The 70,240-nt window shown below is 45.2% G+C and overlaps 2 protein-coding genes across 3 annotated transcripts; one reads left to right on the forward strand and one right to left on the reverse strand.

Annotated features, from left to right (window-relative positions):
- Positions 1–209: 209 nt before the first annotated feature.
- On the reverse strand, positions 210–8,619 carry KCTD9 (potassium channel tetramerization domain containing 9). Of its 2 annotated transcripts, XM_068174461.1 has the most exons (12): positions 8,479–8,619; positions 6,593–6,714; positions 5,942–5,985; positions 5,683–5,779; positions 5,430–5,488; positions 4,679–4,807; positions 4,182–4,249; positions 4,006–4,101; positions 3,226–3,375; positions 2,870–2,975; positions 2,487–2,620; positions 210–2,307 (listed from the first exon to the last, which is right to left on the reverse strand). In XM_068174461.1, the coding sequence occupies exons 1-12, from the start codon at positions 8,524–8,526 to the stop codon at positions 2,191–2,193; spliced, it is 1,170 nt and encodes a 389-aa protein (XP_068030562.1). In that variant the 5' UTR covers positions 8,527–8,619; the 3' UTR covers positions 210–2,190. The 2 variants fall into 2 exon arrangements, with proteins under 2 accessions (XP_068030562.1, XP_068030564.1); XM_068174463.1 differs by lacking the exon at positions 4,679–4,807.
- Positions 8,620–9,258: 639 nt separating this feature from the next.
- Positions 9,259–20,017, forward strand: CDCA2 (cell division cycle associated 2). The gene is made up of 15 exons (XM_068174464.1): positions 9,259–9,328; positions 9,950–10,522; positions 11,050–11,180; positions 11,778–11,919; positions 12,476–12,675; positions 12,920–12,998; positions 13,370–13,614; positions 14,171–14,258; positions 14,757–14,968; positions 15,348–15,426; positions 16,038–16,090; positions 17,014–17,196; positions 17,690–17,864; positions 18,322–18,521; positions 18,937–20,017. The coding sequence occupies exons 2-15, from the start codon at positions 10,009–10,011 to the stop codon at positions 19,780–19,782; spliced, it is 3,147 nt and encodes a 1,048-aa protein (XP_068030565.1). The 5' UTR covers positions 9,259–9,328; positions 9,950–10,008; the 3' UTR covers positions 19,783–20,017.
- The last annotated feature ends 50,223 nt before the right edge of the window (positions 20,018–70,240 follow it).

Raw genomic sequence — 70,240 nt, forward strand, 5'->3', positions numbered from 1 at the left:
GGGACACAAAGGCTGAGAAGTCTTGGAGAAGAACGACAAACCAAAACCAATCCCATGCAAATTCTCCCAATTCATGGCTCAGAAACCCCACAAGCACAATTGTTTTTCCAACGGGTATTTTATGCTTAAAACCAAAAAAAATTCTTGTTATTCTCACACAAGCCAGGTAAGATTTGGGGTTTTTATTAAAATGAAGACAACCAAGCCACTTCTTCTTTCACACTTTTTATTAATGCAACTTAAAGTAGCTGGAACCTGCAAATTCTGCACAGGGCTCTTCACACAGCTCTGTCCTGGCAAAAGAGGTACCTAAAATCCAGCTGTGAATGATGGTGCCACATGCTGTGATTATTCCATAGTGCTTCAGTGAAAGTTCAAAGAGATTTTATACACAGTGATTATGAAAATAGATATATATATATATATATATATAATTTTTTTCCATACAATAGTTTTACTTCTGCCAGCTACAAAATATGATAAAGAAAAATAATTCATTTGTTTCTCTAGCCCTAGGAATCTTCTTCTACTGCAACAGACACAACATTCCCACTGAAAAAAGCCATGAGGTGCGAGAAAGGACTCCAAAGTCACACTGTAATATTTCCCTGGAATCTACAGATCATTTTTCCAAGGATATAGTGTTGTCCTAGAGCTTGATCCAGAGGGATTTGCAGGAAATAATCCCAATTCTGAACCTCGTGGCTCTGGGACTTTGAGCCTTGAAAGCTCACGTCACTCGCCTGAGTCAAACCAACTTGAAAAGGAGGGAGAATCCTGCAATTCCCCCCAAACACATCCTTTGCTGACCCTCAACCATCTCTGATCCTCCCAGACTGGTGGCAAAGCAGCATTTTTGTAACAACAACTGAGACAAGACGACAGAAATTGCACTGCAAGGGAGAGACAACCCCCTGAAGAACTGTGGAACTCCAGCTCCTGTGGGAATCCAGCTGGGATCCACCAGTTCTTCTTCTTCCTTTGTATTTCTACAGTAACAGCTTGATTTCCTTAAATTCAAGGTTAGTTTTAACTTTGGGGTGGTTTAAGCATCTGAGGTAAGTTCTTGATGCACCTTTTTTCTTTTTTTTTTTGGTATAGTTTCTTCATGTGCTTTTTGATTGTGTGTAAAATAAAGGTGGTTGTGAGCTGAGAACTCCATGGATCCCACAGGGAAGCAGCTCCTTATCCTCATCAGGGGTGCTGAGGCCTCTGCCCTGCACAACTCCCCCACAGCAGCAGCTCCAGCTGCTCTCTGCACAGGCACAGCAGGTGTGGGAGGGCATGGAGGGCGCCTGGCCCCAGGCAAGATGCTTTTACAGCCACCTGAAGCAGCCCAAACAGAACAGGGAGAGCCAGCTGGGAACAGGATGATGCCCAGGGAGCTTTCAGGGAGTCTTTGCATAGTACATGGAGGGGAAAGAGGGAAAGATTCACCTGCTGAGGTCATGAGGGGAGGGTAAGAGCACGAGCTGGGGCCCCTCTGCCTCTCTCTGCTTTGGTGCCAGCTCTGTACTTTCCTCTCTGCATTGAATTCACCACAAAAGGTGCAAACACTGCAGGAACTCCAGCCTGGAGTGGTCAGGACATGTGAAAGCAGGATTTGTCTCGCCAGCTGCGACTGACAGTGCACCTCCACACTCATTTGGAGAGGATTACTTAAAGATATCCAATTTCTGAGCAGGTATGTTCCCATCAGCTTCCACCCCAGCAGAGACCTGAGCACCCCCTGGGGACACCGAGCCACCCCTGGCACAGATCCAGACTGGAAATACACCTGTAAACCTCAACTTGGTTGCTACTGTACAGGAGTAACATTTTCTATTCATATTGCAGCTACAGATTTAATAAATAGAATTGCATATATTGTGCTTTATAAATTAAAATGCATTCCAAAGTGAGGCAATGCTTAATAATGAAACCATTGAACCTTCCCCCCGCCTCAAACCAGCCACACTCTCTGATTCCAGAACCAGCCCACTTCCTCACTGTGCTCACAGAGGTACAAACTCTCTGCTGGTACCTCTGAAAACAAGAATTCCCTCCCCAAAAGTGATCAAAAAGAGTTTACCTAGGCACTACTGCATATGTAAGGTGGCTAATAACCATGACTTTAACTCAGGAAGGGGAGGAGGTGAAGAAAGTCACGATGAATGTTTGGATTCCTTCCTCTTCAGCGTGTTCTGGCCCCTATCTGACACTCTGGGACATGTGCAGGGGTGTCAGCATCTCCTCAAAGATGGCTCCTTTCACGTTAGATCCCCTCAAATTTGCTTCTTGTAGGTCACAACCTGACAGATCACAATTCTGAAGGGGGAAAGGAAAAATAATGTTAACTAATAGAGACAGAACTCTGTTCAGCAGTTTAACTCCACTTCCCTTAACTCCATTTAACTTTGTAGCTGGAGAAAAGCCAGCAATCCCCCAAATTACCATCTTTTGTACATATGCATATATTTATGTCCAGGAAACGAAGGCTAACTCACCTCCAAGTCAGTCCCTGCCAGCGTGGCCCCTCGGAGGTTGCAGTTCTTGAGTTTGGCGTTTTTCAGCGTGGCCACTCGGAGGTTAATCCCGGTCATCTGACTGCCCTCCATGTCCACACCCTTCAGGTTGGCACCTGCAACACACCCACACGGAGGGCTGGGAGGGAAACAGCCAGAAATGCAGCAGCTCCAGGTGATGCTTCCCAAGAGCTGGGTAAACTGGGAGAGGCCAAGGCAGAACTGGGAATTTAATGGTTATGTGGCAGAACCGGCCCGGAGCTGTGGGCTCTTCCCATGGACTGTACAAACACAGCTGAATTTTGCCACATAAATGTACAGGCACAGGGCTGATTCCAGGGAATAATTAACAGGCAAAAACTTACCTTCCAAATTAGCTTTAAGGCCTGATGGATCTTCGAAGTTGCAGCCCTTCAGGGATGCTCCCTCTGCGTTGGAACACAGCATCTTCACCCCCTGCAGGTTTGCACACTGGCAGAGACAGGATGTGAGTCATGAGGGTGTCAAGATAAACACCAAAGATCAGCAGACCACAGATTTAAATTCTGCACTGCAACTGAGGCCCCCAAAGCACAGCCCCCCTGTCACTGTGAGGAAGTGTGGGAGCGCTGTAAGTGGAACAATCACAGAAAACATTGGGAAACTGATTTTTTTGTTCCAATTCCTGTTTCCTGAGACAAGTGCAGGGCAGCCCAGGCTGCCCAGGGTGCAGCATCCTTACATCCAGCACGGATCCAGACAGGTCAGCTCTCTCCAGGTTGGCACAGCACAGGTTGGCATGGGCCAGGTTGCAGCGGCTCAGATTGGCCATCTTGAAGTTGATGTAGCGAAGATCCAGGCGGGAAAGGTCAGCTCCACTGAAATTCAGACCCTGGAAAAGCCAGTGAACACCCCTAAAATGGTCACAGAAGGGAAGGGTAGGTCTGGACACGAAAGAATTAAAAGAAGCACGTCTGGGTAGTTGTGTATATAAATCTGTGCAGATAAACAGATGTACTGACACACTTCCAGTACCTTAAAGGGGCTGGTAAAAAGATGGCAGAGACTTTTTATATGGACAGACAATGCCAGGACAAGGGGCAATGGATTTGGAGATCAGGTTTAGATGGGATATTGGGAAGAAATTCCTCCCTGTGAGGATGGAGAGGGGCTGCAATAGAATTCCAGAGCAGCTGAGGCTGCCCCATCCCTGGAATCCTCCAAGGCCAGGCTGGAGCAGCCTGGGACAGTGGAAGGTGTCCCTGCCCATGGCAGATTGGAACAAGATTATCCTTAAGGTTCCTTCAAGCCCAAAGCATTCCATGGTCCCAAATAAACACACACTCACAAGATCATTTACTCTATTACATAATACCATGAAATGGAAATGCAAAGCTCTCAAGATGTGGATATTTCCTAAAAACAGGCTGTGGTTTTAAACTGTAAGAGGACAGGGTTGGATCAGGTGCTAGGAAACAATTCCTGGAGTTTTGCTGGAAAGACAAAGGCTGAGCTCCCTCACCTGACAGCGCAGCTCGGACTTGGTGGGCGTTGCCAGCAGGAATCGGACGAACTCCTTCCGAGAGATGGGAGAGTGATCCTCAGCTGGCTGGGAGTTCTGGGGAGAGGGACAGCACTGAGTTTCACGTTCCCTGGGACAGCAGGACGTGCATCCAGAGCTTACAGAGAGCAAGGTACCTTAATAGCAATTTCCAGGTGTTCAATGAGGGAGTCGATCCCAAAAAACCTGGCTTCCTCCAAAACCCCTACAAACAAAGCAGTGCTGGTTATTCCAGAGAACTGCTGATCCAGAGAGCAGCACCCTTCTCTCCCCTTACTGGAGAACACACACACATTATACTGGATGTAACTGGGGAGAGAGAAAAAGTTTGCTTGCAGCTAAAAGGAAAAACATAACTCAGACACGACATTTCCAACACCAGCATTAGGTTAAAGAGATCAACTCCAGAATTCCAGATATTAATCCAGTATGGGTTTTTAATGCTCCAAAGAGAAATAACCAGCCTATCCTCATTAAAGCAAGCACATGGAGCTGCACTGCTGAGAATAAATCCACCAAAGGAAAACTCCCAACCACGGGGATGAGCACACAAAGCTCCCCCTGGCTTCACCACGGGCAAAGCTTTAACTCCAAGGAGGAATAATTTAGGAGATGTCAGACAGGTAATACCTACCTAGCAAATTAATGCCATCATTTACAATGAGCTGTCCGTGCCGCAAATAGTTCAAAATGGGCTCAAAATACTCGGGACTGCGGTCAATGAGGAAAGCTCCTCTAGGATCTTGCTTATTCCCCCAAGCATCTGTTTCCACAACATATATATATATAAAATTACTTTTGATGTAGTAATAGAAGAGCATTTGCTTCAGTTTTCAGAGTTTTTTATTACCAAAGGGGACTGGAATAGCAAACATTCCACTTGGAAGGGCGGTTCGGAGAGAGAAGAAAGGAAAAGAGGAGTGGGGGGAAAAAATCAGCTTAAAATGACCTTGTTCCTGCTCTGAATAACTGAATTTTTACCACAAACAAAAGAATCCTGGCTAGGATAAAAGCAGCACTGAAATTTTAGTCTGATTGTCTCCCCAAGGCTGCCTCGTGCAGTTTGCTCACTGGCTCTGCTGACAAAACTGAGGAAGATGCAACAAGACAAAAATCTCAAATCAAATAAACAAACAAAGGACCCAAACTACTCACAATGGATGGGAGCTGCATTTGCAGCTTGTGAGACAGATGATCAACATTAGGTGGTGAGATGATAAAGAGAGAAATAAAGTTATTAAAAAATAATTCCCTGTTCTGCTCTGGTACTTTAACATACTTTGCATATTTTACTTTATGAATAAGAGCCTCAGCCTGACAGTGACTTTTGCCTACTTTGCTCATTTACTACTTAAAAATAATAAAGTTCATCTCAGCATACTCACCTTTGTCTTTGAACATGTGTGCCAACATACTGTCAGGTTCTTTGTTAACCAAAGTGCTCCTAGAAAACAAAAGCAGTCCAACTTTACTTTTCTTTCATCTGTAAATGTTTAAGAATTAATTTCTTGCAAAACTGGGGCGGCAAACATAAAATACAGAGAAAGCTGCAGGAGTCAAAGACCTCCTGCTTGACAGTAAGTTACTTTTTAGGGTATTTTGCTTTATTGAAATGAAGGTTTTGAAGACCATTTTTACCGGGTGGTGGTGAAATATCTGCCTCCCACATTGAGAGTCAGCCAGTCTGTGTGGGACCCCGTCAGCTCCTCCTGAGCTCTCCCATCAGTCTGAGGATCTGCAGAGAAGAAACAAAGTAATTACTGGAAAAAAATCGTTAATATTCTTTAATTACAGAGAGGTATCTTCTGAAAACACCACAAAATATCATCTTAAGTTTATATGAATGCAAAATAAAGTCTATTAAATAGAGGGTTAAACATAAGAATTACAGACTCACCAATGAAGGGCTCCCCTTCACAGACAAACAAAACATCATCATCCCTGAGACAGGAGGGGCAGAGGGAAGAGAAAAAGAAGGTTAATCATAATTTATTGTTCATCCAATTGACAGTGGAACCTCTCCTGGTTCTTTCAGGTAAATTATGACCAGTGGCCATTAGCTGGAACTTCTGTACCTGACTCTTATCTGTATTTTGAAAGTTCTACTGGACTGGAATGGATGGACTTCACCAGAGATTTTATCTGCCGCAGCCAGGTAGGGACCACTTGTGTAATCAATTAATTCTTACAAAAGTTGCTTCTCTCCCCAGTCTGGGACTATTCTGTGAAGCCAGAGTACTGACAGAATTTGTCTCCTTTACAGAAATCCCCCCATTCCAGGGCTGACTGGAGCAGTGGGGATTTCATGGCACAAACATTGCCCTGGCATCAACACAGGAGGAGGTGAAAAGGCCTCAAGCACAGCTTGTATCAAGTTCTGAATCAATAAATGGTTTGAAGTCAGAAACACACAGAGGACCTTTGGGCATCCTGGCTGGAAATGATCACATCTGGTTTTAGGGAAAGCACTGGGTATGGATTAAGGGGGATTAACAGGTTAGTCTCTTAATCCACAGCCCTGATTTGCCTTTTCCTGGCTGATCCTCACCTAATCAAAGCAATATCATCAATGAGCCCCCCCTTCCCGTTGTAAACGCTGGTGGCTTTTATCCCAAGCTTGTTGCTGGCCACAGAGAGCAAATCTGAGAGAGTCCCATACACAGCCACGACCTGGGGGAGGAGAGAAGAGAGGAGGCTGTGAATAAAAACAAACCCAGGAAAGCGTGCTCCAAAAGTCCTGCCACTTGAGGTTTATCAGGGCTGTTAGGAGGAGCAAAATCCATTTGGATCTTGACCAAGAAACAAGGGAAAAGACCAGCTTTGGTGCTGGAACACAAAACCAGGGTGACTTGCACAGCTCCCACCAAAACTCACTGCAACAGCAGTGAGGGAATAATATTGGTGCTGTAGGAATATAATTCAGCTATTTCTTTCTCTAAAGAAACACTGCTACTCGTTCTGTTCCAAGCCTCTCCCAAATGAACTTCCCTCCCTAAACCCAAGGATTAAAGGACAGGCACGTGAACTGCCTGCACTCAGGCGGTGGGTGGAAAATCAGGCCACAGTTTAGCAGAACTGCAAGGCTGAAATGCGGTCCCGTGAAGTCCTGCACTGCGGGCCCGGGTGGAAACAGCGGGACGGCGGGCAGAGGTGCTGAATTACACGGTAAAGCAGAGCCACATCCACGTCTGCGCTCAGCATGTGCACGGAAACATCAGGACCGGGGGCTCTCTGCGGAACTGCATCCCAGGGCCTTTTCCTCTGCTGCACAAGCACTGGTCGGGCCCAAAAGTCACCGGTTTCCGTCTCGAGACGATTTTAGCGAGGTTTTCAACAACTAAATGCGATTATTCCCAGGGTACCCCCACGAAGGGCCCGTCTGCCCCCAGAGCCCCCATCCCACAGCCATGCCCGACACGAGCAGCCGGACGCGACTGCCCAGGCGCCTCCACCCGCGACAGATCCCCGCCTGTCGCGATCCCCTCCCCGGGCACTGAGGGGGGACCCGCCTGTCGCGATTCCCTCCCCAGGCACTGAGGGAGGACCCGCCTGTCGCGATCCCCTCCACAGGCACTGAGGGGGGACCCGCCTGTCGCGATTCCCTCCCCGGGCACTGAGGGGGGACCCGCCTGTCGCGATTCCCTCCACAGACACTGAGAGGGGACCCGCCTGTCGCGATCCCCTCCACAGGCACTGAGGGGGGACCCGCCTGTCGCGATCCCCTCCCCGGGCACTGAGGGCGGACCCGCCTGTCGCGATTCCCTCCCCAGGCACTGAGGGGGGACCCGCCTGTCGCGATCCCCTCCACAGGCACTGAGGGAGGACCCGCCTGTCGCGATTCCCGCCCCAGGCACTGAGGGGGGACCCGCCTGTCGCGATCCCCTCCACAGGCACTGAGGGGGGACCCGCCTGTCGCGATTCCCTCCACAGGCACTGAGGGGGGACCCGCCTGTCGCGATTCCCTCCACAGGCACTGAGGGGGGACCCGCCTGTCGCGATCCCCTCCCCAGGCACTGAGGGAGGACCCGCCTGTCGCGATCCCCTCCCCACGCACTGAGGGGGGACCCGCCTGTCGCGATTCCCTCCACAGGCACTGAGGGGGGACCCGCCTGTCGCGATTCCCTCCCCAGGCACTGAGGGGGGACCCGCCTGTCGCGATCCCCTCCACAGGCACTGAGGGGGGACCCGCCTGTCGCGATCCCCTCCCCAGGCACTGAGGGGGGACCCGCCTGTCGCGATTCCCTCCACGGTCACTGAGGGGGGACCCGCCTGTCGCGATTCCCTCCACAGGCACTGAGGGGGGACCCCGCGCCCCGCTCCCCGCCGGCGCGGCGCGGCGCGGCGCAGGCCCGGCTGCCCCGGGAGGCTGCGGGAGGGCCGGGCAGGGCCCCGCGGGGAGCGGGACCCGCCGCGGGCCGTGGGGCCCGGCCTCACCTTCCCGTTGCGGGCGCTGCCGTTGACGAACAGCGTCACCCGCCTCATGCTGCGCCCGCCGCCGCGCCGCCACCCGGAAGAGGCGGGCGCTGACGGGCAGCCCCCACGGCCAATCAGCGCCGCGTGTCAGTCCAATGGGCAGCGAGGAGGCGGGACAAAGCCGGCGCGGCAGCCAATCGCGACCAGAAGAAGCATCCATATTTGCATGAGCCCTCTGCGATTGGCTGCCGCCCGTCACGTGCGCGCGGGCCGTTGAATGAACTCGTTTAATCCTTTTATTTTTTTTTCCCGGCCGCACCACAGCCGTGCTGCGGCCCAACGGCCCGCGATCTCTCCGCCGACTCAAAGAGTCCCCCCTGTCCCCGCAAGCCGCGCGGACCCCCGGGGCAGAGCAGCGGCCAGCGGCCGCCCCCGCGATCCGCCGGTGCTGCGGTGCTGGCTGGGGCCGGGGAGGCTGCGGCGGGCGCGGGGGTGGGCGGAGGGGCGGGGGCGCGGAGGGATCCGCAGGGGCGTGGCGCGGTTTGAAAGCGTGAGGCGGGCCGGGCGCGGGCCGAGGTGAGGGTGAGGGCGGCTGGCGGGAGCGGGGGTACCCGGGAACACCCCGGGAACACCCCGGGAACACCCCGGGAACACCCCGGGAACACCCCGGGAACACCCCGGGAACACCCCGGGAACACCCCGGGAGCGAGTGCCCAGGGACGGTGCGGACCAGGGGAGCCCCGGGTCGGGTGTTTTCCCCTCCTCGGCTGCTGGCTGTGACTGTCGCCACCGGCCTCCGCTGGGGCCTGAGAGCAGAAAAAGAATAAGAAAGAAAGCGGTTGTCCAGGCGTTGTAAAGCAGGTTAATTCCGGTAATTTTGTTTCGAAAAGTGCACGCGTTTGCAGGAGCGAAGTTTCGGAGTCACGTTGTGGAGTTGTACGTCGTTAACTTCAAGAAACTGACTGCAAAAAAAAACCCCTAGCTTTTTAAAGCTTCTACTTAGAAGCTAATGATAGTAAAAAATAATATATTTCTAGTGTTGTTTCTTCTGCTGATTTCTTTCCAAGACTTGCATTCTCTTTCTGCTGCTGCTAACTAGTGCTATTAAAAGTAGTATTAAATTGCTGGTATTTATTGTAACACTTGGAGCAAAACAGTCGCGGTGTGATTGTGACTGTTGTGTTTTATAAAACATGTTTTATACATATTTATAGTAATGTGACGTTTGACAGAGGGAAATCACGGCCTTGTGGCTCCTTACCCTGAGCCCCTCCTGTGCCTGTTTATAATGCAGGTTTTTATTGCTCTGTGGTTTTCTTTCTGGTCCCTGCCCCTTGTGTCCTCTCCCTGCAGGTTTTTGGGGATCAATTTCCCTTCCCACCCCGCTATTAAACACCATGTCCAGGAAAAATGTGGGTTTGGGAGAAGCTCGAGTATGGTAGTGAGCTCTTGCTCTTAGTAAGAAATAAGATTTTTTTTTTCTTTTTAATAGGAATCTGTAATTACAGCAGCAAAGGCTGAGTGGATGTTCCTTCATATAAGTCCCAAACAATGTTCAGAGGATCTAAAACTCCCCTGAAAGTCAGAGAAAATGAGAGTGGCTGTTCTGAACAGAAGGAAGATGCCTCTTTCCCTCCACCAAGAGCCCAGAAGAGCTGCGAAGTGACCAAGTCCAAAGTCCTCAGACCATCCAGGAAGGAGAATTTCACTGCTGGGAAGCAGACGTGGTCACCAAAACGTGCCCTGAAATGCCCCAGAGGCCCCGAGGAGAGCTTGTGTCACCCGCAGGGGGCTGACCTGGGCTGGCAGCTCCCTGGGGGCTGCTCTGGGGCCCTCGGGGGGGATGTGCTCAGTGAGCCCCCCTTGCCTTTGCACGCGAAGGAGGATTTGTCCAGCAGCCGAGCTGGTCCCTTGGGAAATGACTTCTCCACTCCTGAGGGGGACAAAGTGGAAGGAAAGCCTGCTTTTGGACTGTCTGAACAGAGGAAAAAACCCGTTGATTTTGCTGCTGTGATAAATGCTGAGTTTGGGATCACTCGGGAGAGTTTTGGGACACAACCCACGGGTGAGGCTGGGGTGACAGATGACTTTTGTCCTTCTCAGAGGGGCTTCTCCAGCTCCTTTAGTCCAGCCTCATTCCAAAGGCTCTAATTTAGGGCAGGTTCAGGTGATCAGAGTTTGGATGTGCTCAGGAGCACTCTCTGAGAGGCTGTTGCTGCAACATCTTTATAGGGCAGGACAATGACACCATTTAACTGTACAGGGCATATCCTGCCCAGTTAAATGCTCCCTGGGTATCTCTCTTCAGTTAATGAAATGTCTTGAGTTTCACAAGGGAATTGCAAGACAAATTCTGCAAGTATTGGTACACACTAACAAACAACCGGAAAGCTAAAAGGCAGACTTGGTTTGTGGTTATTTGATGTGCTCAGGGAGGTTTCTTGGGCTAAGCAGGTAATTTTGGATCTTTGAATAAGTAGCATTAATCAACCTTAAAGATAAAAAATTACCATTTTAAAGCTTTAGGTATTACAAAACGTTTTTGTGGTTTTGTGCTTTGTTTTTCTTTTTAACCTCTCGTCCCCTTTTCAGGGCCTTCTCCAGCTTCACTAAAATTTAGGAGAAGATCAACCATTGGATTGAGGGGATCACCAGAAAACAACACCCTGATCCGGTACCTGGCCCAGCAGAGGAGCAGCAGACAGAAAGAAGCTTTCACCCAGGTGAGAGTCCTTCCCAAATACCTGATGGGGAACTTGCATTCCCCCAGGAGCCAGCTAGTGCTGGGAGGAGGGGAGATGAGTCCTGGGGAGAGTCCAGCAAAAGGGACAACCATGGCCTTCATTTGCTGTTGTCCCTTGGTCACCTGGCTTCAGGACAAGGGAATGTTCCAGGTTTTGTTTGCACTGCACAGAGGCTGGAATTTCTTCTCCATGTGCAGCTTGCTGATCAATTTTAATTCTTGTTGCTTTCCTGTGTTTACTGCACTTGGTTTTTGGGTAATTAAACTGTTGCTGGTTCCAAGTGAAGTCAATTTCAAGCATGAGTGACTTGTTTAATCAGATTTGTTCATAACTTGAACTGTCCTGGGCTGTCAGAAAGCAAATTCTAGACAAGAGGAACAGATTAAATGCAATAAAATGTACCAGATTTCTGGGTTAAGTTCCTTTTTTTTTCTATTATTTTTTATTGTACCGATGTAATTGCAGCCAGATTAAATGCTAGATTATTTGTGTTTTATGTCAAAGTGCAAATACAAAACATTAAAGCTCAAATAGTGAGAGAAGAAATGCCTGATGGGATTAATTTTGTTTTGGCAGATCAGTCCTTTTAAACCTGCAAATGTGAGGTCACTGAAGGACAAAATCGATGCTTTCCAAGCCTCCTTTGAATCCCTGCAAGAAGCTGAGGGGGAGGCTGGGCCCTCACACCTGGGGGAGCCTTCCCAGGAAGGAGGTTCCTGTAAGTTGATTAAATATCCTGGTCACAACCTTAAATATCAGCTCTTCCCTTAGGCTGAAAGCATGAAACTAGAAATACTTATAAAACAAAATAATCTTCCTTTATAAGGCTTGGCACAGGTGTTTTTGCTTGGTTTGAGGTTTCTTTTGTTTGTTTAAAACATCTTAATGCACCCTGATTCGTGGTTTCTCTGAAAACTCATATTTTTGGGTCTCTTTCCAGAGTTTTAGTTCCTAGATTTGTACTCTTTGATGGATTTCTCACTAAGCATTAATGGTTTTGCACTTTGTTCCATGAAACAGAGAATGGTTTTCGTTTTACTTCTCTGTTATTGCTGTTCTTAACAACATTTATATGAAAAGAATCTCTTATTTTGTTTTGAAGGTTGGTAATGTTATTTTCAAAGTAGATCTAAAAAATTTGTTCTTCTCCCTGCCTAGAACATTTCCTGACTTTTTGCACCTCTTGATGAAGAAATACAAAAAGAATTCATTGAAAAACCTGAAGTTTGTCTTTGTGATCTGTTTGAGTTCTGTTTTATTTTTAATTGATGCAGCTCGGAACAAAGCACCTTCTAAGAGAGAGCCAAACCCGGAGCAGTGGAGCGAAAAGTTTATGTTGGGCAACAGAGGAGCTGCTTTGAAAGAAAATGTAAGTGAAAATGGGAGCGAGAGCAGCAGGAGCAAGCTCAGGATCTGCAGCATCTTGTCCCCATGCCGAGCTGTGACTGTCACTGACCCTGCTGCTGCTGCAAAGGTGCTTTGAACTGGGGAGAAACCTCTAAGTTAGACATTAAAACAGACAATTTCTTCATTTGCCATGTCTAATCCTGCTAAGCAATTAATTAAATAAGTGTATTCTAAGCATTTCCCCGGCTGTTTTGGGAAAATTAAGTTCAGCTGAAATAGTGGATGATGGAAAAAAACTCTGAAATCCTTGTCTGGGATTAAAACCCTCCATAGTTTGTGCTGTTGTGAAAATCCTGTAACTCTTTCTTTAGGAATGGGTTTATGAGCAGCAAAATCCTATTAAATCCGTGGACACTGTTGTTGCTGGAGATACCCTGGAAACAGGCCATGGTAAGAGGATTCAGCACTGTTACAATCTTTGTTAAACTCTCGTTAGGAAATAAAAATACTAGAATATTTGTCAGGAAGTGTTTCAGCTGACATTTGTCATCTTGTCTACAATTTAGGATGCAGTAGAAACCTGATAAAACTTTTTATTCATCCAGTGCTTCTTTTTAGTATGTTCTATAAATTTCTGAAAATAGCAAATGTACATTTGGCACAAAAAGAGCCAGAATTTACAGACGGGTGGATTTTAGTGGGGGTGTTTCTGCACAGGCTCTGTGGAGATGTGTGTGCTTTTATCCTCCTGTTTTCAGTACTAAAGTTTTGTCGCTTTTCCTTCGACGCTGCAGTGTCACAGCTCTGTGCTTGCTCCGCAGCTCACAGGCCCGAGCACAGCGGCGCTGGTGATGCAGTCGTGGACCTCGGCACAAGGAAGGCTGGGGCTGGGGAAGATGAGAGCCTGGCAATGCTGGGGGGCAGCCAAGCCCCTGGGAGCACTCCCTGCACTGACCTCTCCCAGAGCAGCTCCCTGCCGAGACCCATCCTGAAAAAAACCCCAGCCAAGGAGCTCCCCCGCAGCCCCGAGGCCGATTCAGAGCTCGCACTAAGGATGAGCATAAAGGTGCTTTGGTGACTGATTGCTGTGGCTTGGGAATGGTTTGGAAATGATTTCATGCTGCTTGGTCATCCTGGGAGCTTTGCTTGGAGCAGAGAGGATCAGGGGGGACCCAGTTGCACCTTCAGGACCTGAAGGGGTGACAGGAAAAATAGGGACTTTACAAAGGTCTGGAGTGCCAGGACACAGCAATGGCTTCAAACTGACAAAGGGCAGGGTTAGATGAGATCTTGGGAAGGAATTGTTCCCTGGGAGAGTGGGGTGGGGGATGGAATTCCCAAAGAAGCTGTGGCTGCCCCATCCCTGGCTGTGTTCCAGGCCAGGGCTTGGAGCAGCCTGGGACAGTGGGAGGTGTCCCTGCCATGGCAGGGGTGGCACTGCGTCATTTTAAGCTCCCTTCCCACCTGAACCATTCCAGGATTCTATTAAATGAATGTTTTTGGGTTTTATTCATGCAGCAAACAAGGAAGTTTGGTTAAACAAAATGACTGCTTATTAAATGCTGCTTAGAGGGCAATATTTTAATTAAATTTTATTGAACTGTATATCTTAAATTTGACAGGAATACTTAAACAGTGCCATTGACAGAGGAGAAGATGAATCTGCTGCAGTCTCCAGTTGTGTAAAAGCCTTTGAAACATTGCAAACAGGTCAGATTCCCCTTTCTAAGAAAAAAAATCTCTTGGCTTTCTTTATTTCTTTTTTAAATAAGTAAAATATTGTGGTGATAAGTTTTTTGTCTCTTTGCTAAGTCTGGTTATTGATATTAATCACCACTGAATGACCTCCTTGTGGCATCCTGCTGATGACATGGAAAACAAGATTGCCAAGGAAAGGAAAGTCTATCAAAAAAATCCCACCTCAGAACTTCAGAAAGCCTTGAGCACCAGAATAGAACTCCTGATTTTAAAAGCAGTTTTATACTTTGAAACTTGGGGAACAGGTAGTCATTTTTAGTTTGTTTCTTCCTTGATTTTTTTAATAAATCCAGAGAGAAAACCCTGGCTGGCCTCAGAGGCCATGTAAAGATGGTGTTTTGCTGATTGTTCGGGTGGTGATTTTTTGGAGAATATTTAAATCTCTTGCAAAGCCTCTGCTCTGTGCCAGATCCCCTTCACTCAACTGTTTGTTTCATTTTATTCCAACAGAGAGTACTGACAGTCAGAGCTCCAAAACACCAAAGAAGAAAAAAGTGACTTTTGGGGAAGTCCTGAGCCCCGAAATCTTTGACCAAAGCCTGCCTGCCAATACCCCCTTACGCAGAGGAGCCTCCCCGGGGCGTCCCCTGGGGCAGAGCCCCTGGGCAAGGCCAGGCCTCTCCGAGGAGCCTTTGCCCCTCCTGGATTTTGGTTGGGATGATGTGAGTTTCTTGGTCTCTATTCCCTGTCAATTCTTAGTTCATTTTCCCCCCTAGCCTGCTGGGTTTTGCAAAGAAGTTGCTGAAATATAAAAGTAGAGTCTGCTTGGAGTTACAGAATCGCATGGAGAAGTTGAGTTTTTAGGAATTCTGAACAGCACTTAGGCCTGGAGAGCTGTTTTAGAACATTTCTGAACCTTGAAATGTTTTCCCCTTGACTTTTTCTTCTGTTTTGCTGCTGTGTTTCTTTTTGCCACACAGAGCAAAGGTGTTTTCTTTAAGGAAACAAATTAAAACCACTTTGTCTGCAAACACTGACGGACAAGGTCCATCAAATGTCTGCTGTAGTTTATTGCTAAGAAATGTCATTTTTTGTTTGAAGGAAGGTGTTGAGCCTCTCCCAGAATTCCTGGAAGGTTCTGTTGCTGCAGAAGCCCCTTCATCTGTTGAAATTGCAGAAGGTAACCCCGACTTGGGTTTTTTTCAATAGATAATGAATCTTTTAGTACCTGAAAACTGAGAGTTGAGGGCTTTGGTTTATTTTTCTGTTTGTATTTTTTTAATACAGGGGTTATATTTCAATTGTGCTAAAACTTGAATGCTAGCATTTAAATTGAAAGGTTTTCTTCTGAAGCTCCTTGCAGTAGCTGCAGTGTTTACCTGACCTTTAAGTTAAGTGGTTCTTATTTAAACTTGTCATATCCTTCTGTGAAAATTTTACTGCTTAAAGTAATTTTTTTTAAGAGTCTTTATTCTGATACTGTAATTTTGATGACTTCTAAACAGCAACCAACAACAAAAGAATTGAAAGTGGGTTGTGCATATTTATTTTTTGAAAGCTTAGGATGTTGTAATTATTGTTACCAAATCCTTCCAAGCTGAGTTTTCCTCTATTTGGTAGAGCAATGTAGAATTTTTATCTTGCCATGTTTGATAGTCCTCAAGATTAAGTTTATACTCGAGACTAAAGTGGCTGAAGTGCATAACATCAGAAATTATGTAGATAATTTCCTCAAAATGTGATTAACTTGCATTGAAACTGATTAAAAGTCCTTTTTTTTCCCATTTTTAGCAGCAGAGACTGACAAACCTGAAATAACAACTCGTTCTTCTACCAAAAGGAAGGTGAGTTTCCTTGGTGATGAAATTTATTTTGTTTATTTCAGCTTCTTCAGGCAGAATTGTTCTTTTATCTTTCTTGATGCTTAAAGTTTTTCCAGCCTCAGGTATGAGGATTATCCACATCCAGGTATATGGAAATTCCTCCTCTTAGTGCCTTGAGGAAATGAGATTTTTCAGTAAAAGTGGTTTTCCAGTTGTTAAAAATACAGCCTTGTCACCCTGATTTTTTTAAGATTTTCTGAAGCCTTCTGAGTTTACATTCTTGTAACAAACTTTCTCACACAAATTTCTGTAAATAACTTATTGTTTTGCATTCCTTCGTGGAGGAGGAGAAATTTGATGGACTGGTGGTTTGTGCAGTGTCGTTGGAGAGGTGGCACGTTCACCCTCCAATCCACTGGCACCTTTGGAAAACTCTGAATGTTGGAGTCAGAAATAAATCCTTCTCTTTTTACCATCTCAAGAGCAGAGGCGTGTGTCGTGTTTTCTGGTGTGCTATAGTGACACAGCCTGATACTTTAAATGGACAATTTCTATTGAATTTTCCAGGAGCTTTTCCAAATAATCTGACAAAATGTTCTGGTTGCTGGAAGTTCAAGGCATAGAATTGATTGTACAAGAAGTGCTTTCAGACTTCAGTGTTGGACAGCTCTGGTAGGAGGGGAAGGCAAGAAATAGTAGAATATAAAAAAAGTAACCCATTTTCTTAAATAACTGGAGATGAAAATTTACTGTAATTTTCATTCTAATACAAACAGGACTGGATTGTACTGTGGGAAATGAGTCTGTAATATTTAATTCCCAGTTGTGCCAACCCCTAATGAGGTGATAAGAGATGAATTCCATTTGATTCCTGTGCCTGTTGGACTCTGGGGGGTTTTTCTAAGCAGCAGGTGCCCCCAACCACCCCAAACCCTGTTCCTCAGCAATGCAGGGCCGTGGCACAGGACACTGATGGCAGCAGCTCAGGAGCCACTGATAATGACAAAGACACTGATACTGAACACCAAATGCCAAATGCTGATAGTGACAAAGACACTAAAAATCCAAGAAGGAGCAAGATTCAGAGACAGAAGAATCCAACCACAGCTGCTCCCAAGAAGACCCAGGTGAGTGTCAGCCACTGCAGTTGCTGAATTCTGCTTTTATTTTTATTTATTTCACTCTCCATGTGTTTCTCCTTGTGTGTTACAGGATTATTTTGATCTTCCTGTTGCTGCCAATATTTTCTTCTTCATCCCCATCGTGTTTTCCTGCATTTCCCGCCCCATCCCTTTTCCTTCCTGACTTGAGGGCTTGGGTTCTTGTAGGGCCAAAAGGAGCTTTGTGGAGAGAGGTGTTTGTGTGCCACTTCTCAGACTTGAGGGCCAACAAATGAGTTTGTGGTTCTTCCCTCACCAAGTCCTTGCATGTTAGAAAAGTAATTCTTTTTTGCTTTTGAGTTTCTAGATTATTCTGTAGCTGGCAGAAGAAGTGGAACCTTCCTTTTAGGGGAAACAGTTGTCATCCATCAAAAACCAGTAATGGGGTCACTTATTGAAAAATATTATAGAGGATGATTAAAATTTCACTGCGCTTTATTCTCCTTCTCGATATTTTCAGAAAACAAAACACCCAAGCTATGGGAAAAGAAGAAAGAAAAAAGTGAAGAAATCTTTGTATGGGGAAAGAGAAATTGCTTCTAAGAAACCCCTGCTCAGCCCTATCCCTGAAATTCCAGAGGTTTTCTCTTCTGTGTCATCTCCAGACTCACCAAAGGCAGATGCACTTTTTACAGGTAATTTGGGTTTTAGTTTTGTTTTGCTTTGCTCTTTCTATTCCTATATTTCAGCAATTAAACAAACAAAAAAAAAATTAGTTTTACTTACTTCTGTAATAGCTGGGTCTGGAGGGTCTAATAAATTAATAATGTCCAACTGATAAATTCAGTTCTTGTTGGACTCCAGTGTAAATCTGACAAAAAGTCCACCTCTTTACTTTGGGTACTGCTGTTTTCCTAGTCTTTAAGCTGATGAGTTGGGCATGGAGAGTTAAAGTATGTGCAGAGTTTTCTGTTGGGTTTGTTCCCCACTCTTTATCTGGGATGGTTGTTTAGAAGGTTATTTTTATATAGGTAAATAAGTATAATAAGTAAAATAATTTATATCTGCAGTAAATGACCATGAAGCTTTTCTTGTAGTACATGGAAGATTTTGTGCACTCAGTCAATTAACCACGTGTTTGCTCTCCTTCAGAGGGTGCAAGCTGGGGTGATCCCAAATGCAGGGATGCCTGCAGGGACACTGCCCAGGAGCCCCAGGCTGCAAGGATGCATGCGAGGGGGCTCTGTGCAGCTGCTGTGTGCCCAAGCCCTGGGCTCCTGGAGGAGGCAGCAGCCACCAGCTCTGTGCCTGGAGACTCTGAGGTGCCAGGGAGCCTGGAGACTGCTCCTGAGGTAACTGCTGGGCTGAGGGATCACACAAGTGATGTTTGGGGGGAAAGCACTGAGAGTGGTTAAGCTGGGGATCAGGCAGCCTGGAGGCCATCCTTGGAAGGAGGTGCTGGGCATTCAGAACTCAGCTGAGCCTCTGAGCAGCCTGGGCCCATGGCAGGGGGTGGAATGGGATGATCTTGAGGTCTCTTCCAACCCTGGCCATTCCAGCATTCTCTGCTTCCCAAGCAACCCAAGTTTGGCCTCACACTGAAACAGATTCCAGCCTGCAGGATTCCCTGACAGGTGCTGGGATTTTGGAGACTCACGTGGTAAGGAGAACAGTAGCCAGTTCAGCTGTTTGAAACCAGGTTTTTATGGATTACCTCTTGCCTATATTTTTAAAAAAATCAAGATTTTTTTTTTTTAATCTCCCCAGTTTCCAAATGCTGTGCCAGATGCTGAAGGTGATTTTGATACATCTGATTATTTCCAGCAAGGCAAAGAGACTCCATGTGAAAAAGCAGCAAAAGAAAGCAGTTCCTTGATAGAAAAGGAAGAATTACAAGGAAATCTTCTAAGTGGGCTGGAAATTCTGGAACAACTGGATGTACAGGAAGGTGCCCAGAGAGCCGAGTGTCCTCAAAAGTATTCTGTCAGAGATGATCCGGCAAGGAGACGAAGAAGAAGAAGCAGCAGTGCCTTCTACTGCCCTCCTGTTGAAAACCTGGAAATAACTGGGGCTGATCTTCCAGTTTGCTCTTACAATGTGGAAGAAGTTTTATCAGTCCCCCGGGCGAAGGAGGGATCCCTGCAGGCCTGCAGGAGGAGGAGCAGTGCCAGTGCTGAGGTCAGGGTGAGGCGCAGCATGAGGCTGAGCAAGGATGCTGCAAGTAAGGGACTCGCATGGATTCAGCTTCCCAGTGAGATTCCCAAGCAGCCTCCCCTCCCAGCTGCTCCCAAAGTCAGGAGAAGCATCAGCACGTCCATCCTGGCAGGATCTGAGAATATTCACCACAGGGAACAAAACCTCCTCCCCTTCCCAGCCTCAGGGAAGGAGAATGAGGACTCTGCTCCTCTTGCTGCTGGTCCTGGCAGGAGGTGGAGGAGGAGAAGCCTCTGTGAAGCCACAGCTCAAGAAACGCCCTGGGCTCCCACCCAGAGAAGGAGAAGCACAAACTCTGTGTGTGGGAAGGACAGGAGTGACCAAAACCACTTGGAAGCAGCAGAAACTCTTGAGCTAAGATTGAAAGAAGTTTCAGGCATCTCTAATTTTCTGAAGTGAAGGTGCTTCTTAGAGCCTTGTGTTGTCTCTCAAGTGCAGTTTTCTTCTCTTTCCCACTTGTATTTCCTCACTTACTTTCTTACTCATTGTCTGGATAACATAGAACTCATTTTCCTTGTCTTGATGCCTAAAGTGCTTGAAGATCTGAACTGTGTGGCAGACTGGCTTAGAGCTTTGGTCTGGTACAGTAATGGCAAGTAATGAAGAGAACTAAAAAATTCTTCTATCTGATAAATTTGTCTTTAGCAATTAAACCACAGAGTCAAATGTGTCCTTCCAGCTGCAATTGCTCCACGGGTTTGTTTCCCATGTGCTTGACCATTCCTTATAAATTGCTGTTGAAATCTGCAAATACTTGCTTCTAGATTGCAAAAATATACTAAACAGAGATTGTCTGCAGTGAATGAAGGAATCCCTTCTTGAGAGGGAAGAGAAGGAAGTGAGGAACCTGTTTCTGTCTTCTGAAAAAGCTTTGGGCATGAGCAGAGGTGGAGTTCCTTAGAGTAAGATTTTATGTTAGAGTTCATGAATGATTCTCTGATGTAAAGGGTGGTCATTAAAGAAAAAAAAAAGCTTTTAGATCTTTATTTGTATAAAATTCATCTGACAAATGAAATTGGCTGAGGGGAGAGCAGCCTTCCTGGTGAGGAATGCTTTGCTTCATTTTCAGCTGTTCCCAACCCTGTGTGTGCGTGTCCTGAGTCCATCCCCTGTTGGCCCTTGTCACCTTCCTGTTTGCACTTTCTGCTTGGAACAGTGGAATAAAGACTGAGGACTGCAGGTGCTCTGCTCCAAGCTTTGCTGCTGCTTTCGTTTTTCATCCTGGGGTGTTCCAGCCCAGAGGGATCCCTGTGCCAGCCTGGAGGAAATGGCTTTGTGTCCAACACAGTCCCTTCTGTGACCTGGTTTTTACCATGAGTGATGTGGGATAAAATCCTTTATGTACTTGGCTGTTTTTATAGAGCTTGAAAGCAACCAGAGCAGTTGGATTTTCATACCTCTTTCTCCCCAGACAAGAATTCCTAAAGCAACTTGAAAGAAACTCCACTTCTGAAGTGCTGTTTGAGTTACAGAATCATTGGGGTTGGAAAAGAGCTTTAAGATCAGAGTCCAGCACTGCCCTGTGGCCCATAAACCACGTCCCCAAGTGCCACATCTCCATGTCTTAAATCCCTCCAAAAACAGTTGCCTTAATGTTTGGCTTGGGGATTTCTTTTGGGGTTAGGTTTGGAAGCAGACTGGGGAGAGTTCCTGGGTTGGATGCTGTGCTTGGCTGCCAGGAGAGGGCAGGCTGGGCTGAGCTTTCTGCTTGGAAGGGACCTGGAAAAGAGCATCATGGACAAAATCAGAGAGGCTGGCTGAGGTTATAATGTAAAGCTTAAAAAATTAGTAAAAATAGCTACTCCTTTTACTGTTCAAAACAAAGCAGCAACTGAACTGTGCACTGGAATTAAACTGGGAAGGTGAAATGATGATGGGCTGGAATCAGCTGTGAGTTTCATATGGAAATCACTTTGTGCCTGAACAGAGTCAAGTTGTACTTGAGCTGTCTGTGCAGCTTTAGGTACCAAATCCAGCACTGGGTGACACTGTCACATCCTGAATATCAGACTGAAGAGTTGTTCTGGAGGAAGAGACAATAAATTCATGTGTTTGATACGAGGGGTTAATCCCAGCTGCTGCCCGGAGCTCGCTCTGTGGGATGCTGTCCTGAGTCCAGCCCCAGCAGCACAGGGAGCTCTCCCTCAAGGTTCTCTGAGAGGCTCTCTAAGTGCACTTCAGCTGCGAGGTGGGAGGAGAAGAACCAGGGTAAAGAGAGGCAAACAAAGCTTGGATTTTCCTCCTGGCACAGCTGAGTAGGAAAGGGTTGTTAGGCATCATTTGTGGATGCTTGATGGCAGTGGCAGGGTGAGGAAACCGACGAGAAAGGAAGAGGTTGCAGTTCTTTCCAGGAGATGTGTCTACTTTATGGTGCTTTTTAGTTCCTTTTGTCCTTCTCTGAATAGAACTTACCCTCAAAATATTTTGTTTTCATAATCCGGAGAGGATTTGAACAAGTCTTCAGCTGTGCAGAAGGTGCAAAGGTAGGGGGCAATAATCTGTTCTCCATATCTGCACTGAACAAGAAATGTGTTTTAGTCAGAGGAGAGGTCTCTGTTAAACATTAGGGAAAAGTTCTCACAGCAGCAATGGCCATGCAGGGGAACACAGGGCCTGGGGAAGTGTGGAATCTCCATCACTGGAGGCCTTCAGGAGCAGATTAAACAAATACCTGTCAGGAATGACAGATGATCCTTCCTGGGGGAGGGATAGGCCGGGATGGCCTCTGGAGGCTCTGGCTGTGTTTTCTGATTGTGGAGATTGCAGGAGCTGCTGTGGGGCTTGCTGAACAGCCCAGACCTGGGATGGAATCTGTGGTGGAGCAGGGAGCTGGGGGAACTGGAAACTGGGAGAGCTCCTCGTGCAAGGCCCGTGCATCTTGGGGCTTTAAACACCCAGATGTCAGCTGAGTCCCTGCTCTGCCTAGGAGCAGGAGCTCACTGAACTCCCGAAACTCTGGGACCTACACCTGGTGCCTGTGGTGTCGCACAGGGGGTGGGAACAGCAGTGTAATTCCATTGTCACATCTGCTTTTCCAAAATCAACATCTCCCTCAGAATGACCAGCAGCTTCCCTCTCCCTGTGCCAGCAGCTTTTCTGGAGTTGGGTCTTGTCTTAGTGGCCATGGTGGGGGGTAGGAAATGCAATCAAGGTGTGTGACAGCAGAGAGGTGTCAGGACTTTTTCAGTTTGTGGTTCTGTTTTCCAGCTCTGCCTGAAGGAGATTCCAGTGGTTTTATCCCATTTTTATGTGCTGAGCTCCAGCTCAGACCATGTGTTATAGTGGCATCCAAATAAATCCATGGCATTGCCATTCCTCTTCCAAAGCGAGGCTCTTCTCACTTTGGAGGGCTTTTATAAAGATGAATTTGTGTTTAAAAGTACTTCCCTACTTGAATTTGTGTGGACTTTAAATGACTTCAAGCAGGTACAAGCCAGCCCTGGGTGTGGATTGGTGAATAATTGCATTTAGCAGCTCTCCACGTAATTGCTGCTCTGACTGTCAGGGAGGACAAGTGCTGGGGCCTGGAAAGGCTGATTGTTTTGCTGCTGTGTAATTATGATGTTGTTAATAAGTAAGAGTAATTACACATCACTTTTGTGAAGTGCAGTGCTGATGGATTTTCAGAGCTGGATATCTGGCAGCTATTTCACTGTTGGAAAAGTCTCTGCTTCACTTTGCTCAAGGTACAAAGAACAATCCTTATCCCTGAATTCTCCAGAAGGTTTTCAAGGGAAAGTGTTAATGTTTCCCAGGAATTATTGTATGCCAATATTTTGCCTTAATTAAGGTGCACATATGTTATAAAAGTGGGGATGAGATGACCAAATTTCTCCTATATAAGTTAATAAAAGTTGAAGAAGTAAAAGTTTTCTCATCCTGACCTGATAAGCAGGGGAACAATAACAAGAACTGTATATGCCATTTTTATTTATTTCACTTCAAAATAATTGTAAATAAATTTGGTTTTCAGCTGTTTTTTTCTACTTTATCCTGACTAATGAGCAATAGAAGATGCTGAAACACCTGAGTGCTGCCTAGAAATGCCACTGTGGTGGGTTTGTCTGGGTTGGTTGTTGTTCAGAAATGTTTAGAAAGTTTATGCTCGACTCTTCCTCCTCCTCACCATGAATCCTCTCACTCTTAGACCTGGAGAGACTTCAGTGATGAACAGGGAAGCAAACAGCAAAGGATTGTTAGAGCTGTGGACCAGGAGATGGAGAAAGGGGGAAATTCCCCTGAAGAATGGCAGGGATGGCTTCAACACACAAGAACATGAACGGGCAGGGGAAGAAATTGCATTTTCAAGCTGCCAACAGGTAGGTGAGCACTGGAAATAAATAAAAAAATAGTAGGGTATTCCTTCAACATGGTTTTGAAATGAGAAGTAACATCAAAATGTTTTAAGTCGAAAACGGTCCAGTGGAGGAAACGTGTCCCAGTGGAGGAGCTGGGCCTGTGACTGGGAGACAAGCAGCCTAATGTATTAGTTTAGTAATTAACTCCTGTAAATTGTGCATAACAGAGCAATTAACTACTTTAGCCAGGCTTGGGAGGGGGGAGCAGGAAAACCTGTGTGCTGTGGGAGTGAGGGCATGGAACAGATTCCCTAAGCCAGGCCTGAAAAACCTGGTGTTAGTCTTGGTTTATTTCCAGTGACCCCTTGACTCCCATCTTCCTGCCCCCTGCCCAGTTTTGGGGCTGGTCAGGCTGCTCTGTTTTTGGAAGGCAGAGGAGACAGATATAATGAATGGCTTTTATTGTGCAATATTTCAACCCCTTTTTGACTGCGTTCGGATGGGATGGAAAATGTTCCACCCCGTGCCGCAGCCAAGATAAATAAAACATATTCCCTAAACCTGGCTGTGTGTTTCACTCAAACTGGCAGTAGTTAGAGCTCCACTCTTAAACAAGAATTTAGTTTGACAATTTTTAGGCCTTGTTCAGCTGAATGTAACAGCCAAAGAAAATACTTGGGGGAAAAAAAAATTAAATACATGTATTTACAGCTTGCAGGTGGCATTAATTTTTTGGGGGTCAGACTTTTTAGGTTTAAGGATCCCTGTACAGTTGGGCTGTAGTGTAGATGTTTAAAAAACATTCTTAATTGTCTTTTTTCTTCTTAAATTAGGTTTTTTTTATGAGAATAGTCACTCTGAAGGAAAATACATTTTTTGTAGCTCCCCGATGGGTGATAAATCGTTGTGATTCAAGGCTTTAAGAGTTTAGAGTCTACCAAGAACCTGAAAAATCTGCAGCCACAAGCCCCAGCAAAGGAGCAGTAAAAGCTCTCGACAGAATCCTGCAAAGGATTGGCCTTCAAGTCCACTGAGTTGGGTTTAAATTCTTTATGGAGCCTTTGCTGCTAGGTTTTGGCATTGCCAAGCAGTGCAGTGAAGCCCTCACTCTGTAGCTGAGATCTTCCCTGCTGTGCAGCATGTTTAATGGTCTGAACAATCCTATTTATTGATAATAATAACAACAACAACACCTTCTAATTCAGTCACCAGAGTTCTCTTGAGAGCTTGAACCATGAAGGAGTAAAATGGAAAAATCAAACCAGCCACCTCCCCACCCTACAAAGCTTTTATTCCTCACAATCCCTCTCTACAAGCAAAACCCCTTTGAAGAGATAAAATGCAAAACCTAATATTTTAAAATAGATAAATGAGCCTGGTTTTACGTCCTGATGATGAAATTATTAACAGTTACCAAGTGCCTCAAAGTCTGAGGAGAATCTGCAGCACAAATGGTGCCCATTCCTCGAAAGCCCTGATGGTGCACTAAACTAAACAAGGTAGGAATCGGAAATTTGGGAATTTTATCCCCTCTGTGCTCTGGGTTTGGGCTCGTGCTGTTCTTGAATTGAGTTGTTGCTCCTTTTCCTTGTTCTTTGCCTTGCCAGCACATGGAACATCAGGGTGGAAAACAGGGATCCAATATCCCCATCTCTTAAATCACCTGAGTTACACTGGAGATAGAAACTTCACCCTGCCATAAATAACCTGCCTGTGGCACCCAAATGTTTGGACAAACAAATGCCTTCAGTCCCACGTTCAGCAGGTCAGAAATGCTGGGTTCTGGCAGTAAATAATATTCACTAATGCAAATCTATTAAGGTTCTAAGGGAATTCACATTTGAACTGGGATTTGGAGCTGTTGAGTGGCCTCGGGTGTGCCATTGAGGAAAAAGTAATTGTGTGGGTACAAATATTAATGAGGAATAAAAGGGTCATTTTACTCTTTCCTCTAGAAAAAAAACCCTAAAGTACCCAGGGTGTGTTTTGCAAGGAAAGCTTTGTAAGGTTTATGTAAGGAGTAGGTAATGTGTGTGTGGAGCTTATATCAGTGCATGACATAATCCCAGCTATGGAATAGAATCCCTAAATGTTCATTTTACATTTGTTTTTCCCAGCTCTCCCCCTGCTTGTTCCTCACAGAGCTCTGTTGTCCTGGGTTTTCCTGCACCCCCTGCCTCGGGTTTGGAGTGTGCTGCCTCCTGCTCTGCCCCTCTCGAATTTCTTTGTCCCCAGTGCTTCCTGCCCTCGTTTAACACCAATGTCCAGCTCTTCCAGTCACAAAAGTGACAAATTTGCTCAGAGAGATGGTCCAGAAAGGGAACCAAGCAGTTGGGAGCACAGGGAAGATGTGTAGCCAAAAGCTGAGCAATGAAAGGTTGGCTGGCAGGAACTTTTCCTGGTCCTTGGCATGGTGCCCTCTCCACAGAAAGCCTCATTCCCAGCCAGATCCGTGCTGTTTGATGCCTTGGAACTGTCTCTTTGTGCAGGAGTTAGGAAAATGATCAGGCTTTAGGCAGAATTAAACCCATGGTTTCCTCCTGACACATAGAATAACCCGAGCCTTAAATTGCTCCTCTTTTATTAGCAAGGCAAATATCTGCTTCTGAAAATGTCTCTTTTTCCTCATTCCATTAGGGACAGGGGACCTGGGCCGGTAGTGGAGGAGAAGCCTAAAACTAAATCTTAAAACTTTCCATTTCCATCTTTTTAGCCTGCCTTGCTTTCAGCCTTGAGCACAGCACAACTGGTGTGCCTGTGCCAAAAGCTGTTTAAACAATATTAAGATGTTTTCTTCAAACTTCTCCCTAGGAAGATACTCTTTTTCGAGAGGAATGTTTTCCCTGGAGCATTACATCATGAGCTGGTTCACTTCTTGGAGGAAGAAATTGGACCAAATGGTGGGGAAGGTCTCCAGGGGAAACATATTTCTGCTGTTAAGTATTCCCCCCAGAAAGCTCAGAAACCATTCACGTATTCCCGTTCTGTCCACATTTAGCCTTTCACCTTGCTGCAGCTGAGCACGGGGAAAGGGGGGCTGGACGTTTTTTGAGGAAATTTGACCCTTCTTTGTTTTTGTCATTACATTTCCCCTCTCTCCTTGTACCCTGTGATCTGAGCTGGGGTGATGGCTTGTCTCATTCCTCTGACAGTGACGCTGCTGAAGGTGCTCTGGGTCTGTGTGCAAGCTGCTAATGAAATCTTAATTAGGGAAACTTCCTTGAAAACTCTGGATTTAGGAGGCTTTTTGAGGATTAAAATGAGAGGAACCTCTGAGAAGAGCAGAGGATGGAGGGATTTGGGTGGATTAATGGGACAATGTGAACCATGTTGAGCTGGAGCAGCATTGTGTTTCCTCCTGTGTGGGGAGCATTTCCCCATCAACCATGGAGGCTCCTGATAAGGTTTCCTATAGCAAATGAAACTCTCAGAATGAGGAAAAATATACTCCTTGAATGTAGCAGTGCAGATCAACAGGGTTTTTATTATTATGACTTTTTCCTCATATGGCAGCTCTGCTCTGCAAAATTATTCTTTGAGAGCTGATAAGCTGCAATTCACACTTTGGTTTGAAGGCAGTCAAGGACCTGAGAGCAAGTTGGACTTGGAAGGTTTTGAATTGTTTTTCTTCAGCTCACACAATTTCCTTAGAGGATATCCAATGAAAATACAAACCAGTGGAATAAAACTTGGAAGAAAAACTCTCTTGGGCAAAAATGCCCCAGGGCAGGGCGCTGAGTGGTTCAGGAGTGGTTTAAATTGGGCTGTGGGGATGAATTAGAGGAATCCGAGTTGTGTGCCCCAGATTGGTTTGATGGGCACAGAGAGAATTTTCATATCCAAACCTTTTGTTTTGCACCTTCAATCACAACTTGGAAAAAACAAAACCAGGCCAAATTTAATTAAATTTGGTTTTCTCACTTAAAGGTTCTGACACTTGAAGATCATAAGAGGTTGAAGTGAAGGTCAAGCCCTGCAGATGTTTCCTCCATTTTTATTTAATATCTAATTTTTGTAAAAAGTGGGGTTTTGCTGGGTTTTTTTTTTAAGGAAAAAAATCACAGACAAATTTTTAATTGTTTCTAACAAGAAGCTGGGGCAGCTGCTGAGGGCCTGGCTGGGAGTTGGCGCAGGCTTGGGGAAGGCTTTGGCCAAACCATGTCTCAGTTCTGTAATGGAGTTAAACACACAGTAATTACCCAGAGCTCGTTACTGCTGCATCCAGGTTATGAGGTCATTCCATGACAAAGTGGGGAGTAGATAATTTAATTTAATGGAAGTGTTCAGGGCTTGGAGCACCCTGGGACACTGGAAGGTGTCTGTACCCATGGGAGGGGTGGCACTGGATGGGCTTTAATGCCCCTTCTCACCCAAACCATTCCATGATTCCATGAAGTTTGGATTCTTCTGCCACTTTGATTTTAATTCACAAGCTCATTCTGATTGCAGCAAAGTCTTTGTTTGAATATTTGTGGCTCAAAACCCACTTTTTTCAAACTCTGAGCTCTGAGGATGTGAAGCCAAAGGGCCACTCCATTTCCTGCTGCTGGGAACAGAATGGGAAAAGATGAACGTGCAAAGATAGATTTCCTTTTGCTTCCTTTCTCAGCCATTTTTTCAGTGCAGAACAAACTTTTTCAAAGTGATTACACCAGATGATTTAACAGCACGGCCAAATAGTCCCTGTTGATTAAGATGGATGGGAGCTGTATTTGGAGCAATTGTAATTAAAACTCCCGTGGTAAGCAAGGAAAAATAGCAAATTAATCTAATAAGAGCTTATGGGGGAACTCTTAAAATTGAAAAGTATTCTGAAAATCCCAAATTCTGTAACACTGGTAAAATTTTAGTCTATTAAGGCTTTCAGCATTATTGAAAACTCAGATTTGGGCGTTAATAATTTGATATTTGTTACTTTTAAACTTAAAAAAAATTATAGCATGAAGATCTGAATTTTTCAATGCAGAACAAATATTTTCAGTTAAATTTCTACGAGATGGGCTATGTTTGTGGTCTGGTTTTAATCATCTTTTTACCTGATCCATGTGAAAAAAAGTCTTTCTATCATGAAAACATTTGATCCCTGGATTGCATTTTCTGTCTTGGTCAGAATATACTGAAAGAAATACAAAATTTAGATCTTCTCTCTCAAAATACACTGACAACAAAGTCTGCATGGTCTGATGGGCATCACAATGACTCCTGGTCCTCTCCTTGTCCTCTCACACCTTCCAGAGCCCTCTTGACTTTGCACAACCCATTTGTGCACCAGTGCCTCACTTTCTCCATGTGTAAAATGAGGCGTCCCCTCCTGAAAGCAGTAGAAATTCTGTTTATCTTGGGGAAAACCTCTTTTACTGTCACTCTTGGAACCATTTCTGTGCCATTTCTGTCTCTGGGGGCAGAGGTGAGGTCACAGCACTCCCCTCCCTGCTGTTCAGGTGCAAGCACAGAAAAAGCCCCGGCCATTTAAGGTCTGGGGCTACTTTTAGAAGAGAGGTGGCTTGTTCAGCTTTTGCAAGTCCTTAAGATAATGTCTTTTAGATCCATGATTGATTTATTTGATATTTATGCAGTTGGCAGGGGGATTTGAAATATAACATAAGCACTTCCTGAGATGTCACGGCTGCGATGTTCGTGGTCTGAACAAGGATGTAATTCATATCTGCAGGTGCTTACTCTGGTATCAAACACTCCAATAACATCATGCCTGTGGAATCTGGAGCTCCCCAGTGTCCCATTTGTATCCTGATATGCCCACGTCTTTCCTATGTGTGTTTTTCTTTCTTAAGGAGCTCTCATTTCCTTCAATAGGATATGTTTTATTTCATCCTTTTTCCTGCATTTACTCATATTAATGTCACCGTGTGCACTGGTAATAGCTGGGCTTGGAAATAACCCGTGTATCCTTAAAAACATGGGCCTGAAACCCAATGCTGGGATACTTTATTAGCAAAGAATTGATGTTTAAGTGAAGGGAGGGGATCATTCCTTGCTGGACTCAGATCTAACCCCTCTGAAGGAGCGTCCAGCAGGCTCAGCCCCAGCACATTCTGCTGGGCAGGGTTGGAGTCCTGGCTTTGAAGTTTTTTTGTTGTTTTTTGTTTTTTTTTTTTTTCTGCTAAATGGCTGTGAAATTTGGAACTGGGTGCTGCCAGTTTGTCCTGTGGAACAGTTGGGTTGGAAGGGATCTTAAAGCCCATCCAGTCTCACCCCCAGGGTCACCTTCCACTGTCCCAGGGTGCTCCAAGCCCCAGTGTCCAGCCTGGCCTTGGACACTTCCAGGGATCCAGGGGCAGCCACAGCTTCTCTGGGAATTCCATCCCAGCCCCTCCTCACCCTCCCAGGGAAGAATTTCTCTCCAGTATCCAGTCTAGAGGAATTTATACCGTTCTAACAGGGAGAGGCTGCAGGTACCTTTGGATTTCTCTTGGGGGAATTTATTGAGGGTGAAAGGACAGAGGGCAGGTGAGGGGCTCAGCTGGTGAGGGATTTCTGGCCATTCTCAGGGCTGGATTTTCAGCCCTACAGCTGGCAAGGAGTTTTCCTCACCCTTTGTGTGCCATTAGATACCTTTTTGTACCTCCTTTCCTTCAGCCCTTACTCCCATTTCACGCCGCTTATGGACACTGAGTTCAGTTTACAAATTCTTTAAGCACCAGCAGTCTCTGCACTTGCTTTGCAAAACACATTTGCACATTTGGTGAGGTGCAGTTATCAGGTGTTGGGAACAGAAGTGCTGTGAGCATTCCCCTGAACCTGCAGTGTCCATTCCCAGCTGCTCTGTGGGCTGAGCCTTAATGAGCCACCTTAGACAAGGAAAAGGCCCCTGCTTGGAGGGATCTGAGCCTTACCCAGGTTGTGGCACTGATTCCAGACACAACAGGACTCAGGGAACAGCTGGAGCTGTGCCAGGGAGGGTCAGGTTGGACATCAGGGAAAGGCTCTTCCCCCAGAGGGTGCTGGGCACTGAATTTGGGAGTGGTCACATTCCCAAATCTGCCAGAGCTCCAGGAGCATTGGACAGCGCTGCAGGGATGCACAGGGTGGGATTTTGGGGGGTCTGTGCAGGGCCAGGAGCTGGATCAGTGATCCCTTCCAGCTCAGGACATTCCACGATCCTACAGCAGAGATCCCATCCCTGCAGCTCCAAAATGTCCCAGTTGTTTCTCACTCTGGAGGCCCCTTTGGAACAGCTTTTGATTAAATATTCTGGAGTGTTCAGTGCGCAAAATCTTTTTATTTCCTGTCATTATCTCGGTACAATCATGAGTGCCTCTTTTATTATTTTTATGGATGTGCTCATCAGCTGTAGCTTTTCCCATCCCAGAGGGAATTTCCCTGCCCTAAAAAGCTGAACCTCACACTATCTGGTAGAAACTGAATTTTTTCCCAGCTGGTGAGTGCAGCACCAGCATCTCCCATTAACAGAGCTCTGCTGGGGGAAATATTACAAACCATAATCTGCTGGAACAGCCCACTGGGGTGAGTTTGGGCTTTCCTGGAAGCTATCACAGGTACCTCAGCTGGGACATGGCAATGAACAGAAATAAAGGAATAAATACACAATAAAAGACTCTTGCTTGTAACTTGAACTTGTGCTTTACAAGGCAGAAAATCTCTTTTTATACATTTTGCTATAAAACCAGCCCAAGTTTAATGTTTGTTTGTAGTATGAAGGGATTTTTGTTATCAGTCTTTAGCTGGAGGAGAAACCCCACAGTCACAGTGGAAGCAGCCTCATTTTTTCCTTTTTATTTCCAAATTAGGTAGATTTCTTTTCCTGAGACGTTTTTAAATTAGGCTGTGTATAAACCAGATTAATTTGGGATCAATCCGTGCTGTGCTAGGCTGACTTCACCTGAGGCTGCTTGCTTTGTTCTTTTCTGTTAATTTTATACACAGGAAGGTCCAAAGTGTGAATAATTCCACAAAATAAACCTGTAAAGGATGTGTAGCTCTGTCAGGGCTCTGTGACAAAGTCAGTGCAGATAAACCACCTTCTTCCAAAAAACTTGAGAGTCACTTTGCAGCTGTACAGGAACTATGCCCCAAAATGTCCTTAATCCAGCTTGGCATCGCAGTGCAGTGACACTGAAATGTGCTCGGGCTGGGAGGAGGAAAGTGCTCTTGTGAGAGGTGAGGAACACAAATGATTGGGGTTACAGGATCCTTAACCCACCCCAGATGGGGTTAGGCAGAGGCAAACCCAGACTTTTCATGTTCTTTCCCTCTCAGTTTATAAATAGCAAATCTGCAATTTCCTGCTGTGCCGCAGGGCAGCTGTCACAGTGGTCAGTGGCAAAGGGCCAGCTGGCCTCAGGACTGAGCCCCGGTGCCACATCCTCCTCTCACCTGCCCCAGCCCAAGCTCTGCTTCAGCTGGGCCGTAAGAGCCCTGCCTCTCTCAAATCTCCCCCTTCCTCCATCACCACTTGACTTGGGTTTTCATTCTAAACCTTTTCCCCACGGTCCAGCCTAGAAAATGGACAAGTTTTGCTCTGGACAGATGAGGACAGGGGATCCAAGACCTGAACTCTGCTATGAGGGAGGAATGAAGCAAGAGGATTTAATTTAATTTCCTCTCTTCAGCAGGTGGAACGAGTCTGCCTGCCTGCCTTCCTAAAATACACATTCCAGTGCTCCCCTCCGTGGAGCCTCTTCTCCCTCTTTAGGTTTTCCCTTTATCTGGTACGACTTCAGTTCATCTCTCCAGAAAAGTAGGCAAATGCAGTTTTTTATTTTGTCTTTTTAAGTGTTTTAGATATCCTGGAGCTCCTCATTCTGGGAGAGGACAGGTTCTCCCTTCACAATTACTGGATGTGCTGAAGGAAGTGAAGGAATAAACAAGGATAAAATTTAAACTTCCAGGATTGCCCAGGGCCTGGCCTCCCTCAGGGATGTGCAGCCCAAAACCACCCTCAGCTGGCAAATCTCTGCAGACAGAACCTTCTGAAAGGTTAAATACTGAGAAAAAGCACATTGGGACATGCTGGCCTGTCCTTTTTGTGTGGATTTATCACTCAGGGAGCGAGGAATATTTAGAAATTTTATACACAGGCAGAGAAATCAATAGCAGTGGATAATGACTCTGATGAACCCAAAACAGATTCAAAAATTCACGGTTTTAACCCTCATTTTCACAGCAGAGGTGGCTACAACCCCACATACACTAAAATTCGGGAAGAAAAATGGTGGAGGGGCCATGGAGGTGAACAAAGGGATGGTTTTAGGTTAATGAGGGGATTTGTCTCCTGCCCTGCAATGGTTCTGCTCAGGGGGTGCCCAGAGCTGTCCGATGGTTTTAGCTGGTCATGAATAAAGGACCCAGCTCTGACATCAACATTACCCTGATCCTGCTCTGGGCTTTGTTTTAGGCTGATTTCCTTCTTGGAAGTTGTGGAGGATCTTGGATTCTCTCCAAAGCCTTGACTCCCCAGATTTTGCCCAGCTCCAAAGCCTTGACTCCCCAGATTTTGCCCAGCTGCACTCCCAGTTGATCCCCTTGGGTTCCCAGTCTCTCCAGAGCAGTCTCCTTCCAGAACAAGCCACCAAGTCCATGGTCAGATCCCCCCAAATTCCAACCTGAGCTCTCCTTTCAGCCTTCTGCAATGAGGATGAGGAGGATTGGGGCGTTTGGTCTTCCAGACCATGAACCACACGTGACTTCGGGCTTTGAACAGATTTAAAATGGGAATTTGAGCTTTAGAGGACACGGTTTTGCTTTTGCTGCCTGCCTGGATGGAGCCAAACCCACCCAGATGAGAGGCAGCAGCATCCAGCTCCTCACACTGCCAAGCTGGAAATGATCTTGGAGGGTGGAGGGGAAATGAAAAGTTATTAAAGGCAGGAGAGCTCTCAAGGACCCCAACTTTTCGTTTCATTCTTATGAAGAAGTTCTGAATCCAACAGGGAAAAAGCACTGGGAGTAATTACCCAAAATGGGTGGCATAAACCCGAGCAGAAAGTAATACATCAGTTTTAAAGCTGCTCATCTCAAACTGTGAGTTAGATTTATTTGACCTGCATTTGGGAGCAAATATTAATGAAAGGGCGAAGGCAGCTTATGGCTCTTTCAGTTCTTTCATTTCCCACTAGATGTCTCCGGTGGAAAAACTAATTAGGAATGTTCTTGATTTAATTTGGGAAAAAAATTGGATGAAGTTTTTTGGTGTTTTTTAAATTATTTTTATTTTATTATTATTATTATTATTATTATTTATTTTAAAGTCTTGCGGCTTAACCCTTGATCTTTCTTCAGTAACTACTTCAGCCTCAAACATGACAAGAGGCTGCTTAGAAATTACTCAGTTAATGAATATTGGGGTTTTTTAAGTAATAAAGAGTTGTCCAAGAGTTAGGAGAAGGAAATCTTTATTCCCACCAATTCTTTGGCTGGAATCTGTAACATCAGAGCTGGGAGAGAAGTTCAGGACTGGGTGAAAACTTCCAGAGTTTTTTTTAATTTATCCCTGTATTGGCAGTGTGTCTGAGAGCTTGGATCTCCTTTTGGAGTTTCTCTTTCAAGAGCAGCTTTATAAAAAATAAAAACCTGTGTGAATCTGCAGAAATGGTTTCTTTTGTCTGACTTGCTGTTTGTTAAAAATAATGGGGCTTTAAGTAGATGCAAGGATGCACCCACATGACTCTGGCTGCAGAATTGAGGCTTCATCCCAGAAAAGAGCCTGATTTCCTTGGCACTCCCCTGTTGCCTGTGGACAGGACGCCTTCAGGAGGTGGGGTGGCACTTTGGGGAGCAGTGGTTTGGTATTGAAGAGTCACTGACCTGCTCACACTTCATCCCAAACAAGCTCGGTTGGGGTTTCCTTCTGTCTTAAGCCTGGTGCTTGGTATTATCTGAGTGATTTCTTTACCTGCTGAGTACTTCACTGAAAGAATTCAAGAACTTATGTTTGGAACAAGCCAAAATCCAACTCCACTCCTGGCACTTTGGAGGTGAAGAATAGATTCCAAATGTCAAGCTGGATTAAGGCACAGGGAGCTCCTTCAGAGTTGTGAATTTGCTGTTCCTTTGCTTTTCCCAGCACAAGGTTTGTCAGCCTGGACCAAGAGTGGAATTTGTCCCTCGGCTTTGGCCTGTATTGATGGTTTAGGGTTTTAGGGAAGATCAATGTGTATTTCAGAAATTCTTTGTTGAGATATTTCCAGGACATCCCAGTAAACCCCGGAATCCCTAGCACAGCAGGAGTGTGGGGATACAGACATGGAGAATGCTTTAAACAAAAGCCATGAATAATAATAATAATAATAATAATAATAAGCAAACAACCCCCCACTACCAGTCAGCACAAGAAAAGGTGTTCCTTGGGAAATCAATAACTGCCCTCTGTGGACTGCCCAGCACCTGCTGGTGCATCCTGCTGCCATTGCCATTTAAAAATGGTGACTTAAATCATTGCATTATAAGGAAAAGCATCAAAAATGTGGCTTAACGGTACAACCACCACCTAAACTGAAATGTCCTTGTATCTGTTACCTACATACAGACCTACAATGGATGGCAGAAAAAGTGAACAAAAAATTCTTCTCTCCAGAGAGCCATAAATCTTTTTCCCCCAATTAATGACAATGAACCACAAACAAATGTTTCAAAAGAGGCGACGACATTCTTCTTTATTTCACTCTGGTGTTCTTACTGCTGGGTGCTGGGATGCAATTTGTGGAGAATGAATGTTCTGTGGTCAATTCTGTGTTAAACATCTCAAAGATCATTTCCCAAAGTGGTCAGGAAAAATTCTTGATGTTCCATTTAATTTAATACTCTTAAATTTCATCTCTCTGAGTTCAAGATGTGTAATATTCTGAGTTTAAACTGGGTAATGTTTCTAAGCAGTTGATTTCACTGAATTTGCTGGAAAAAAAAGTATTTCGGATTTTTAATGAATTTTTCCATTTCGGTTTGCTTGGGTTTTAAAGTCTGGCTGCTTAGATGGGAGTGGAGCTCCTAAAAAGTCTTTCCCATTTAATGGCTTCACTGCTTCTTGCTTGTGCAAGTATGGAATGAGGGAGGTGATTCCTTCCAATCCACCTCAGGAAATCAAAGGCTCCCTAATTCAGGGAAGCCCCTGGGCTGGTGGCTACCCTCCTGAGGTGTTGAGAACAATCTGATTTATTTTGCCTTTTGGCAGCATTTCTTAGCTCTGGCTTGGAGCTGCACTGGCAGTGCTTGGGTTGTTTGGGGCATGGGCAAAGCAGGCTCTTACCTGCCTGGGAGAGGCCTCACCTGAGCTGGGTGAGGTGTGTGGGGTGCAGGAAACCCCCCGGAATTCAGCTGGATCAGAAGGAAAACACCAGTGATTTACAGCCAGGGTGGACACTGCACTGGCAAGACAGAGTTGGGATGGGAGGAATCTCAGGTGGGACAGACCTGGGCTGGGGAAAGAGTCAGGGAATGGTTTGGCTCCGAGGGAACCTTAACACTCATCACATTCCACCCCCTGCCAGGGGCATGGACATCCTCCACTATCCCAGGGTGCTCCAAGCCCTGTCCAGCCTGGCCTTGGGCACTGCCAGGGATGGAGCAGCCACAGCTCCCTGGGAATACCATCCCAGCCCCTCCCCACCCTCCCGGGGAGGAATTTCTCCCCCATATCCCATCCAAACCTGCCCTCTGGCAGTTTAAAACCACTGCCCCTTGTCCAATGTGTGCCTATCACAACTCCCTCTTCCTCCTTTTTAGCAGCCCCCGATTTGTTCCCTGGGCAGTTTTGGGTTTTGTTCTGCTGATTAAAGAGCACCAGCATCCAAAAACTGAGGAACCAACGCCCCAGCACGAGCTGTCCTTTCGTTTCCCTTTCTTCAACTTCCTTTCACTTCTCTTTCTCTTTTCTCAATTTATTGCCCTTCAGACTGGGCCCTGTCCCCCAGTTTGGCCAGTCAGTCCCAGTCCCAGCACTCGTTCTGTCTGCTGGGGAAGGGGAGGGCTGCCCCCGCAGCCCTGTGAGTCCCCAGGCTTGGCAGGAGGCTGTGGGCATCATTCTAATTAGATAATAGAACAATTTCATATGCAATTGGAAGTGCTGCAGGGGGAAGAGAGGAGAGGTGTTTGGGAAAGTGGATTGTAATTACTTGAGCTGGAATTTGGCCAGGACACGGGGGTTACTCTTGCGAAAAGCACCGGGGGAGCTCCAAGGAACACAAAGAGTCGGGATCTCAGTCAGATCCTGATTGAGGAGACGCAGCTCTCACAGCCTGGTGCCTGCCCAGAGCACCCGCCCAGCACTGAGCAGAGCCACCAGAAAAACCACAAGCAATTTGCCATGACAGAGGGAAAAGGAAACAGAGGGGAACTGGGAATGGCTTTTATTCTGCCCCAAATTGTCCTTGACATTTTCTGCCATGCTTTCCCTATGAAACAAAAAAGATTTGATGGTGTGGGAACTGAAATTTGAAGTCTGGTGGCTAAAATGATCTGATGGTTACATGAGGGACCTCAAAAACTGTGACTTTGGCACCACTCTGAGTGGAAGATGAGCTGTATGACTTGATAGAGGCCCCCAGCCTTGATCAGGCTGAGCAGCCCAGAAATTTGAATTTTCCAAAGAAGTCCATGTCAGTAGGTGAGACTCTGACTTCTACTCTCCAAAAAAAGGACCTCTCTTATTTTCATCCTTACTGCTAGTCAGGAAGATATATACTCCCCAAATAATAGCAGTTTCCTTGTGCTGGAGTTATAGTGGCTTTGTGATACAATAAACAGCACCCTGTCATAAGTCTGGGATAAAAAATGGCCTGACATTTCTTTAAAAGTAAAGAGAAACACCACTGCAGCAATGACCTCTGGGCAAGGGCACAGATGTTTTGCATGGTGGGGGAAACTGTGGTTCCAGGCTTATCCACGAGGATATATTGCTTACTTTTCACAAAGAGTTTTCCTGAGAAATTACAGTACATTAAAAAAGAGAGCCCCTGGCTCAGCCCTGCGGTGTTCATTTTTTAAGTGATACAAAGCAGAATAAATGGGGCAGGGTAGGTTGGTGACTTTTGTTCTCCCTTCTGTTCACTCACTTTGCACTTTAAAAAAAAATTCTCAAGTCCCTCATGGTCCAAACTGGATGGAATTTTGAAGACTAAAATGGACAAGGTTTGTAATTCAGCACAAGTTTGGAGAATTGCCCAAGTGTTTGGATATTTATCAGAACATCTGCAGGAATGGAGTGGGGGATCTTGCCATGGTAGTTTATTTATTGGATTTCTTGTATTTCCAGCACATGGGAAATCAGCTGGTGGGGTTCAGTGCCACCACTCAGCCCTGAAGTGCTGTCTGGGGTGTGCTGTCCTGAAAGGTTGGAGGTGGTGTAAATGGATTTCCACCGCCTCATCTCTGTGCAGGGATGGCAATTTACCTCCATGCTGATGGCTCCAGCGGTGCATTTGACCCTGGATGCCCAGATATTGAAGCATCGTCACCAAGGAACTCGCTGGGGTCACCAAAACCCATTTCCCTGGGGATTTTCAGCTTCCCTGCTCCATTCCCCTGGGGCTCTGTGCAGATGAGTTCCTGCTCCTGTGTCAGCTGAGGCAGAGACTCACAGAATTCCCTGAGCTTGGGGGGAACTGGACAACTGCTGATTTCCCAACTGAAAATGTTCCTGGACACTTCAAGCCCGTGCAACTCAGTATGCTAGGAATCCTCCAGTCCCCTCTGGCCAAGTGAGGATTCAGAATGATGGATTTAAGCTGCAATAGCTGTGATAATTCCCTTTTCAAGCTACCTAATTTAGGTGTGAGGGTAATCCAAAATCTGGGCTGGTTAATATGATGAGCTGGAAACTGTTGGTTCAACAGCTGCTCTGTGGATATTTGGAAATCTCCAAAACCACGAGCTAGAGCTGAGCTCGGGAGCCCTTTTCCGAGGTGAGAGCCCACAAATAGTGGCAGATGGGAGAGAAATGGAGAAATGAAGCTTTTTGGTGACTTCTCCAGGTTTGCTGGTTGTTTCTCCCAGCTATGTTCAGCTGTAGTGCTGCAAGGCCATTCTCCACCCACACTTGGGCTGCTTCCCTGCCTTGGAGGGTCTGTGTTTGAAGAAGAAAAGTTGATTTGTATGTATACTAAGAAGCTTTTCCTCCCCAAACAGCACCTCAAGAAATGTTGTGGAGGACACAGGAAGCACAGAGAATGTTGAGCTCTTTTTTTTCATACAGCAAAGCCAGGAAAAAAACAGAGCTCCAGAGATTTTGCTCTGGTGTTTTATGTGTCAGACCCTGGCTTTTTCAGGTGTTTCCAGCCTGGTGACAGAGGAAAGTGACCAAAGTCCAGCCTCTGCTGAATAAAATGTTCATTGGCAAGCCCTCCCTAGAAACCTGGGGGATTTTTGCAGAGTAAGGAACTCAGGAGAGCTGGGATGTCCTGGGAGGGCCACTGTGAGGCTTGGAGGTCCAGCACCAAGCAGGGAGTGGCCACTGCTCTCTGAGCCTGTCCCACTGCTTATCAGAAACAATTTTATCAGCTTTATCACTTTATCAGAACAATTTCTGATTGGCTTTGCTGTCAAACAACAGAATTTTAGTTATCATGGAAAGAAATAAGCTCATAACCCCAAACTCATCTGTCACAATTTAACGTCGGTGCCGTCCCTGGCAGGGTGGAAAATGTTCATCCCCATTGCCTGGGGCCAGAAAAAAATGGGGAAACATCTTCCTGCTCCTTAAACCCCGTCCATTGGACATGAATGGACTTCTCTGACACCTTGTTTAAAGGATAAACCGTGTCAGACACCAATGTGCTCATTCTGGAGGTCCAGGGGGCTCAGGTGGGGCTAACAGGGCTTGATTGAGTCACTTCAAGTGAAGCTTCTTCTTTAAATGTTTCTTCTTTAAATGCTTTTTTTTAAAACCTTTTTTAAAAACTTTTTTTTCTTTAAATATTTTTATTTAAATGTTTTCTCTAAATGTTTTTTCTTTAAACTTTTTTTCTTGGTTTTTTTGTTCTTGAAATGTTTCTTCTTTAAATGATTTTTCTGCAAATGATTTTTTTCTTCAAATGTTTTTTAATGTTTATTATTTTTGTGGTTTTTTTCATTAAATGTAGATTTTTTTTTATGGTTTTGGTTGGTTTCCTATTATTTTGATTGACTGGTTATGAACGAATCTCTCTGTTGGAATTTATATCAGTGCTTGCCTCATGGCATCTTCCTTGTATCTTCCTCAGTCCTTATTTTTCTATATGTGCCATCATTGATTTTGTGATCTTTTTGTCCTTGTGCTGGCAGCAAAATCCAGAAGATTTTTTTTTTTAATAGCATGTTAATAATAAATTCTAGTAGGAGTCACCACTTGGGAAGTTCAAGGGGGGTTAATGAAGGTCCAAGGATGTGTTGCAATTTTTTCTGTGGGGAAACTGAGGCAGGGAGACCTTCTGGGGTCATCTGGCAGGTGATGTGAATGTCTGAGCTGTTTTTATTGGCAGACACTGAGCCAATGTGCGATTTAACCCAATATCCATAAATCTCCAGGGGTAGGATTGAGAATAACAACTCCTCCAGGCCCAGCTCCTGCTTCCCTCTCTCGCTGTTGTGGACTGGGGACTCAAAAAGGGGCACAAAACCTCCCATTTTTCAGAATTAGCACTGTCCCATGGCGTGGCATTAAATAAATGACATTAAACACTTTCATCCCTGGGTAAACTGGGAGAGGAAGGGCCAGGAGGGAACTTGGATCACATTGTCCATGACAAAAGAAAACTATTCTCTTTCCCAATGAACGTTAATTTAGTGCCCTTTAAAATGTCTCAGTTCAGGTTTTCACCCCTTGACCACTGCTTGATCCATGAAATTGCAGAGCAAACCCTTTGTTTGCCATTTGGCACAAATTTCATCTGCTTTCCCCTTCTCTTTCATCTTCCAGCCAGTTCTTCAAACTAATTAAAGGAACTTAGACTTGACCCAGGTTGTCCTTTCAATGAATTTTTCAGTCAACAGGAAAAAAAAAAAATCCCTTTATCTGAAAAGCAAACAACAAGCAGCTGATAACACAGTGGAATAGGAGTTCAGAGATAATCCAAAGGGAAAGGTACTGAGCTGGGCTGAGGAGGGGATTTTGGGCCTTTGCTCGTAGCTGGGATTTTGGTCTATATTTTTCATCCACGAGATGGCAACAACCAGCCACCTACGGAGCCCAGTTTGGGCTTCCCTCCTTGATCTCGGGCACTTTCTGGGGAGGTTCAGCACAGAGTGACCCTTGCTGCCTTGGACTCTGTGGAGAAATGTCTGAGCCGGGTCTGACGTGCTGCCTTTGTTTAAGAGACCCTGCCAGGGTGTTGTACGCCTGTCACTGCCACCCCTGGGGAAGATCCCCAGCTGAACAGATTTTCTACAAGGCATTTTATCCCCCTGCACATGTAGGGTTGCTTGGGAAGGGCTGTTGTTCCACGTGCTGAGGGAAAGGCTGCCTTGAGGATGTGGCTCCCAGCCCAGCCTCAATTTCCCACCTGTAAAACCAGGGTGCTCAAAATTCCTTCTTGTGAAATAGTGAGAAAGGCTCGAATGTCCAGGGCAGGGAACGGAGCTGGAGAAGGGGCTGGAGCCCCAGGAGAGGCTGAGGGAGCTGGGAAGGGGCTCAGCCTGGAGAAAAGGGGGATCAGGGGGGACCTTGTGGCTCTGCACAGCTCCTGACAGGAGGGGACAGCCGGGGGGATTTGGGATCTTATCCCAGGGAGCAGGGACAGGAGCAGAGGGAACGGCCTCAGGCTGGGCCAGGGCAGGCTCAGGGGGGACAGCAGCAGGAATTTCCCCATGGAAAGGGTGCTCAGGCCTTGGAACTGCCCAGGGAGGGTTGGAGTGCCCATCCCTGGAGGTGTCCAAGGAACACCTGGACTCAGTGGCACTCAGTGCCAAGGTGGGCATCAGGCACAGCTGGGACTCCATGGGCTGGGAGGGCTTTCCAACCTCAGTAGTTCCATGATTCTGGGATTCCATAACGTTGCTGTATGAGGAAGACTACTGAGCACGTGTTGGGGATGATTTTGTTTGCTTTGTGTTTTGGGAAGCAGTGTGAAGGGAATTTAAAGGCCTGGTTTGCTGAAAGATGCTCTGGAGTGGCAAAATACTCAAGACTTGTGTATCCCTGAGAATCCAAAGCAGTGTGAGCAGCACCTTCCCTGCAACTGCCCTGGCAGGAATTTCTCTACTGAGGCACAAACACCTTCAAGATGTTCTACCACAAGAGCCAAGGGAGTATTTTCAGTGTTTTCTTCAGGTGGACTTGAGCATTTTCAGTGTGGGCCTGAACCCATCACCTCTCATCCCTTGATCTACACAAGTCCAGGCTAGAAATGGGAAATTCTGACCATTTCCACAAATGTTTTGCAGCTGAGGGAACATTGTGCCTTTCCCCTGTGTGGATTGAGCTGTGTGTTATCACTTAAAAACCAACAGGCTCTGGGGTGGGGAGGGGAATGTGGAGCCTTCACTAATTAGAAGTGCCCAGGGACACCACAAATGAATCTTCACTGAGCGATGGGCTGAATATTCAAACTGAATGCACACAGCTGGTGAGCTTGCTCTCCACCACAAGGCCCAAAGTTGCTCACCTTGTGCAGGGAAGTCCTGGACAGTTCCAGGTGTTCTTGGTATTTTAACCAACTTTGGAGAGTCCTCAAAACTGAGCACAGCGCCTGGTGGAAGGAGTGTGTTTCCAAACCACTTTAAATAGTTTAAAGCTGCAAAACAAGTAAGCAAATGCATCAAACCAACCCATTCAGTCTGGTGAACTCTGCAGTGTTTGGTGTGAACACCGTGGGTGGGGACACCTCCAACTCTCCCAGCTTGCTCCAAGCCCCATCCAACCTGGCCTTGGACACTTCTAGAGATGGGGCAGCCACAGGTTCTCTGGGAATTCCATCCCAGCCCCTCACCACCCTCACAGGGAAGCATTTCTTCCCAGTATCCCGTCTAAGCCTACTCTCTTTCAGTTTAAAGCCTAGTCCTGTCACTCCATCCCTTGTAAATTATCTCTAGGAGAAGAAAAATAATAACAAAAACAAAGTACATTTAAATCCTATGCTTCTTTCTTATGTTTGACATCACTTTTTTTTTTTCCTTTGTACTTCAGATTCTCGTCTTGAAAACCTGCTGTGGTTTTATTTTCCCTTCCCTTCAAAGTTCTCTGGGATTTGCTGGTGAAAAGACTGAAGTTTATCTCTGAAGATCTGAATGTTCCTTCTGGGAAGGAGGAAGCCATGGACACCTGGCCTGAATCTCCATGGCTCTGTAGAGATGCTTGGATCCTGAATTAAAGATGTCAGGCTCTTGGAATTGTGCAATGGACTCTGCACTTCGCAGCTGGACTCTGCAAGGGGATTTTTTTGAATCCTGGGAAAGATTTGGATTGAGTATTTGGTCTTAGTCTTTAACGGTTAGAGGTTGAGGATGATGTTTTAAGGTTCAGCAGTTCAGGGGGTGTTTTAGTTGCTCGATAATGGAGCAGAGCAATGCTCTGGCAAAGTTTTCATTTGAGAACCTGGGGAGGCTGAAACCTGGCCGTGATTTGAGGCCTGGAATGGTGTTTTGGGGTGGGGAGCAGGGGAAAAACCAGGCAATAAGGTGTCCAGAGCAGCATCAGCTGTAGAAAGGAAGCTCTGGCAGTTGGGTGCAGATTCATAGCCCACCCTCTGCTCGGTCTCCAGGCACAGACGGGGATTTGTTGGCATCACCCAGGTAGCGCTGGGAAGTGTGAGATCGTGGAACATATGGGCTGCAATATCACGGCACGGTAGCCTGTGTGAGGGAGGCAGCAGCTCAGAAAATATCCCTGCTTTTGTCAGTTTAAATACATGCTGTTGGAGGCAAAACATTTGGATTGGGGAAAAAAAAAATATAGAAATGCTCTGCAGTGCGTGCCTTGAAGAGGTTCCCCTCCCCCTCCCAACTCGTGTTGTGTTTCTGTGGCTGCAATTAAGAATAAAAAAACCCCAAGAGAAACCCAGAAAAGTTTGTTGGTCTAAAGAACAGCTGCAGTGCAAGAAAGTAAATGAAGGTTTTGGGGAAGAGAAGTCAATGGAGTCTTCATTGCCTGAACAAGTTCCAAGGAATAAATGAGGAGTCTGGTTGTGAAGGATCACGAGCCCTTTCTGCACTGTCTGTGGCACCAAAGGAGTGCATCTGAGGGCAAAAGCACTTTGCAAACACTGTAATATAGAAAATATATGTAATATATAATATATAATGTATAATGTATAATGTATAATATATTATATATAATATATATTATATTATATATTATATATTATATATATTATATATAATATGTAATATATAATATATAATATAATATATAACATATAATACATTATTTAATATATAATATGTATTATATATTATAATATTATATAATATACTATATACTATATACTACATATAATATATAAATAATATATAATATACAATATACAATATACAATATATTATATATAGATAATATATATGGTTTTGATAAAAAATCCAGTGACCTAGAGGCTACAGATTTTATGATAATAATAGTTTTTGATTTTGTTTAAGGGGCTGGTCCTGTGTTATTGCCATCAGCAGGAAGATGAAATTCCAGCCCTATTTGTTCTCCCTGCTTTTTGCTGAACCAGACTCCAGCTCTTGTCACTCCTTTGGAGGATTTGGCTTCAAATGCTTTTGCATTATTGTAACCGACAAGTCTAAGACACTGCCTAATGTTAATGCTGCTCATTGCTGCCAATTATAATCAGAGCTAGTCAAAATAAACAAATTAAACAAATAAACATGTCAAAACATCTCAGTCCTAGAGAAAATAAGCCAAGTCTGAGCCCTCTCAGCGCTGCAGCGTAACCGATGTGCTGCGTGTTATGAAATGTTCCATCAGGTTTTCCACCTTTTTTAGGGGAAGGGAAGAAAAGTTGGGTCAGTTTAGAATTACGGCCAAGTTCTGCCCAGCTCAGGAGGCTGCAACTGAAGCCAAATGAAACCCAAATGTTCCTTCAGCTCCTTCACCCACCCTAATGATCATCTGCTGTATGTTTTAACTGGTTTTTAGTGTTTGCGTTTGGGTGGGTTTGTTTTTTTTTGTTTTGTTTGGTTTGAGTGATTATTTGCTGTCAGAGTGCCAAGATGCTAAATCATTGTAGGGGCTGGACAAAATGCAGGTGAAAATATCCCAAGTGTGCCTGTGCACATCAATATAAAACATGCTACAGTGCAATTTAAATTAAAAGCACCCCAGGTTTAAAAGAAAAATACACAAAATGTATTTTTGCTGCACTTAGGGGACATCACAGCCTGGATTTGCTGAGAATTGGTGGTAATGGGAGGAGGGGGCATTTTTTTTTAAATGGTATGCTAACCTTAAAAATCTGTTGTGAGGTTAAAGGAAAAAGCTGTCGCTTTAGACAGGTGGTTCTTGTAAAGAGGTGATCTTTTAAAGTGCACTCTTAGCATGTCAGAGTCTGGGCAGAGACAAAGCTGTAACACAGGTGAGTGCTGGGACTCTTCTGGTGTCTGTCACAGGGCTTTAAAATCCCATTCAGAACTTGAATTTGGAGAGGCACTTGCCTTTTTTTTTTTTTTTTTTTTTAATATAAGACACATGCAGCAAATACCTGCTTCAAACAGAAATGAACCCTGGCAGCGTAAAGCACAGAAACCACGGCCTTGCTTTCACACACCTTGGGATATCCCTGCGGCTGAGGGGATCAAAGCACCCACTGCTCCTGGATTTCTTGGGAAGGAGCCTTTGTCTGTTGTAAATGGCTCTGATCCCACTGAGATCAGGTATTCCACGTTCTCCAAGGGCATGGAGGTGTGAGATGGAGTGAGAGAAATGTCCTTGAGGAACCACCACAGAGCTGCTCAACAAATCCTCATTCAACCCTGGAATAAAGCTGGGAAAGCAGCAGCGTCCTGCTGAAGGAAAACTCCAGCAACTTCTTTGAGGTGCAATTTGGAGAGAGTGTGAATTCCCCACAAAAAATACACCGGGTTCACAACTCTTCCTCCTCTCCCTCCCTTCCTTTTCTTCCCCCCACAATGTTTTTAAAGCGTGCAGGGGCTGGGGGAGCAAAGGAGCCCCATGCCTTTGAAATGCTGTTTGCTGCAGACAGTGCAGAGAATCTCGGTTATTAACAGCCTCTCACAAGACAGTTATTTTTGGAGTGGCCTCTGAGGAGGCAACCTCTTGGAATCGAGCTCATTTATTCTGCGTTTCACTGTCCTGCCATTTCCTGCAGAGAGAGGGGGAAAAGTGAAACCACATGTTTGGAGGAGCGAGCGTAGGAAACCCCACTGAAGACAAATGACTGCTCCTCTCCCCTGGCAATTAGTCAGGGCCGGGCCGGGTGCCAGCCCAGGTGTTCCCGACTGTGTATAAATTTGCCAAAGAACAATGAAAATAGCAGCTGATTGTGCTGACAGATTCTTCTGGTAATTTCCTGTTGTTTGGCATCTTCAGGTTACTTTCCCACAATTATGGGTCCTGATGAAGTCCCGGGCCTTCAAATCCACTTTTTTCACTTGAAACAAAGTAATCGTGTGTGTGTGTGTGTGTAGAACAACCCGGCTCTGCTCTCCAGCCCCTGCCTTTCCTCCTCACTCCCAGATGTTTTAATTTAATTCATTTTGCAAAATACATATTTTAATGAGTCTGACTTAAAACAAACAAACAAACAAAAAAACAACAAAAAAGCCCCCAAACAAACAAAACTCCACAAACCTCTTTGCACCTGCATCATACAGAATTTCTTGGCAGTCCTACTGTGGGTTTTGCCAGGATTTCTGCTTGTTCTATCACCTAAACCTGCCACTTGGAGGATTTTCCTCTGGTGCCTTCCATTATCTTTGGAATCGGGGCTGGTCAAGGAACACTCATGGATGGAGCCGAGCCTTGGGCTGGTCATGGGACGGGAAGGGAGATTTGGCAGCTGGAGGTGCTGGAAAGGTGGTGTTGAAAGCGAGGGTGTCTCCAGGATTGGCTCTGCATCTGGGGAGAAATGGCTCACCCCGAAGAGCCCCGAGTTTTATCGTCGGGAGAGAAAGGAGGGAAGACAGGCTTTACAGGGGTCTTAAAGCTCTGTGCAATCCAGGCTGTCAGGAAGTTATAAATACTTGTTTGGGTTTCTTGAACAACTTGACGGGGTTTTTTCGAGCTGGAGCAGAGCTGGATGGGCACCAGGGGACATCAGCCCCGGGTCCGTGGTCTCGTTCCTTCCCAGAGCATCCCAAGGAGAGGGAGAGCAGGACACAGGGTGTTGGAGCAGAGTTTGTGACAGGGAGGGGGAATCTGTCCAGCCTCTCCTCTCAGCATTCCCTGCTAGTTCAGTTGTTCCTGTAAGATCACTCCTAAGGGCGACCCTGAGTTCTGAATGTTTTCATGTATAATTTAAATGTGCGCTTTGGCAAGATCTGACTTGTGTGTTTTTAAATGAATAAATGTCCTGCCTTGGCTAGAAAATTTCCTACCTTTTTGTTGTCCCTAAAGGGAGGAAATTTTGCATTACTTGTGGGACAGGTGAATTGGAAGTGAGGTTGATTAAAACCACCCTGCTTTTAAACTCTTTCTCCAAAAATTTCTGGTTTGACTGAGTTAAAGTCTCTGCTTTCCCTTAAAAAAGCCAAAACTGCCCCAAAAACACCAGCTAGAAATCTCAGGTAGATTCTCCGAGTCTGTTTTTTTTGGAAAAAGGGAAGGATAACCATTTCTGCAGGCTGAGGACCTTTTCTTTTTGCCTCTTTGCAACTCCCAGTGCCCAGGAACGAAAAGAATTGTTGAGGAATTGTGTCTGATGGCCAAAGGAGTTCCCTTCTTTGGGGCCACGCATATAAACAGTTCATGAAGCATCCTCTGCCTCACTCTACCATCCATCCCACTGTGAAATTCCTTGGGAGAGATCTCTGTTGCTTCCAGAAGGTCCCTGGTTGTGCTGGCAGCCTTTGCAGGGACCATCACAGCTCTCTCAGCGATATTGGCTGTTACCAAGGAATGTCCCATGTGGATTCCACCAAGCAGGTTTAGGAAAAGCAGGGAAATAATGTTGTGAAACTCCCCCCTCCCCTCACCCCCTGGTTTGCATCAAAAAACTGTTTTTGGTGGAAATCTTCTCCCAGCTGGAGTGTCGCCGTCTGTTCAGATCCCTAAAATTAGACTGAGAATCTTCTCTCACTTCAACAAATCTGTGCTGTCTGCCTGACAGGAATCGTCCTTCTGGAGCAGAGATGGGCAGCTCTGAAGGGTTCTCTGAAGATGGAAAGCCAGGCTCCTGGCTGAAGGGGGAGAACACGTGGGAAGTGCAAGAGGGTTGAAAATGCTTCTCCCACAGGCAGGATCTGCAGTCCATGATGGGAATCCACCTCACAGGGCCCATTCCAGGCTTTTGGCTCTGGGCACCTGCTGCTCCGCAGCCCACTCAGCCTGCTTCAAAGCCTGCTGAAGGCAATTAGAACCTTGGTGCCAATCATTATATAATCCTGAGATGGTTTGGGTTGGAGGGGACCCTAAAAGCCACTGGGTGGGATTTAAGGTCCCTTCCAACTCAGACCATCTCTTGATTCTGTGATTTCTGTTCCAAATCCTCTGCTGATGAATTCTCCTGCCCCTTTCCCTCCCTGTTTCCTCGCAGCCCCTGTTTCCCAGGACAAGGACACTCCCTCCCAGTGCTTGTCCAGTTCTTAATGGCCACCAGTTCTGTGTGTATTTACGGCTTCCAAATACTTTAAACACTGTTGGGTTCTGCCTGAGCTGGTGCAGAGAGCTGGAATGGGGATCTCTCAGGATCTGCTCCTGCTTCTTTTACATGCTTTATACATGACTTTGGACAGCTCTGGGCCTCCATTTTACAGAACCATGGAATTGGTAAGGTGGGAAAAGACCTTTAAGATCATCAAGTCCAACTGGGAGCCCAGGACCACAATGGTCACCATTAAAACACATCCTCAAGTGCCACTTCCAGGGTTGGTGACTCCACCAGTGCCCATTCCAATGGTTTAGAACAATTTTAAGGACAAGTATGATTCTTAATATCTAATCTAAACCTTCCCTGGCCTGACCTGAGTCCATTTCCTCTGTCTCTGACACAGAGACAGGACCTCTGTCCCAAACACTGCTTCAAAATGGCCAGAACAAAGAGACTGGGGCCAGAGCTGAGCATCGTTTTATTCAAATTCAATGAGAACAGAGATCTTTAAGACCTGATTTTGATATGTCTTGTGACTTAATTCAGTGCCTGTTTGCTTTAAGCTGACAAACGGTGCAGAATAGGTCATAAATTCACCCCTAAATGACCAAACCTGAGAATTTTGTGTGAAAAGAAAGCATTGGAGCAGGTGGTAGCAGAACGGGGGGCTGGAGCAGCAGCAGGGCCCTGGATGAGCGTGTGCTGGAGGTGTCGTTTCACCTCCCAAAGACACCCCCAGCCAAGCCCTGCAGCACCTGAGGAGGTGACAGGGCATTTACAAGGATTTTACTTGCACCAACTGGGATTTTTATTCTGCTTTTAATTCAGTGGCAAAACACTGCTTTCAGGACGTCCCCGTGCGGCCCAAGGAATTTGATCAGCCAGCTCCCCATAAAATGGAGGCAACTGGAATCCAAACCCTGGTGGCTGCAGTAAAAATTAGTGTTGGGGGCTTGCTTCTTGTAGATTAGAACACTGCTAAACTGGGACATGGGGTAAAGGAGCTGAGCAGGGCCCTTTGTTCAAATAAACTCCCTGGTTCCTGAGAAGTTTTCTGGGTTTAAATCAAAATAAGTGTTGTAATAGTGAAAAACATCCAGGCTTCTCCAACAACAGCAGGCTGGGCAGCTAAAGTGAACTTTTCTCTTCAGAAAAGTATCTTGAAAGAGCTTTTGTATTAAAAAAAAAAATAAAAGGAACCAAACTTTTTTTATTAGACTTTCTGTAAAGCACAGCATGCTAGTAGAGAGTCCATCTGTGTTTCTAGAAAAAAATTGGGAAAATTAATGTACTTTGTATTAGCTAATTATGATAATACATTTTAATTCCTGATTGTGATGGAATCCTGGAATGGTTTGGGTTGGGAGGGACCTTAAAGCTCATCCAGTGTCAACCCTGCCATGGGCAGGGACATCTCCCACTGGCCCAGGGTGCTCCAAGCCCCATCCAGCCTGGTCTGGGACGCTTGGAAAAAAAAAGATTTTTCTTGCTATTGCAAGAATTGCATTGAATTGTGTGAGTGGGAAGAGTGGGGATGGGAGAACTCACTGGGAGGTTGCATTCCTGTATCTGGGATAAGCCCAAAGTCAGACTGTTTAGGAAACAAACAAAACATGCTTTAAAATGGTGAACACAATCATTTTTCCCCCTCAGATCAGTAGGAATTCCCATCCCAGATCTGCTTCTTTCAGCTGTAGAATTTGGTACAAAATTTTCTCTGTTTTCTTAGAAAAAAAGCAATGCAAACCCCCCCCAGAATTCATGTCCTGTGAATGAGATGTTTTCAAGGTGTGGTTGCAACTTCCGAATGTTTTGAAATGACTTTCCTGAAGAGATCCATGTTAAATGTATTACATAACAGGTCTGTTAAATTATCATAGGAATCCTTCTGGACTTGTCCCTATAACAAAGATCAGGCTCTTCCCTCCCTGTTTGTGCGTTAATGTTCTTCCAGTAACTTTCAGCCTCAGGCTTGTGACCTCTGAACACAAACTCAAAAATTAATGATTTTCTCCTCTTTTTTCAAGCCAGTGCCTGCGTTTCTTCAAGTCACTTATCATGTGTTACATGACAAATGAGCTTCTGGAGTACTGAAACTTCTAAGAATATTATTTTTCTTCTTTTGTACTCTGCTCTGTCTGAAAAACAACTCAGTGCCTCCTAGTCTTGGACAGAAAGCTGAGGCAGAGAAAATCCTTCAGGCTGCAGTGAATGCCTTTAGCTGTGCAGTGGCTTTATGTGTCATTTCACCTGTGATGCACATTTTGAGCTGCTGGTTCTAAAAGTGAATATTTTATTGATTAATTAAGGTTGGAAAAGAACTTCCAACTTAATCCATTCAGTCTTTGACCAAATCCCACCGTGCCTGCTACATCACTCTGGGAAGTGCCACGTCCAGGTGCTCCTTGGACACCTCCAGGGATGGGGACTCCAAACCTCCATGGGCAGCCCCTGCCAATGTTTAACAAGTCTTTTTCATGGAGAAATTCCTCCTCATGTCCAACCTTGCTCAGTTTGAGGTTATTTCTCCTTGGGCTATCACAGTTGGCTGTAAACCTGAATGGAAAAAGAAGATGCTTATTCTTGCACTGCCAGCATGGATTTCCTGGGATTCAGCCTTCCATGGGCAGGGCAGCTGGTGGCAGGGGCACATCCCGCCTGGGAGGGCTCAGCAGAGGGATGAGAGGTGTCAGGCAAGGAGCAGTTGGGGTGTTTGCTGTTTGTCTGGGTGTCTGTGTGCGCTGACAGAAGCCAGCTCCTGCAGGACACTGGTGTGGGGTGTCCCAGTTGGATTTGCATCAGGGAGTGTGTCCATCCAGCTCTAGAAGAGTTCATGGGATCACAGAATGGTTTGGGTTCGAAGGGACCTTAAAACTCATCCACTTTCAACTCCAACACCTCCCAGTCAGAGCAGGTTGCTCCAATTCCCATCCAACCTGGCCTTGGACACTTCAGGGATCCAGGGGCAGCCACAGCTTCTCTGGGAATTCCATCCCAGCCCCTCCCCACCCTCACAGGGAGGAATTGCTCCCTGTAAGTTCGGCAGTGCCTCACTGAAATTCAGGAAAGCACGAACCACATGGGCACCAGAGAACTTCTGAACCTTTTCGAGGGTGTGGACACTGGACCTGTCCTGCTGGGGAAAGGATTTTGGATTTTCCCTGCCCTTCCCCTTGGCTGGAATGCTCCGACCTGCTCAGTGTTTGTGCAGTTTTGCTTTAGTTTCACCCCAGGGCTGAACTTCAGCCGAGCACTGAGGTTCCCTCTGAAACACTTCGTGACTCCATTAGGGATGAAAAAACAAGATTGATGTTATATTAATGACAAATCTGGGAGCTAAGTTTTATTTCCAAAGTGAAAAATCTGACTGTAGGTGAATCGGTTCCAGGGCTGTCCAGTTTGACTTATCTGAAAGGGAATCACTTATCAGCAAGGCAGGTGTTTTTCACTGGATTTCACTCTGGGTCCCTGAAAATCATTACTCGTGACTGGAAATCTTGTTCCTGTGTTTTAAATTTTCCTTTTCCCCTTTTTTTTTTTTTTTTTTTTTTATTCTCCCCTCCCTCTCAATTTCTGAAGCTGAGCAGCCAAATGTTGGGAATTACTGGTCTCTTGGAGACACAGAAGATTTTCAAATGGTTTTCATGTTTTTTGGAACAGTTTACATTTGGCTGATCTCTTTTAGTAGGAATTCTTGGATTTCCCCTCCCCTCTTTTTCTCTTTGCAGTTATGAAAACCAGGTTTGCTGCCTTGGGGGAAGGGAGAGGAGCTGAGGAAAGCAAGGCTGGGAAGTAGAAGATGAATTTATTCTGACTTTATCTTTATTTCATTCTCCTGAGTTAAATTCTACACTGCTTCTCCGTGGCCAGCTGGTTTTAATCATTCCAAGAGAACACTATTTATTAAGTGTCTGTTTCAGGCAGTGTCAAATCCTTCAGCTCCTGCTCTAGTCTCCATTGTAAGCAGGAACATCAGTAGCCCAGGTGGGCTTTGAATAGCTTTGGAGAGTAGGGAGGTGAGAATCTATTTATTACTTACTGTGGATCTCAGTAGACAGAGACTCCAATTAAGGCAGGAAGCTGACACACTTTGCCAACTCCTTCCAAGCAGAGGATGCAAAATAAGGGAATAAAAAATTAAATAAAATGCCCCAAACTTCTCTGCGTTCTCTCCCACAGCCTGGAGCTGCAATTCCTCAGTGCTTTGCTTTTTTTCTTGCCTCCTTTTGTGAGCAATGAGTGCAGGAAGCAGTGGGGGAGTTTATTTGGTTGCACTTCCAGGGCACAGGTGATGCTCAGTGCTGGAAAAGTCCATGAACCAGGGGATAAAAGTCAAATTCTTTTACTCCAGGATTTGATCCCCCTTTATCTCTGCATCTGAAGTAAATTAATTTACACTTCTGAAACTGATAATTGATGTCGTTGTAACTCCATTGTAACTTAAGGTCATGATCAGATTTACAGTATCTCATTTTTAGAGCACCTAATAATGTTCATGTTCATGTTTAGCCAATCTCTGCGTTCAACAGGAGAAGTCTAAGATATCAAAAGGCAGATTATTTATTGTAGCAACAAATATGTCAATACACCAAAGAGCAGGAGGAAAGGGAAAAAAAAAATTACAAATTGCTGATTTTAACTTTCATCTGCTGACATCTAATTCAGAGATCACAAAATCTGCAGCAGCTCTGGTAATTCCTGATTTCCTTCTCATGAATCCCAGTTCATCCATAGGAGTATCAGCCCAAGGTAGTTCCTGTAATCTCATTCAAAACTATTTGATTTATACAAATAATTTCTTAAAAATAAAATATTGTTTTGTGTAATGTAGATATAACTGGAATTTCCACATATGACATACCTGCTTTCAGGCTAAGGCTGGTTAAATCTAGGAGTGATTCACATGCTCATTTTGATTGCAACTTTGATTTTTCGACAGCATTTCACCCTCTGTTAAACTGCTTTGAAAACAAAGCAGAATAAAACAGGGTAAAAAAAAAAGAAAGAGAAAAAAACCCCACCCATCATCACAATTTCCAACTCTGGATGTTTTCCAGTAAACTATTCCTGAATGAAAACAGTGTTCTGTCTTCAGGGTAAAGTTGGCTCTAATGGAGATAAATCAGAGCATTCAGTTACTCCACAGAAATCTTTAAAGGAGAGGGAAAAACCCCAAAGAAAAGAATGATCCTGATCATTACCATTTATTTAGCAGCTCAGGAGGAATTTGTGTCTGGTGAAGCACAAAGTGCAGCTGCTGGTGCTTGAGGAAGAAAAACTCTCCATGTACTTTTTTATTCTCTTTTTTTTTCTGGAAAACTCATAGGGCTGTAAATATTTGCATTAAGCCCTAACCCTGCATTCTGGTGCAATACAAAATAGTTTTTATTTCTTCTCCCTGCCTCCTTCCAGTTCCTCCAAAAAGCCTTTTCTTCAATCAAAAATAAATTCAAGATGCTGCATTAGGAGATTTTTTGGAAGCTTTTTCCCACACCTACACTTGGGGAGTTCCTTTCTGCACCTGTTGTTCAAACGTTATTTTAAGGATGAGTCCTTGGCTCAGGATTTGAAGCTTTCCCAAGCTTTGAAATGCTTCAAATTCAGCTGCAATTTTTTCTGCCAGTGATGTCAATCTCTGAAATAAATGCATAAAAATATTGAAAGCTGCCAAAAGTGTGGCATGAAAATAAAAGAATCGGGGAATCATGAAAAGGTTTGGCTTGGAAGGGACCTTAAAGATCATCCAGCTCCAACCCCAACATCTCCCACTGTCCCAGGTGCTCCAAGCTGGCCTTGACACTTCCAGGGATCCAGGGGCAGCCACAGCTCCTCTGGGAATTCCATCCCAGCCCTCCCCACCCTTGCAGGGAGGAATTTTTTTCGATTTATCTGAGCAAAATTTGTCTTCTTTCTTACAAATTCACAGAAAGAAGAGGGGGGCTGAGTAAAACAGACACAGATTTTTTTTTTTTTGAGGCATTTAAATAACTTTTTTTACTTCATACTGTTATTGATAATACAGAGAATTGTTATCTTTTAAAGCAGATTGGAGACAATTCTCAATCATTTTTTAATTTTTAAGTTTATGGGGTGGCTGCACTGAAGTTACAGGAGCTGCAGCCACTGGGTGTAGACTGGGGGTACCTTTGCTCTGCAGAGTCAGGTGCAATTTGATTTTGGGGCACTTAAAGCACTCCTGTCTCCCAGAAACTTCTGTAAGAACTGAAAATGATCCCAGTGGTCTTACTGGGAATTTTCTCTGTGACAGATCCCCAGCTGGATCTGTTTGAGCATCATTTGAGGGCCAAACATTTTAATGCAACACATTTTTTGGGGTGTTTTGTTAAGGGAGAGCTGGTGTGGTCCAGCACCACAATTCAGGAATTATTGAGAGGACTCCATTGTTCACACACATCTCCTCCACTTGACATTTCTGCAACCTTGTGTCATCCTGCAGCATACCCTCTTCAGATTAACAGCAATTCATCATTAATCCATTTGAATAATACTTTTTTTTTTTTCCAACAGAAAGAGACAGAAAACATCTGCATATTGAGTAATATTAGCTGCAGTTTGTGTCTCAAGTGAGCCTAACTGACAGCCCTCATTTGTTATGACTGTGGAGGCTTAATTGGGCTGACGTAGGATCTGGACTTTATGAAAGGAGAAACAGTTTGAAAATCTTTCCCCACCCCAAAAAAAACCCCACAACAAAACACTTTTTGAGAGGGCAGGATTGGTGAGAGGAGCAGGGGAGGAGAGAACAAAAGACTGAATATGTAAAATAACAACACTGAGGTGTCCTGGTGAGGCCCAAACATCCAGGAGGTGTTTTAATAACGATGCTTAAATGAGAGATTAGTTATTAAGCCATATGGTTTGGATTACAGCTCTCATCTTTTGTTTCCTGCTTATGCTGTCAGGCATTAATGTGATTGTTTTGATTCTTTAATGCCTTAATGCATCATTCCTCCCCGTGCATTAGGATAATAACTTTGGTCCTCCAAAGGGCAGCGCTGCCATTCATTACTCTTCTGGTTTTTGGCTGACCAGGGACGTGGAAATGACTTGGAAAATATTCCACGTTCCAACATTTCTGGAGCCAGCACGGGGAGATCACCCAGGAAACCTGAAGGGCATCAAAATCTCCTTTGTCACTGTGCTGGTGACACTTGTGTCATGGCCAGGCTGGCCTCCCCCAGGCAGGGTAACACCCTCCTGCTCCAAGGGAATGGGATTTGGGCTCAGCTCTGCACCAGCTTCCAGGCAGTTCTTCATGGAACTTCAGGAAAATAATGTGTTCAGCTGGAATTTCTGACTGCTTGGGCACAGGACTGCATCTGTGCATGAGAGAGCATGGTTTTATATTAAAACACATCTTTTATTCATTAACAGAAGTTAATAACAGAAGTTTTTGGGTGAATCACAGCAGTAGCCACCCACCAGCAGAGGCTGGTTCTGATCTGCTGCTGTTCAGGAGCTCTGAATTCAAAGTGCTCCATGAAGCTGGATTTTACAGAGCATTTACAAAGCTCTGCTTCCCAGCCCTTTCCCCAGGTGAGAGCTGGGATTTCTAGTAAAATGGTCATCTCTGAGGCTGGGAATTGTCCATTATTGGTCACCCTTCACAGCATAAGACTTTCAGTTCATCCAAGCAGAGTCAAATGTGGAGCTGATTTCATAAGGAAGGTTTTTTTTGGTTTTTTTTTTTTTTTTTTTTTAATATTCTAATAAATCAGAGCAGTAGTGAAACAGGCAGGTTTATTTTGCAGGCTCTGATGTGAAGGCTTGACCCTGAAATGATGAAGTTTTGGTAAATTCTAAGAGTTTTGATTAAATGATTAATTTTGAGTGTCTGTGTATGTGGACAGAGCAAACAGGCAAAACAGACACATACAAAATACTAAATCATAAACAGTCCTTAGCAACTGGGATTTGAGAAAAACCAACACATTTTCTTCGGGGCCATTTGGACATACTTTTTAATGGGGTTATTCCCATTTTTTTCCTTCTGAAACGCACCCTGTGATTTCCCATGGTGCTAAAAGCTCCGTGTGCCACCAGCCAAGGTTGAGGGGCAGCAGTGAGGCAGCGAATCACAGCCGAAATGTGTAAATCATCCAGCAATCCGCAGGGATGAAAAGTGGTGCATCAGCGTGAGATTATTGTCATTCCCTGGTCACCCCAATTCATCCAGCAGGAAGAGCAGAGGCAGCAAGGTGGAGGGAGGATGAAAGGTGTGACGGGCTGCTCGCAACATTCGAACGCCTGCTGCGCGCGGCGGAGCCTGCTCTGTATTCCACATGTCACCAGAACACTCCTGTGATGGGGCTGCACCCGAGGAAGTGTCAATATGAAAGACAAGTCAATGATTTAAGTACAGGAAATACCCAGTAGGATTGTCACACAGCCTGGAATTTAAACACGCAGCAGTTCTCAGGCTGGGAAGGGCCACGATGGGAGTTTTAGGGAAGGGGAGGTGGGAGAGGTGTTTTACCAGGGCAATTATCCAGAGCTTGTTGGGTTTGCGAGTTTTGGGGCAGAGGGTGTTGAGAATTTTTGCTTTTTTTCTCCTCACAGGACATTTCTGGTGTATCTGTAAGCAACCTTGGTGTGTTGTGTACAGGAAGGCAACAAACTTGGAGACACTGGAAGGAGCTGAAGCTGCAGGTTTCAGCCTGGGGAAGAGAAGATGAGCCTGGGACACAAAATACAACGTGTTGTTGGGCCAGCAATGGTATGTGTGCAGTTTAAAAGAAAAAAGTGGATTCCTGTATTTTGTTGTATCAAAGTTGATATTTCCTGTTGCTTGGCACAACAATGTCCTTTCATACAGAGCAGCAGAGGTGAAAATGCTTTTAGGATGGAGAAGTGCAGAACTTGTTGAGGACAATCTATGTTGCCTCCTGCCCCTTGAGCCTGGCTTAGAACCCAGCAGTCTCTTCCCAGGGAATGTTTGCGCTGATCCTTGGGGTGCTTGTGCAAAATCAGTGGTGTATGAGGCGAGAAAACCACAACAACTGAAAAAAAAATCTCTTTTTTTAATAATGGAAATAATTCAGCAAACCCTGATGTGATACAGAAGTGTTATCACCAGAGCAAGGGAGGGCAGGTAGGAAGGTCTCTCTCAGAGAGGGTGATTTGAATTCTCCTTAGGCTGCTAGGATTACAGGAGGGGAAGAAGGGACTGGGGAGAGGAGAGGGTTAAGGCAGCCCCAGAAGCACAAGCTGAAGGATGGTTTTCCAGCTGGGAATAAGGGCTTGCTCCCCTGCCCAGCCCCTTTTCCAGAGCTCCCCAGCTCTGCAGAGTGTGTCATTCCCCCAGACTCCACATCCTTCCCACCCCAAAATCAAACCGAGCACGGTGCGGGCAGCATGGGGCGGGTAAAGGCTCCTTCCCCTGAAAATCCAGACCTGGCTGCCTAAAGGAGCACCTCCATCCCGTGGGATGTGGGATCAGTTTGGGGCTGTTTGCTCCACACTGAGCATTGAGTCATCTCCCACTGAGCTGCCTGTGCCTGGCTGAGCCCACGAGAGGAGCGCTCAGGCTCTGGTGGCTGCTGAATTAAACAATGAGAAATATATGCCAGCTCTTTCCATTTGCTTATTAATAGGTTCTGTGTCTCGTGCTCCAAGGGGATTGTCCTTGCTTTGGAATTGCTGGCGGGGAGGCATTCAAGCATTCAGTGCCCGTAAATGGAGAAAAATGGGGAAGGAGGGCAGAGGGTTTCAGGGTAGGTTGGAGTGTGGCTTCAGAAATGTGAGACTTTATAGAAATAGGGATGCTTGATTTCCAGGAACTTGGTTTAAATGCTCAGGTTCTCTGTAAATCAAGCACTCTCTGTAAATCGTGTGATGCCACAAGCAATTCCTTGGGCTGGAGCATCCGTGCATTCATGGGACATTCCACTGTGAAATTCCCAGTTTAGATGAGCAGGTTCAGTGTGATATTGTATGAAGACAGGACTAAATATTTTATCCTCTTCCCAAATGTCCAGAGATTTGTGAATATAGGTAATATTTGTGAATGCAGACGTGAGTTTTGAGCTCCTCATTCACTTTAAAATCCTTGGTTTCCAGTAAATCCTTTTAGGGTTTGAAAATCTCAGCTTTGTGGTGGTTGCTTCCCCAGCAATTCCTGGTGGTTTAACAAATAATTATATGTTCCTGTTCAGATCACTGAAGCTTCAGTGTTTAAAAGGCTGATTTCAGTCCATCCTTGACCTTTACTAATGGAGTTATAGGATAATTTGGGTTGAAAGGATGCTTGGAGGTCATTGCTCCAATTCCCCACTCCAAACTGGGCCACTTTTAAGTTAGATCATGTTGTTCACAGCCTATAAACAGATTTAGACCAGAGGAAAATAAATCAGGCACAAACCTCAAATGGGTGGAAATTTGGAAGTGCTCGTGTGATCCTTTTTCAACAGAGATTTTGGAGATTAGATTCCATTGTCTCTCACTGTCTGGGGGCTTTTTTGCCCCAGTTTTTGAATGACATTGTTAAATTGACCATTTTGGAACCCAAAAATTCATTTTCTTTGGAAAATGGAACACAGGCTCCCAGTCTACACACAGATTTTAACTCCACATTAATGAGGTGATTTCCTTCAATTAAATTGTTGAAATTCCTCACACGAGCATGGCCACAATCTCTGGATGATGGTTCTGAATTATCAGATAAATAGATAAACTTTGAGCTGATGAGTTTTAGGTGCCAAACAGTGGTTTCAAATCTTGAATGAAGAGTGATAATGGGTGAAGGGATGCAGGACTGGCTTTATGGTTTTCCAACATGTTCTTGCACAACTTTCTTATGGAAAAATCCGTGGGCAGGTGTATCAGTAATTTCATTTACTCTGGTGTTGTGTAAATGACTCAGGGATATTTGCACGCACAGGATTTATGTGAATATGTGAAGTTTTTATGGATGGAGGGTTTGATTTGCACTGGAAACCCGAACATTTGGGCTTGGTGATTCTTGTAGGTCCCTCCCAGCTGAGCAGATTCTGTGATTTTGCATCCAGGCAATTGTTCACATTTCCCTAAATTTGCTGTGTTGGGCACACATGGGCTAAATGACCACAAACTGGGCAAACCAAGCATCTTATTTCTGATATTCCATTGGAAAACCAGTGGCACCTCCCAGACCGGGCAATCCAATGAGTTAATTAAGGAAGAATTGTCTATGATTTCATCTCACCTTATATGTCCACCCCCACCCCTGTGCTGTGGAGCTGCCTCTTGCCCCCCGTGCCAGGATGATTAATGGGGGGAGCACAACAAGGTCAATTAGCTGGGTCAGTTTGGAGCTGAGAGGTGCAGAGTGTTTCTTTATTGAACGCTGCATTCACACTCCAGCCCCTGACCTGGGCTCCAGTGATTTATTACAGGGGCAGTGTTTTGATCACTTACCTTCAGTACCTTACGTTGGCTCCAGAAATCAGCTTTTCACTGTCAATTAGAGCCTGGGAAAAGAGATCCCTTCAAAATCCAAAGCGTGAGCCCCGAGAAAAGGGATGGGGAGCCTGAGGATGCTTTTCAAAACTGTCTTTGTAAGTAACAAAGAAATTAGACTGGGTTCTCTATATCTCATCCAAAGCTGAAATTTTACAGCATTTTTCCCCAGCTGAAACAGAGGAACCAAATCTGTCCTAACAAATTTGGAAGAGCTGCCAGGGAAAAAAGCCTGCACTTAACATTTATATGGATTTGTGGTGGAAGTCACAGGAGAACAACCTCCTGCTACTTTTTGAAGGGTTAAAAAGCTCTCATATGTGTAGAGAAGGTGTTTATTAATGCATTTTAGCAGTTATGAGGCATCTTTCACCAGAGGATACTGAACTGAAGCTTTTGTTGATGGAGTTGGGGAAACAAATCACTGCTGCTCTTCCTTGGAGCGGTCAGACTGGGATATAAAGGGGTAGGTTGGGAGAAAAGAGGAATTAAAGCACCAGGCAAAGTGTTTGTGGTTTTGTTTGGGGATTTTTGGGGGTGTTGATTTGTTTTGAGGTTTTTTTGGGTTTTTTTTTTGGTTTTTTTTTGCAGTTGTAGGGCTGGGTTTTTTGGTGGTGGTTTATTTTTTGGAGGGGGCATTGGGGTTTTGGGGGTTATTTTGGGGGTTTTTTTGGGTTTTTTTGTTTGTTTTGTTTTTTATTTATGTCTTTTATGTATTTTTGTTCGTTTTGTTGTTGTTGTTTGGTTGGTTTGGTTGGTTTTGTGTTGGTTTGATCTGGGGTTTTTTGGGTTTTATTTGTAGCCCAAATTTCTGGTTTTTTTCCCCTTATTACCTCAATCAGCATCTCAGCCCTTTGCTTCAATCCTTGATTTAGGTCTCATCCCTTGATTTATGAAGGATTTGCTTTTTCTTGTTGTGAGGTACCTGTGGTTGAGTGTGGGCAGAGCCTGTCCTGTGTCCCAGACCAAAATAAACCCAATAACACTAAAAACACAGAGTAAAGATGCCATTCATGTGAACTTCCTAAAACATTTCTCCAGTACAGTAAAACCATTCAGATTCACCTGAGATGTAGCACAGGAGTAATATTCTCTCAGCTCTGGACAAGTATTTTATATTTCAAGATACCATGGTGTGTTTCCCCCTGCATCTTCATAGCATTTGATGGTGAATTATTTCCTCTTCTAGACTTCTTTTAAGCTTTTACTGCTGTTGCAGTATTTAAAATATGAGCATATGAGAAAAGAAAACGTATTTAAAACTTCACCTGTCCTTGTAGATTTTGGAGTCATTTCCATGGCGTCCTGTTTTATTCCTATAGACTGCTGTTGACTCAGTGCCTATTAATTTTTATAAGACTCTCTCCATCAGGCTTTGTAAGGGAGAGGCAGATATTTAGTCCCTGGCCTGGTAAATTTTAATGACAATTTTGCATGCTTGACTTAATTCCTATTTCTCGTGTCCCAGTCGTGCCTCTCCCTCACCTTGTTCTTTTAGGGCTTGATTCTTGTCTTTTGAGGCTGACTCAAGAACACCCTCAAGCTCTACTCCCTCAGATTTAACAGAGAGGATTTTTTTCCCCAGATCTCTCTGGATTCCAGAGGGAGCTGAATCCCAGCTGCCCTCCCTGCCTTCCACATCCGAACTGTGGCACAGGGACAGAAAGAGCTGTAAAACAGGATGGGAAAATGTCTCTCAGCACTGCTTGGAATCTTTTGAATCTTGTATTAACTACCACATGCTGAATAGTGGAAAAGGAGATGATTTCACACTATTTTTTATTAAATAAAAATACAATTAAACTATGATAGTACTTTTTCTCCTGCCCACTGTACACAGGCCTGCCTGGGGAGAATGAGGACAGAAGAACTGGTCTGCCCTCGTACCAACCAGTAGAAATGTGACCCCAGATTTCTGGTTCTGGATGAGCACTTCCATCCCAGTTACACACATCCCATCATTGCCTTTGGCACTGGGAGTCAGCTCCTCCCCTGGCCTGTGGCTGGTGAGTTGAATATCCACAACAGGATTAATACAGACTTTGGAGAAGCTGGATCTAGTCACAAATTAATCCAAAATTCAGTGAATTGGCCTCATCTGTTAAACTTTCTGCCTCAGAGGTGAGCTGAGTATAAACAGTATAAAAATTACAGATATTTTCTAACAGCCAAAGTGCCTCTGGCTGTACCAGTGTCCAGGCAGGTTTGTCCTCCCACTGGTAGCTGGAAAACCTGAGACAGCTCAATCCCTCCAGGCCATGGACTCCTGGCTGGGAGCTGGGAATCTCCAGTTCCAGGGCTGGTTCCATACCCTATTGCCTGGTGACTCTGGGAAGGTGCTTTCCCCTCTCTCTACTCCATTCACCTCTCTTGCTCTTGGTTTATTTCCAGAATCCCAGAAGGATTTGGGGAGGGACCTCAAAGTCCAGCTCATTCCAAGCCCTGGGATGTTGCCTGATCAGAGCCTCAGAATTTGGCTGCAGTGGGAGAATTGATCCCTAGCAGGATATTAGGAATGGAGTAGAAGTAAAGCCCAAGTTGTTTCTATCCCTTTAGAGTTATTTACTGCCTGAGTCATAAAACACAGCCCTGGGCTTCCAGATAATCTCGTGTAATTGCTCTGCAAATAAAACTACTGGTTTTCCTTTCCAAAGAGCAGCTTGCAAGCCAAAATCCCAAATTATTAATCTATTTGTCCCCATTGTAGGCAAGATTAACTTGATAGAATGCTCCCCAAGCCCCTGGGTGCCCTCAGGACCTGACCCTACCTGGTTTTCTCCTGTGAATATTTAGTTGGGAGTGGTGCTGCAATTACAGCTTCTCATATTGGGAATGGAAGCTGCTGGAAATCAACAATCCCCCCCCTCCCCTCAATTAGAAAATAATACCATCATGAATTTTCCATTTTGTGACATTCCTACAGAATTTCATTGAGGATTGGATCCAAACCACTGCATTCCCCAGGACACCCTGCAAGCCTCATCCTTGAAATAACCCACGGAAATGATCTGATTTAAATCCTGGAGCGTTTTGAGGTGTATTTATAGAGGTCCCTTTTGGCTTTCTCCCCAGTAATCACTATAAAACTTTCCCTGAAGGGAACATGAATATATGTAAACCTTGGTGGGAGCAGGAAAATAAAAATAGAGCCATGAACCAAATTTGCAGCAAATATCAACTCTTTTAACTCTCTTCAAGATTAATAAAGCAGCCGAAGAGCTGCTTCTCATTTCAGGAAAAAAAGGCTGCTCTCCTTTTCTGAGCTGCTTTTGCAGAGCTGCAAATGAATTTGGGGTTTATCCCCTGTTTTCTGAGTAGTCCCAATGAATTCATCTCCTTTCCTTGTGTGGGCACAGAGCAGGGTTGTGGTGGCTGCCAGCAATGCGTGAACATTGACTTGGCCTTGTTTTAATACGGAACCCCTAACTGGGATGATTGGGAAGCCCGAACTGGGGTGATGATCAGGGCCAGGCGTGGGGCCACGGTGACATCTGAGCCCTGAACCAGGGACACACACCCTGGACCCCACAGGGTTCCTCAGCCAGGGCTGTTCCCCTCAGCCAGAGCTGCTTCCCTCTGGAGAAATCTCCCTTTAGGGCTGGGAATGGAGATCTTCCTTGCTGGGGACCCCATTCTGGCTCTGGGCATTGCCCAACCTTCCCAAGAAAGGTGGGGCACATTCCATGGGACGAATGGGATCAGATGTCATCCCATGCCTGCTCTCTCTCCCTGTTAAGGCTTTTTCTGTGCTGTTATTCATTCCCCTTCTCCCCATATTAATCCGCTTCTATTTTTCAGTAAAAATTTTCGATTTCAGCCTTAAAATAATTCCACAAGCAAACACAAACTGCTAATGCGACTGGAGAAGAAGGTTTTCTTTCTTTCATTATGATGTTGATAATGATGATGATGATTATTATTATTTGGAAGAAGGTGGTAAAAAAGGGAGAATTTGTCATTACTGTATAATTTAAAATTGCACAGCCTACAGCCCACAAAACAGAGCATGTAATTACACACTTACTAGAGGTAACAGCAGTGCTGATAATTATTCTTTACACAGGAGAATCTCGCTGATATCCCAGAGTCGGAAAGTGGGAACTACAATATCTTTAATACCATCCTTGGAGACCCTCATAAGCAGAGGAGAAGTATGAGGAGGCACACAGGGTCCAGAGCAATATCTTCATCGTGCTGGAATGTCAAGGGCTTTGCTACAGCACAAATCAATAGATCCAAGTACTTCTATTTTTTTTCTTTTTTTTTTTTTTTTTTTCAAGGTACAATCTTTTTTTTTATGACCCAACCTCGGGAAAGTGCAGTGAAGTCAGAGGAGCGGCCCTAGGATGAAACAAACAGTTTGACTGGGAGCCATGGTGGTTTAGGAGAAGAGAGAGCTGAGATTTATTAATTTATTAATTTATTTATTTTAAGGCATGTTCTGTTGCAGGAATTTTTAACAATTTCAGTGCTGTAAACTTAATATTTCTCAGACATTAAAACCCCCAAGTATTTCTCAACCAATTTTTTTTTTTAAATTTTATTTTTATATTCCTCTCTCTTGTTGTTCTCTCTCAGCCTTATTTTAGCATTTTTGTCCCCTTGATTTAAATAATTCAGATTTCATCTTACCTTTGGCATTTCTTTTGGTGCTTGCCAATCTGAGCTGGAAAACAACCTGCTGGAGAATTTTCCCCATCCTCAATATTTTATGTCAATAATTCATTGAAATCAGGGTGTGGCTTATGGTCAAAATATCCTCCCCTTTATTTCTGCTGAGTGATATTTTATTTTGCAAGCAATTAATTTGATTTTTAAGGAATGAAAATCTATTAACTCCCCAAACTTTCCCTTGTTTTACCAGTTTGCTTTTCCCCACCTGGTGCAAAGCGATGGGAATTTACCTGTCAATGGTGAATATTAGTGGAGGGAGACTCTAAATTAATGTGTTCCTGCAGAGGTGTAGGTTATAAAACAGACAAAAAACCTAGTGGCACCTGATTTTCCTGTGCTGTGGGGTCCAATCAGACTGAAGGTGTCTTAGAGGGCCCTCTGGGCTGCTCTAACTTAAGCCATCAAGTCAGGTCTGGTGTGGCTGCCCAAGGTGAGCTGATCCTGCTCCTCCTGGATGGTCCCAGCTCCAATCTGGGTCACGGGCACAGGGAGGCCACAGGAATAATGATGTGCATGGAGCACCTGGGGAGGAGTCAGGGGACAGAAAGTTAATTAAAAAAAAAAAAAATCTGCTCTTCATATCCCTGATAGCAAATGTAAAATGACATCAAGGTCTCAGCAGCTGGTGTAAAGGGGAAATGGAACTGCTCACGTTCCACCTCCGGCATGGGGCGAGAGCTGGGAGCACCTGAGGCTGAAATCAGGGTCTTCCCTCTGAAAGGGACTTTCCAACAGCCTCTTCCCAATACTCTGGACATCCCTAAATGTGTGGATGTGGCTCTGGAGGACGTGGTTCAGTGAGGAACACAGTGGCAGTGCTCGGTTGATGTTCGGACTTGATGAACTGAAGGGTCTTCTCAAACCTTAATTGTCCTGTGACTCCATAGAGGGAGATAGAACAAGGGTGGGAAGCCCTGTGTGTTCTGTGTGTTGCTCTGCTTTGGGGTCCTGAGGGAGCAGCAGGGGGTGGTGGGAAGGTCTCAAGTGCTGGAATGCAGGAATTCTCCATTCCAGTCCTGGTGCCCGCTCAGGATGCTCCTGTGGTAGCACCAGTCCCCCACCTGCAGCCTGCCTCAGGGTCAGTAATTCAGGTGATGTTCAGCACAAAGTGTTTGTTTTTTTCTTTAAAAAACCCCAAATCTTTCAAATTCAAAGCGTCTTGCACCAGATCTACAACAGTAAACTATTTAAAATAGCAAAACAATGGAGGAGGGATCGACTTGGAGGAATCAACTCAAATGACACTAATTTTTATTTGCTCCAAATCCTTGGTGTGGATAAAAAAGTTGTTGAACATTTTGACTCTTCACACTTAATAAAGTAGGATAAATGGACCTCTGCTAAAAAACCCAATAAATGTCTTGCAAGAATTTAGGACTTTTCTTGAGGTTTATTAATAGTGATAGATCTGAAATGAATCAGGGTCTGGGATGCTGGAGCAATGTAGTTTATATGTATATTTTATATATGAGCTAAAATACACTGGAGTCCCTCAGAAATCTCGTGTTTAGGGGCTAGTTCTGGTCCTCTTTCATTTTGTGGTTTGCAGGACAGGTCAGAGATGCAGGATATTGAATATGGGAGCTCTGGATTCAGCTGGTGGCTCTGCTGGAGACTGCCAGGATGACCTTGGGTGAATCAAAAACCTCTTTGGGCCTCAATTCTCTGCTTTCTGAACTCAGATAAAAAATCAGACCAAATGTAAGCTCTAAGTTATCTAAAATATTCTCTGTGCTGTGTAAAAGTTTCTTTTATCCTCTGCCTATTGTGCCCAGCACAAAGGGAGAGAAATTAGCAGCACACAGGTGATATTAGTGGATTATCAGTAATTAATTATTTATTAAAAATGGATTGTTTCTCCTATAGTTTCTCCTATAATTTTCCAGAAAAAACCCCAAAATTTCAGGTCTGTCTTAATTGTCAGAGGTCAAATTATTATCAGAGAAATGAAGTCTCGTGGAGCAATAGGGGATTGGGATGGTGTGGTTCTGTGCAAGCTCTTCTTCTCCATTGGTTTAAAATGCAGGTGCAACTTCTGTTACTTTGGAATTGTCGTGGTTTGGTTTTGAAAGACAAAATACTGGTGAACCTCATGTTTTTCTTTGAAATGCTCATCAGGAACACCTTGGGGCTTTTGAAAGGTGGTGGTGCTTGGAGCTGGTTTATGCTACCAAAATTAGAGCTCAGGTTCTGGCTGCTCTCAGCTTGGTGCTGAGCTGATAACGAGGTGTCCAGGACACTTGGGGATGTGTCCAGGACACTTGGGGATGTGTCCAGGACACTTGGGGAGGTGTCCGGGACACTTGGGGAGGTGTCTGGGGACACCTGGGGAGGTGTCCAGGATACCTGGGGAGGTTGTGTGTGAAGGTGGGACATGGGAGGGTGGCTGGTGGCACACAAGGAGGTATCTGGTGGCACACGGATGGGGAGCTTGGTGCCCAGGTGTCTGATGCCACACCCAGGGCCAGGTAGGGACATGCAGGTGGCATTGCAGGCACGTTAGGAGCTCCATTCCCAATCCTCTGTGTGGAAACTTCCACTTTGCTCCCATTTTACATCTCCTGGAGCTGGAGGGAAAGGTCAGAACAAGTCCTCTGCTGGGGGCAGGAGCTGTGACAGGCCTTTTGTCCTGGACTTCCTTGCATTTCAGAGTCAGCCAAGCAGCTCCACTTGGGGTCTGTCCCTTGATATTTCTCCCCTCGTCATCCTGGATCCTGTGGGTTCCCCCTGCAGTTCCATAGCTGAAGCTGATCCCTTTTCCAGTACTTCCCTTGAAGTCTGGTGTCAAAAGTGAGGTGCCATTTCCATGTTAATGCCTGCAGACATCAGTGGTGGTGGTTGAGCTGATATCTCTCTTTGCTTTTGCAGCTGGATTATATCTGGTTTGTGATTCCCAAGCCATACCCCTAATTATTATTATTTCACACTTCATAACATTTTGGTAACCAAAATGCTCTGGGGCTCCAAACTTATCTATTCCATTTTAGCCCAGAGGAAACTTCGCAGCCAGCTCCAAATTCTAACCCCCCAAATATGAATTTAGATTGGAAATTCTGATGGATCCTGCCCAGGATTGGTGCAGCCCTGATAGAATATTGAAAACACAGACTTTGTTACACATTGAGAGGGGGGTACTTTCTCCCCCCCTTCCTTTCTTTTGTGTAAATCTGTTTTCACCACAGGAGCACATGCTGTCTCTTCTGGCTACAACACTACTTACTAATTCATCGATTCATCTTTAATGAGGCCCCCTGCCAATGTTTAAATAGCATTCGGAACAAAAAAAAGGCAACACTTCCAAAACAGCTGCTTCTCCCCAGTCTTGACATCTCAGCCTTTCAGAATTTTTAAGTCTTTTTTTTTTTTTTTTTTTTTTTTGTGCCCCTCGAATTTGGTAATTTATAATTTAGGTGTAGCGTTATAATTAATTGTTTGCAAGATGGAGGGGAAATAGGAAGAGCTAGGAATGGAATTAGAAAAAAATAAAGGAATGAAGTTTCCCCCAGGCTGTTGTGAGACATGAAACCAACACTGTGGTTTCTGTGAATCACTCAGCATTGCAGACTGAGCAGAGGGAAAATTCTCCTTGGCAGCCAAAATCATTTGTTGTGCATGGCAGTTTGGTCCAAGGACATGAGAATGCAAAGTTTCCTCTGTACCTACAGCTTCTCTTTCCCTGGAAGTGTTAAAAGTGTTGGGGATGTGGCACTGGAAGATGTGGTTCAGCGGTGAACGTGGTGGTGTTGGGTTGAAAGTTGGATTTGATGGTCTTAGAGGTCTTTTCCAACCTTAACAATTCCATGATTCCAATAGTTCAGCCCTTCTCAGAGCTGAGTTGGCTCCACAAACGGCTCCCAGGGGGATTTGTGTCACCTTGGTCACTCCTGTCCTTATCCTGGTTTCTCTTTTCTCCGAGGAGTGGAGGATGATCAGAGGGATGGAGCAGCTCTGCAGGGAGGAAATCAGGGAATGGGGATTGTTCAGTCTGGAGAGGAGAAGCTTTAGGGTGGCCTAATTGTGGCCTTCTAGGACCTGAAGGATCCAACAGGAAAGATGGAGAGAGAGTTTTTCCAAGGGCCTGAAGTGCCAGGACAAGGGGGAATGGCTTCCCACTGCCAGAGGGCAGAGTTAGGTGGGATATTGGGAAGAAATTCTTCCCTGTGAGGGTGTGAGGGGCTGGGATGGAATTCCCAGAGCAGCTGTGGCTGCCCCATCCCTGGAAGTGTCCCAGGTAAGGTTGGAGCACCCTGGGGTAGTGGAAGGTGTCCCTGCCCATAGCAGGGGGTGGAACGAGATGGGCTTTAAGGTCCCTTCCCAACCCAAACCATTCCAGGATTCCATGAAAGTTCTGTGTAACGGTTTCAGACGAGGAGTCTGCTCTCCTGAGCACTTGTATCACACTGTTTTGAAATTCTGCTAAATCCATGTACCTCTTTCTAGGATTAACTTGCAGCTTCTGGATGCTTCCCAAAATAGGAGCACTTCTTACACTCAGGTGCTGCCTGTCCTTGGTTCCTCCTCTGGACTCTCTCCAGCAGCTCCACACCCTTCCAGTCCTAACCCCCAGCACTTAACAAGGCCATGGAAAATCATCCTCATGTTGACAGGAGAGTTGAGGGTGTACTACAGGATTGTACCTGGACCTGCTGTGGGATTGCCCCACAGGGTGCTGGCACTGCCCAGGCTCCCCAGGGAATGGACACGGCCCCGAGGCTGCCAGAGCTCCAGGAGCGTTGGGACAGCACTGCCAGGGATGCACAGGGTGGGATTTTGGGGGGTCAGGGCAGGATCAACGATCCCATGGGTCCCTTCCAGCTCAGGATATTCCATAATTCTGTGATTCTCTTTTCTCTTGACCATGAAATCAGTGAATATATTTTAATACCCACATGCCATCCAAACTGCAAGGCCAATGTTGGCAAAGGAGGCCCAGGCAGAAGAGGGGAAATCTCTGGAAAAAAGAGGATATTTTCCTCTTAAATTAATGTTGCACCCAGTTTGGTTCCACAAAAGGACATTTCTGCATTAAATAACAGCAGAAGTCCTACAGCCTCAGTGTGCACAAGCAGCAGACTTGTCTAGAAAGAACAACAAAACAAAATGAAGGCAGTTTGGAGGCATTTCCTGGGAAAAAGACTCATGATTCTGTTTCCATGGAAGCGACAGCACATCCCAAGTGGCAGAGGGAGCTGACAGAGCACGGCTGGGAGAGGGAAAGTGCCATCTCCTCCCTCCCAGCAGAGCAGGGGGGAAATGGCTTCTGAAAATGAGACAGGGAAATCTGAAAGGACACATGGACATATGGTTACATGGGAGGTCTGGGGAGCTGGGCTGACTCTCAGCTCTGCCATAAACTTCCTGTGTCCCTTTGGGCAACTCACAGAAGACGTCTTCCAGTTCCTGTGGAAATCAATAATTGATTTCATTGAGCACTAAATCTGAGCCTTAAACATCCTGGGCAGGGTTGAGGCTGGGTCCTTTGGCTCCTGATGGCTTAGGTCCAAGTCCAGCTTGGTTTTACCATTGATCTTTTGCTCTCCTTAGGAATGAAACACTCCCCATTTCCCATGGTTTCTGATCTCCTCAAAATGGGGGTTTAGTATCTGCCCCTCCAAAGCTTTACACAAAAACTGTTAAATCCTGTGCTGGTGACTCCACAGGACTAAAGACACCTTCAGGGAGGCCCTTCCTTGCCTTTGGATCAGACACTTAAATTTGTCACCATGCCATTTTTTTTTTTTTTAATTTTAGATATGACATAATGAGTAGAAGAGTTAA

The sequence above is a fragment of the Anomalospiza imberbis genome, chromosome 28, assembly GCF_031753505.1.
Source record: "Anomalospiza imberbis isolate Cuckoo-Finch-1a 21T00152 chromosome 28, ASM3175350v1, whole genome shotgun sequence".
Taxonomy (NCBI): Eukaryota; Metazoa; Chordata; class Aves; order Passeriformes; family Viduidae; genus Anomalospiza; species Anomalospiza imberbis.

Bases quoted from the DNA above. Each gene is read 5' to 3' on its own strand.
- KCTD9 (XM_068174461.1), bottom strand. From the start codon at position 8,526: ATGAGGCGGGTGACGCTGTTCGTCAACGGCAGCGCCCGCAACGGGAAG. The intron at 5,780-5,941 runs GTGAGTCTGTAA...TCTTCTCTGCAG, and splicing joins TGAAGGGGAGCCCTTCATTG to ATCCTCAGACTGATGGGAGA. The intron at 3,376-4,005 runs GTGAGGGAGCTC...TGGCTTTTCCAG, and splicing joins AGTCCGAGCTGCGCTGTCAG to GGTCTGAATTTCAGTGGAGC.
- CDCA2 (XM_068174464.1), top strand. From the start codon at position 10,009: ATGTTCAGAGGATCTAAAACTCCCCTGAAAGTCAGAGAAAATGAGAGT. The intron at 13,615-14,170 runs GTGCTTTGGTGA...TAAATTTGACAG, and splicing joins CACTAAGGATGAGCATAAAG to GAATACTTAAACAGTGCCAT. The intron at 16,091-17,013 runs GTGAGTTTCCTT...CCTGTTCCTCAG, and splicing joins GTTCTTCTACCAAAAGGAAG to CAATGCAGGGCCGTGGCACA.